The sequence below is a fragment of the Ascaphus truei genome, chromosome 4 (assembly GCF_040206685.1).
Source record: "Ascaphus truei isolate aAscTru1 chromosome 4, aAscTru1.hap1, whole genome shotgun sequence".
NCBI classification, from domain to species: Eukaryota; Metazoa; Chordata; class Amphibia; order Anura; family Ascaphidae; genus Ascaphus; species Ascaphus truei.
Window position 1 is genome coordinate 364,062,010 of NC_134486.1, and position 72,089 is coordinate 364,134,098.

General features: G+C 44.1%; 2 protein-coding genes across 2 annotated transcripts; one reads left to right on the plus strand and one right to left on the minus strand.

The window, feature by feature from the left end:
* Positions 1-4,881: 4,881 nt before the first annotated feature.
* RRM2 (ribonucleotide reductase regulatory subunit M2) lies at positions 4,882-15,506 on the plus strand. Its single transcript, XM_075598350.1, has 10 exons — positions 4,882-5,151; positions 5,484-5,561; positions 6,437-6,586; positions 8,834-8,950; positions 11,039-11,172; positions 11,503-11,597; positions 12,227-12,360; positions 12,442-12,546; positions 13,017-13,130; positions 13,680-15,506. The coding sequence occupies exons 1-10, from the start codon at positions 5,065-5,067 to the stop codon at positions 13,830-13,832; spliced, it is 1,167 nt and encodes a 388-aa protein (XP_075454465.1). The 5' UTR covers positions 4,882-5,064; the 3' UTR covers positions 13,833-15,506.
* A 3,142-nt stretch (positions 15,507-18,648) lies between these two features.
* LOC142492419 (uncharacterized) lies at positions 18,649-21,899 on the minus strand. The gene has a single exon (XM_075595062.1). It carries the CDS (start codon positions 21,856-21,858, stop codon positions 18,649-18,651), a length of 3,210 nt encoding a protein of 1,069 aa, XP_075451177.1. The 5' UTR covers positions 21,859-21,899.
* Between the last annotated feature and the right edge of the window lie 50,190 nt (positions 21,900-72,089).

Below are 72,089 nucleotides of genomic sequence, written 5' to 3' on the forward strand. Positions count from 1 at the left end.
GAGAAATGAAAGGAGGAATGGGGAGAGAGAGGAGGGAAGGGGGAGAGAGAGGAGGGAAGGAGGAGAGAGAGGAGGGGGGGAAGAGAGAGGAGGGGGGGAAGAGAGAGGAGGGGGGGAAGAGAGAGGGGGGGAGAGAGAGGAGGGGAGAGAGAGGAGGGGAGAGAGAGGAGGGGGGAGAGAGAGAGTAATGGGGGAGGGAGAGAGTAATGGGGGGAGGGAGAGAGCAATGGGGGGGGGGAGGGAGCGAGCAATGGGGGGGGGAGAGAGAGCAATGGGGGGGAGAGAGCAATGGGGGGGGGAGAGCAATGGGGGGGAGAGCAATGGGGGGGGGAGAGAACAATGGGGGGAGAGAGCAATGGGGGGGGGGGAGAGAGCAATGGGGGGGGGGAGAGAGCAATGGGGGGGGGGAGAGAGCAATGGGGGGGAGAGAGCAAAGGGGGGGGGAGAGCAATGGGGGGGGAGAGCAATTGGGGGAGAGAGAGCAACGGGGGGGAGAGCAATGGGGGGGAGAGCAATGGGGGGGGGAGAGAGCAATGGGGGGGGGGGAGAGAGCAATGGGGGGGGGGGGAGAGAGCAATGGGGGGGGGAGAGCAATGGGGGGAGAGCAATGGAGCGAGAGAGAGCAATGGGGGGAGAGAGCAATGGGGGAGAGAGAGCAATGGTGGGAGAGAGAGCAATGGGGGAGAGAGAGCAATGGGGGAGAGAGAGCAATGGGGGAGAGAGAGCAATGGGGGGAGAGAGCAATGGGGGGTGAGAGAGCAATGGGGGGGAGAGAGAGCAATGGGGGGGAGAGAGAGCAATGGGGGGGAGAGAGAGCAATGGGGGGGAGAGCAATGGGGGGGGGAGAGCAATGGGAGGGGAGAGCAATGGGAGGGGAGAGCAATGGGAGGGGAGAGCAATGGGGGGGGGGAGAGAGAGAGCAATGGAGGGGGAAGAGCAATGGAGGGGGGAGAGCAATGGAGGGGGGAGAGCAATGGAGGGGGGAGAGCAATGGGGGGGGAGAGAGCAATGGGGGGGAGAGAGCAATGGGGGGGGAGAGAGCAATGGGGGGGGAGAGAGCAATGGGTGGAGAGAGTGCAATGGGGGGAGAGAGCGCAATGGGGGGAGAGAGCGCAATGGGGGGAGAGAGAGCAATGGGGGGGGGAGAGAGCAATGGGGGGGAGAGAGAGCAATGGGGGGGAGAGAGCAATGGGGGGGAGAGAGCAATGGGGGGGAGAGAGCAATGGGGGGGAGAGAGCAATGGGGGGAGAGAGCAATGGAGGGGAGAGAGCAATGGAGGGGAGAGAGCAATGGGGGGGAGAGAGCAATGGGGGGGTGAGAGCAATGGGGGGGAGAGAGCAAGAGCAATGGGGGGGAGAGAGCAATGGGGGGGAGAGAGCAATGGGGGGGAGAGAGCAATGGGGGGGGGAGAGAGCAATGGGGGGGGGAGAGAGCAATGGGGGGGGGGAGAGAGCAATGGGGGGGAAGAGAGCAATGGGGGGGAGAGAGTGCAATGGGGGGGAGAGAGCAATGGGGGGGGGAGAGAGCAATGGGGGGGGGAGAGAGCAATGGGGGGGGGGAGAGCAATGGGAGGGGGGAGAAAGCAATGGGAGGGGGGAGAAAGCAATGGGGGGGGAGAGAGCAATGGGGGAGAGAGCAATGGGGGGAGAGAGCAATGGGGGGAGAGAGCAATGGGGGGGAGAGAGCAATGGGGGGGGAGAGAGCAATGGGGGGGAGAGAGCAATGGGGAGGAGAGAGCAATGGGGGAGGAGAGAGCAATGGGGGGGGAGAGAGCAATGGGGGGGAGAGAGCAATGGGGGGGAGAGCAATGGGGGGGAGAGCAATGGGGGGAGAGCAATGGGGGGGAGAGAGCGCAATCGGGGGGGAGAGAGCGCAATCGGGGGGGGAGAGAGCGCAATCGGGGGGGAGAGAGCGCAATCGGGGGGGGAGAGAGCGCAATGGAGGGGAGAGAGCGCAATGGAGGGGAGAGAGCGCTCAATGGGGGGGAGAGAGCGCTCAATGGGGGGGGAGAGAGCGCGCAATGGTGGGGGAGAGAGCGCGCAATGGGGGGGAGAGAAATGGGGGGGGAGAGAGAATGGAGAGGAGGAAAGGGGGTAGAGAGAAAATGGACACACACACAGTCCCTATTCAGCCAATGACACGCCCCCTCCCCTAATAGCCACGCCCTCCCGCTCTTGCTCTAAAAAGTTGCAGGACAGCCTATCGCTCATGCTTGGAGAGCTGGTGACGGCTGGTAGGATCGAGATAAGGAAGCACCAGGACGCCGGCCACGAGTGGAGAACCCACGCGGTCTGGAGAAGACGCCCCGGGGACTCCAGGAGTATCGGCTGGAGGAGAAAGGCAGCCGCCTATAAACCAAGTCCATGGTACAGTACGTGCGTATTACCTACTTTTGTCCTGTAAGTAGGATTCTGATTCTTGCCAGGCCTGTGGAGTGGATACAATGTCACACATGTGATTGTTTTTTAAATGTTTATTAAATGTACTTTTTTCATCTGACTTCTTGCTTTATTCCTACCTCTGATGATTTCATTATCAGTTTATTATTTGGTTAATTATCGCTATCACATGCAATATCACAATGTTTGGCATGTTTTTCTCTTCATATGCTGAGATTCACCTGATTCAACCTGCAACATTGGAGTGACTGCATACTACAACTAAGGACAGTATACATGGTTATACTTTTTGGACAATTTGTATATACATATGTTTAATCTTAAGTGGCATTTGCAACATTTGCTTTCATTGCAGATGAAAGGTTATATTATTTAGCTATTAGCATTAGGCGCCTCACAGTTTCTTGTTTTCTGTAATATTGTATCTTTTACCAGGTTAGTTCACACTACCACATTGCATGTTTTAGTTAGTGTTTTCTTTTGCACATATCACGAACAGCGCAGCACACACTTTTCTTTCGATTACGGTGTCTGCAACAATTCCTATGAGCTGCGTACTGCGCACTATACTGTAATTGTGAAGCACTTTCCATCCCATTGGGAGAAAAATGAGATATGAAATAAAGTTGTTTGTTGCTTGAATGAGGTTCAGTTCCGCAGATACCCTGCAACCTACCTAAAGTGGAAATATATATATATACAGGCATACCCCGCTTTAAGGACACTCACTTTAAGTACACTCGCGAGTAAGTACATATCGCCCAATAGGCAAACGGCAGCTCACGCATGCGCCTGTCATCACGTCATGAACAGCAATACCGGCTCCCTACCTGTACCGAAGCTGTGCGCAAGCGGGGAGACTATAGAGCCTGATAGACATGCATTAGTTACATCAGTTATGCACGTATATAACGTTTGCAGTACAGTATATGCATCGATAAGTGGGGAAAAGGTAGTGCTTCACTTTAAGTACATTTTCGCTTTACATACATGCTCCGGTCCCATTGCGTACGTTAATGCGGGGTATGCCTGTATATATATATATATATTTTAAAGGCATGGCTGTTTAAAAACAAAAAAACAAAAACCTTAATATTGATCACTAAAGGCCTCCAATCCGGAATGGGACAACTTGCCGCAGCCCAGCTCTCCCCTGCCCACTCGCTGCCACCCATCAGCCGTCGAGGGCAGCTCACCGCTGGCCGTCTCACCGGCAAGGTACATTATTAAGGGGTTATAACTTTAGGGGGTTTAGGGTAAGGGGTTAACATTAAGGATTTTAGAGTAAGGGCTCCGATTATGGGTTGTAGGGTAAGGGTTTAAAGGTTTTTATGGTGAAGATTCGTGTTAGCCTTTGGGGTTAGGGTTTTAGGATAAGGCGCTAATGGGTTTGGTTAAGGACTTCACATTAGGGGGTTACCTAGAGAGACAGCGGCTAATATTTGGCAGCGTCAAGTCGTCCCAGGCCGTCACCAGGCAAACACCAATCTTAGGCATGTAATATAGTGCGTGCGCTACAGTGCGCCCGCGTCAATTAGAATTGGCTGTGGCCAGGCCTGGCGTTTTATACTTCAGGCGCGTGCACGGCCGTCAGCAGTGGCGCGGCAGATCACAGCAAACACATGAAAATTTATTTTCGCGCCATGTGACAATGCCTTGCCAATCACAGCGCGGCTATCACTGTGACTTCTATAGCCACGACCCCTAGCCGCGCACGCCACCGCTTACAACATATAAACGAAATGCACGTGCCACGTGCAACGCCGGGCACGCGCCCACACGCACACCAGCGCCTACTATATAACAAGCCTAAACTTCTACAGGCTCAACGTAGCTACTATGCACGTTTCATCTGAAAGAGTACATACAGTACACATTATTTTATAGTGGAAGGGATAAACCAGCACATCCCTATTAATAAAATGATGCAACTATGTTACAGTAAATACACACACACGTTACCCTCTGAACTACATTGTGTATACTACAACACTATTTCATATAAAAAAATCCATGAATACGAGCACCCCCTTAAAACATTTCCTTTTTTTTAAATTGAATTCCACATTCTGCTATGGTGCATTGTTCACATGCAAGCGGGATATTTACCCCCCACCCGCACCTTCCTCACTACATAGAACTAATCAGGAAGCGAGGCTTGGAACGCCGGGCAAGAAGCATTGTGACGTCACAGCCGCACAGCGTTGTGTGGGCACTGTCCCCTTTGTGTGCATGTGGAGGGGTTCCGGAAGATGGTGGCGTGTGGGCGTGAGCGCGCCAAAATCGAATGTTCAAAAGCCCGCGCTGCGCTGTCACGCGCATGTCACCTGCCATAGGAAATCAGCCCAGGCAGATGGCGGGTTTTCTAGTTACGAAAAGGAATACAATGTCCAATCAGATCCGGAATCCCTTCCCCCACCCTCCCCTCCGCACCAATCCGCATTGGCTCGCTTCGCGCCAAATTAGAAGATATAAACTGCAAGGGGGATTGCAAAGTTGCAATGAGTTTTCATAAGTGACTGCAGCCGGCTTTCCCTGAACTGTGATCTCCCGTACACAATATCCGTTTTAATTTATTTTTTTAAATTATTATTTTGCGCTTTATTTTAAATTTCACGTTTCACTGCCTTTACGTACCATTTAAATTTCCTACTTATCCAAGAAAATGCCGAGTCCCCGCAAAGCTTTGGCAGTCGTGCGCGAGAACATCTCTCCCATGAAGAACATGACTCTCACGGACAAAGAGAACACGGTGAGTGCCTTCCCCAGACCAACCTTCCCCACCCGTCCTGCTACAGGCACAGGGGGGCTTCCCCAGACTAACCTTCCCCACCCGTCCTGCTACAGGCACAGGGGGGCTTCCCCAGACCAACCTTCCCCACCCGTCCTGCTACAGGCACAGGGGGGCTTCCCCAGACTAACCTTCCCCACCCGTCCTGCTACAGGCACAGGGGGGCTTCCCCGGACCAACCTGACCAACCTTCCCCACTCGTCCTGCTACATGCACAGGGGGGCTGGCATCTCACCGCGCGCGCTCTCCTCCCCCCCCTTTAATCATCATCCCGTGCCCCCCCGTTTTTTTAGCCGCCGACCTTGAACAACACCCGGGTGCTGGCCAGCAAGGCGGCCCGCAAGATCTTCCAGGACTCGGATGGCGAATCGGTGAGTGGCAGGGGTCTGTGGCAACAGTGTGTATGTGTAGAGAGAGAATATATTCAGCCATTGCCCCCTTGGGTGGTGGCAGGGTTTGTTAATGTGCATGGGTCAGTATGGCATGCAGTGTATTGACCACAATAAGGATTTGCCGAGCTGAGAAGCTCGGGACCGATCTCCTGGCGCCAAATCTCACAAAAGGGGGTGCTGCCTACCCTTCCCGCCAAATGGGATCTCCGCCTGCAGCAGACACAGGCATAGCAATTATTTACCATAGCTAGACATCGGAACGGCATGTATATCTTTATATATCACCGTGTTTTTTTTGTTTTTTTTTAAATCTACAAACGGGGGGGGGGGGGGAGTGTGTATATTTGCAGTAACTTGATCCGTCTGGTTAGGAGTGCAGGGACTCTGGGTGGAAGGAGGTGCAGTATACGTTTATATACTTGGCATGTTTGCGCGCCAAACATGGAGTGCCCCCAAACCGTGTATGTGCAAAGACAAAAGGGTGCAGCGCTCTTGCGGACTTCATATTTGAATAGACTTGATTTTGCACAAACAGCCGTTTGTCATTAGGGCGCGTTAAGGAAGTCCTTGTACCCATCCCGCTGGCTGTGACTTGTCTATTTAGCAAGCAGTGACTAATCGGTGCACTAGATCAGCAGGACATGTTGGGCTGAACGTATCTGGCTTGGAGGGTAAATGGCCCCTTGCTTTTATAACGCGGGATTGAAGGAAAGCAGCGCTTTTTCTTTACCTGATATGGTAAATGTATTGCAGAAAGCATGCAGTAGTTTAAAAAAATAAAAAATTATGGGTATACCCATTTTGCTGTTGCAATGCATTGAAGACTCACACTAAAACTTATATTTATTTTCAAGGTGAAATCGAAAAACCCCAAGGTTCCCAGCATTCAGGATGAGCCCCTCTTGAGGGACAATCCAAATCGCTTTGTGATCTTTCCTATCCAGTATCATGATATCTGGCAGATGTACAAGAAAGCAGAGGCCTCCTTCTGGACAGCAGAGGAGGTAAGTCCTGAGATTTACTTTCAACCATCTATTTTTGAAACGCATACTTTGCTTTTTGAAGGTTCTCCATCTTGAAACCTTTTTTTGTTTGCTTTAAAGAGGCAATCCAAGCTTTTATTTATTTTTATAACAGGATTGAAGCAGGGGGGGGGGGTCGCCATAGCTGAACCCCATTAATTTCAGCTCCTCCGACCCTCTGCTTCCAGAGATTCTTACCTCCTAGTGGTTGCTGGTAGCTACTTCAGGATCCACTGTCTGCATTTCAAAGCTCCCCGGCCAATAAAAAGCTGTGATGTCACGTTCAGCTTCCTTTTGGCCCATGTGAAGAGGAATCTGAGAACTACAGGCGATACCTGCACCCCATTTTTGAGGGAAGTATGTCAGGAAGCAGCGGTAAATGAGTGTGCTTCAGTTCTGGAGGCCCCCTGCTTCAATCCTGTGTTTAAAAAGAAAATTAATAAAAAAAAACTGCTTGATTGCCTCTTAAGTCTATTGAAATCTGAGGGGGGTGTAGGTGCTTTGGAAATGTACTGTTGGGTCCGGAAATAATTGGACACTGATACAAGTTTTTTGTTTCGGCTGTGTACCAAAATACATTCAAGTTACCGTTGGATAATGAATATGGGCTTAAAGTGCAGTCTATCCGCTTTAATTTGAGGGTGTTCACATCCAAATTGGAGGAAGGGTTTAGGAATTACATCTCTTTAATATGTAGCCCCCTATTTTTCAAGGGACCAAAAGTAATTGGACAATTGACATCAATTAAGCAGGTAAAAGGTCTGGAGTTAATTCCAGGTGTGTCACTCACATTTGGAAGCTGTTGCTGTGAACCCACAACATGCGGTCAAAGGAGCTCTCAATGCAAGGGAAACAGGTTCTCCTTAGGCTGTATAAAAAAAGAAAATCCATCAGAGAGATAGCAGGAACATTGGGAGTGGCCAAATCAACACTTGTAGATTCTGAGGGGGAAAAAAGAACACACTGGTGAGCTCTGCAACACAAAAAGGCCTGGACGTCCACGGAAGAAGACAGTGGACGATCGTAGTATCCTTTCCATGGTAAAGAAAAACCCCTTCACAACATCCAGCCAAGTGAAGAACACTCTCCAGGAGGTAGGCATATCATTATCCAAGTCTACCATAAAGAGAAGACTTCATGAGAGCAAATACAGAGGGTTCACCACAAGGTGCAAGCCATTCATAAACTGCCAAATTAGACTTAGCTAAAAAAAAAAAAAAAGGCCAGCCAAGTTCTGGAACAGCATTCTTTGGACAGATGAAACGAAGGCCTCGTTCAGGGTGCTGGCTTCGGAGGGAGGGCGTGCTTACGTGCAAGCTGCCGTCCAAAACAATTTATTGAAAGTGAATTGTGGTTGTCAGGGTAGCAGCTGCCCTGTCGCCGAAGTACGGAGTTGACGCTGGCTACAGTTTCAATAACAACCCAAGTTGTTTTTTGAAGCTGCAACAGTGTCACTGGTACCTCGGCAGCCAAGGAAATCATTCTTGAGAATGATTTCAAGACAGCAACACCGATCCCTAAGCTGCTGTCTTTTGCCCCGCCTCCTCAACTCTTGAAAAAGTCTGCTGGGGATGATGTGCACACATCGCCCAGCAGACTGCCGCTCGCACACGCGAATGCCCGCCCCCCAACTCCTGCCTCTGGCACCCTTGAACGAGGCCTAAGATCAACCTGTACCAGAATGATGGGAAGAAAAAAGTATGGAGAAGGCTTGGAACGGCTCATGATCCGAAGCATACCACATCTGTAAAACGGTGGAGGCAGTGTGATGGCATCCATTGATCATTCCAATCATCAATTGAACTTTATATCTCCCATTTGGACTTTAAGGCGCCGGTCTGTATTGTTTTCTTTGTTTTCACTAACTGTGTTTGGGTTAGTTTTTCCTGGCAGCCTGTTCACATTGTTCACTTTAATTATTCTCTACCACGTTGTTGTTATTATTCGTACTGTAATTATTTGTATTGCAATTGTACACACTTCTATTTTTATTTATATTTTTTAGCGCTAAAGCACACCATCCTTTTTTTCATCCTATTTATGCAAAATAGGAAATACAATCTAAATAGGATTGTAGATACAATTTCTGAAGCTGTTACTTTATACTATACTATCCATCTTACTTTATACTGTATTGATTGGGTTAAACAAGGCATTTCACAGGAGCCTGGGCCCATACTGTTATCATCGCTTGTACAAGGTGATACTGACCATGATTGTTTTGTTTAGGTGGATCTTTCAAAAGACCTTCTACACTGGGAATCCTTAAAGGAAGAGGAAAAATACTTCATTTCTCACGTGCTGGCCTTTTTTGCAGCAAGTGATGGCATTGTAAATGAGAACCTGGTAAGATGATGAATATTAAAGTAACCAAACATTCCACACTGATTCTTCTGTACAGAACAGTTTCTGAATTTCTCTTCGCTATATCATCCTGGATGGCTCTCCGCCAACTTGAACTTAACATGTCAAAAACAGCTTCTCATATTTATTACCAACCCTGGTCCTATTACCTCCTTTCACATTACTGTTGGAAGTACTATCATACACCCTGTAGCACAAGAACACTGCCTAGGGTGTCACATACTACTCTCTTACTCTCCTATCAATCAAAAGGTAGCTAAATATGTGTGCCCTCATTACAAAGATACGCCCTTTCCTCGGTTGCTTGACTGTTAACTCTGACAGTCCGCTGCTCGATTAGTGTAACCTGTCTCCCCTACAATCTATCCGAAACGCTGCTGTCCGAATCACTCCACTCCTTTCCTAAATCTGTCTCCGTGTCTTCCCTGCTTAAATCCCTCTCCTGGCTTTCTGTCAAATCCTGTATCACACACTCCATTCTCATCACTTTTAGATTTATAGTCTTCTGCTCCTCCTTACATCTTACCCCTAATTTCTTGCTATATACCAGGCCTGCACAACTCCAGTCCTCGAGGGCCGCAAACAGGCCAGGTTTTCAGGACATCCCACTTCAGCACAGCTGGCTCAATTGTGCTGAAGTAGGGATGTCCAGAAAACCTGGCCTGTTTGCGGTCCTCGAGGACTGGAGTTGTGCAGGCCTGCTATACACCATCTTTACCCCTTTTTTGTGCCTATAGCCCATACCCGCCTTAAACCTCACTCCCCACACCTGGAATGCCCTTCCCTCCAATATCGGACTTGCACACTATCCACCTTTTTTTAAGACCATCTTAAAACACACCTGCTTAAGGAAGCATATGAGTAGCTCCGTGGCTGATGCCCTTAACAAGACTATTATGTGCAGTACACCTAATCGGACAATAACCTGCCTGGCCCAGAGCTTACAAACTAACTGGCATGTTGAACTTTGAAACAATAGGTGAGGGAGTAAGTACAAGTAGATGGCAGTGCTTGACCACATTGGCTGGCAAGCATGTGTCCATGGTTGTCCATGTGTCACATCTAGGCAACAGGCTTTGGTAACCATGCATGGTGGTTTCCATTTACTGTATTGGAAAGGGTATAGGGCGAGTTTTCAGAGGAAATGAGTAGCTCCGAGTTGGACATTAAGTTTAATGTGGCAATAAGAAACAAAAGTCCAGAGCAACATCCAATGTGACAAAATAAGCAGTGAAATACCTATCTCTTGAAAAAGGGTAATTTAATTAAACCTTTGGCCAAAGCTTGTAAAACTGCAAGCCACATCAAGGCATGATCAAATTCACAGGTCCTAACACTCACTGATTAAAATTCTTATTTACCTCTATAGTTAAAGGAAGAATGGTCCTAACATTGGACCTGTCACAAATAGCTGCATGAAAAGAGAACCTGCTTGAAGTGGGGAGGGGTGAGCTTAAACCCTGGGAGGGAAGAGCCACTGACCTCAAACAGCTGAGACCAGCTGGACAAAGTTAATAAACACAAATGCTAGCAAGCTCTAAAACACCTCCCCCCCCCCCCTCCCAAAAAAAAACTATTTGGGGGGGGGGGGGAGTGGGGTAATTGTATTTGCTCCTGGCATTGGTTAAACTAGCTATGACCAGGAAGTAGTGTTTGGAAGGCGTCCCAATGGACATGGAGATATTCAGGGTGGTCCCGTATCTGGACAGAATATGCAGAGTCCACTGGGAGGGTTTGAGTTTGCCTCCCAGTGTCAGGTGGGGTGCTCTGTTCGATGTCCCGCACCATGGATTATTTTACCTTCTCCCCCTTTAGTGCACTTTTGTTTTACTGCACACCATAACCTGTTTTTGGCTTAGGGGTCGGTAGATATATCAGCAGAGGTAATGGTTGAAGCCAAAAGTTGTTGAGCTCACATTGATTGTGTAGATAAAAGGACCCAGAGCAGAGCCATGATACACTCTCGGATGTTGGCAAAGCTCAGATAACAATAATGCAGTGAGAGATGAACCAGGATAAAGCTGTTTCTGATATTGTAACATGTATTTTGTTTTGCAATTCTCGCTCTAGGTGGAAAGGTTTAGCCAGGAAGTACAAGTGACAGAAGCGCGCTGTTTTTATGGCTTCCAAATTGCCATGGAGAATATCCACTCTGAAATGTACAGCCTTCTTATTGACACTTACATTAAAGACCCCAAACAAAGGTAAGCCTGGGTCCTGATTAACATGACTAGTTTGTGTACAACATTGTTATTGCCATAAAGAGCAACCGCTTTAAGTTAACTACACCCCACCTAATATAAGGAGCTTTAAAATGGCAGCATTCTCTAATGTAAAGCCATCTACTGGCTAGAGAATTGAAATATTGCATTACTAGACTGCATGAACTACTCCGAGACCCACTGCAGCGTCAGCTGGTTCTGCATTCTTTGGTTTATTGTGTAACGTGTGTATTTTGCATGTAATATGTTTAATTGAGCACAACTAAAAGATGAAAATCTCTTGCTTTGAACTAACGTTTTCAAACTTTACAGGGCATATCTCTTTAATGCTATTGAAACCTTACCTTGTGTGAAAAAGAAGGCTGACTGGGCATTGCGCTGGATTGGTGACAAACAAGCAACCTATGGTAAGGCTGCCTCTGAATAGCTCTTAAGTACGTTGGTATCAAACGTCTCTTGGGTAGTGCAGCCTTGGATATAAGGGATCCTTGTGGCAAATGTATTCTGATGGCTTGCATCAGATTATCTGACTTGTGACTTTATAGTTAATATGGCTCATGTTAAGCCTGTGCTTCCTCATTCGTTCTAAGGCCCCGGCGCTCTAATGCGCGCCCGCCCGCGCTTTTGGCTGCGCGTTACGGCGATTCCCCGGTCTGCAGCTCACTGCAGGAGCAGAGACCGGGGGGGGGGGGGGGGCGGAGGAGTGACGGGGCGCGGCCATGACGTCACCCGGCAGGTTCGCCCTCATTGGCTGAACCGCCGGGGGGCGTGCCTAGCCGCTTGACGCGAGTTCCTGCTCTCAATTCTATTGAGAGCAGGAGTAGCTCTCGCGCGAGCGCTGCGGCCCCCCCTCGCAGCGGGCCCGGCGCCGTTGCGGGGAGGTCTCTCGTGAGCGCAGCGTCTGCCACAGCGGACGCTGTAGCAGGCAGCGGGGGCAAGGCCTAAGACTAGTTGGGAAAAGTCAACCGAGTCGGTCTGAATTAAGTTTATTGAGCATGCTATGAATAAATTGCTGATCTTTGCTTCCTTCCTGTAGGTGAGCGTGTGGTGGCTTTTGCCGCAGTGGAGGGAATATTTTTCTCTGGCTCATTTGCATCTATATTCTGGCTGAAGAAGCGTGGACTGATGCCTGGGCTCACATTCTCTAACGAGCTCATCAGTAGAGATGAGGTAATTGTATTTGTAACTTCACTTGTTTTGTTCTCATCCCTAGATGCTTCTATTTCTGATCATTCTGTTTCTTTTCAACAGGGTTTGCACTGTGACTTCGCTTGTCTTATGTTTAAGCATCTTGTAAACAAACCATCAGAGCAGCAAGTTAAGGAGCTCATTAGTGATGCTGTCATGATTGAACAGGTAGGTTTTTTTTTTTGTTTCTTTTTCCTTCATCACATTTGGAGAAGCGCAAGCATGTTTTATGTATTTACTTGGCCCACTATCACTGTAGAATATAGTTAAGGGAGTGACATCTCCCAACCGCTTGGAAGGCCTCCAACTAATAGCGGTACTCTTTTAATTTTCTGGTCTTGACACCCCGTGTCAACACCATACAAATGCAATCCTAATCCACCATGATAACATTTGTGTGGAGTTCTCATTTTCAGAGGCCTGCCATACTTAATTCCCCAATGGCAGGGCAGGGCAATTACAGTTTCAATATTGGGTTGGGCTCAAGTATCCCTACAATATCTTCACGAGCAAAGACTTTTCAGGCATTTACTTGCAGACTTTTTACATGGCGCTGTAAGAACATGTGCTGAGCTACTTACCCAACAAAAACCTTGCTACCTGTCACTGTATACTAACCTGTCGTCTTTATTTTATAGGAATTCTTGACTGATGCTTTACCCGTTAAGCTAATTGGTATGAATTGCTCCTTGATGAACCAGTACATTGAATTTGTGGCAGATCGTCTTTTACTGGAGCTTGGTTTTAGCAAGGTCGGTACACAACGCTACTATCTGAAATCTGTATTGTAAGCTCCCTTGTCTAGCTTGTGTTTTTATTTATTTCCCCTTTTACAAAGTGGGTGGGAGGTGAACATGGGTGTTGCAGAATGGTGGCACCATACAAATAAAAGATAGCTAAACTTGCCACCACAATGTTCTCATGCCAAACAGTTGCTCCTATACTGTCCAACCAGTCTTGACTTGTTTTTTTGGGGGAGGGGGGGTTTGGTCTTTAAACATTTGGACCCATTTAGGACCAAACTGAACTAATGGCACCTAATTGACACTGGTTTAGTCGTTTTTTTCCTGTGATTTTTTTTTTTTTAAACATTGTATTTTGACATAAAAGGGTGGCTGTTTTCACTTCCTTTTTATCATGTACTGGGCATTGTCTTGCAGTTGGTGCTACTGCCTAGCTTTAACAATTACCACTTTCAGTGGTATGGAATGGACCAAAGCCGTTTCATATGAATTTTCTGTGGCAAATTGTAACTCCTATTTTCACCAATCCTAACTTGCTTTTAACCTTGATTTTTCTAGCATTTTATGGCAGAAAATCCTTTTGATTTCATGGAGAACATTTCCCTGGAAGGAAAGACTAACTTCTTTGAGAAGAAAGTTGGAGAGTACCAGAGGATGGGAGTCATGTCAAAAGCAACAGACAACACTTTTACACTAGATGCTGACTTTTAAATGCATATGGACTCTTATTTTAAATGCAGTACAACGTGGAATTTTTATGCCATTCCTTCAGAATTTCTTCCGTGCAGATATGGATTTTAACTTCACTTGGAATGCCCATCAATAGTATGGGAGCTAATGATGCTAATCCAAAAGGTCAGATCAATTACCATTGATTTGATCTTGCAGCCATGCCTCTGAAAATCATTAGCGTGTGCAATGTGTCTTTACACAATCCTATCTGCCAAAGTACACCTAGAGAGGTACTCGTATGTCTTATGTACAGTCAGTGTTATGTACAGCTTAATAGGTATATGGTGAGGAGTACTCTGCAGGGGAATTATCAGCACTGCCTGGTGGTAGTATTTGTTGGCAAACTTTTTTTTTTACTTTTTTTTTTTTTTAGTTTGTATGAACTTCGCACTTTATAATTACATTAATAAAGTAGTCCTCGTATTTTGTGTTCTCTATCCTTAATCAAAGCTTGGCACTGGTTTAGATGCTGGTGCAAAAAACACCTGCTACCTCATTGAACCATCATACATTGACTTAAATGAGGGGAGTGGGTTTTTTTTTTTTTTTTTTTTCATGGGTTTGTCAATGTTTTTAAGATTAAAATGGTGCAGGGGTGGTCAACTTCCTTCCTCAAGGGCAACAAACAGGTCAGGTGTTCAGGATTCTGTGCTTCAGCATGTGGCTATCACAATGATTGAGCCACTTGTGCTGAAGCTTGGATATCCTGACCTGTTTGTGGTCGCTGAGGACTGTTGACCACCCTTGCTGTAGAACTTTAGAATTACAGATTGTTGTGGCAAATTGTGGACGTGCCTCACATTGAACTATATACTCATCAGTAGTCAAGATTAACTAAACGGGCAAGTGTTTTTTTTTTTTGTTTTTTTTAGTGAGGGGTAACATCACTGAATGTTTTGTCTGGGAGACTTAAACCTAAGACATCTTATGAAGGCTGGAGGAAAATAAAGGCTAAAAGTTTAGGCCAAACGAGTAGCATGCTTTTTATGATTGGGAATCTTTTGAGACGCCTGATATCAGCAAATTAACCTTCTACAGCAAATTAACCTTCTACATATAAGGGGTAGTTGTGGAGAAATCTTAACATTGGCTCGTAAGGCTTCTCTCCCCATCCACAATTTCATGTGATACTTGATTGGATATTTTTGGCATATGGTGGTATGTATATCTACATTCCAACACAGGTTGACACTTACATTACTTTTATTTATTTATTTTTTAATACTGCCTACACAATCCAAGTAGACATTTGAGAATGCTGTAATATTGTATAGAGTGGTAGCGCCCTTACACCAGACCTGCGAAATATCAGCTATTCATCCTGTACAATGAAGCATAATCAAAACAATCTGCATCTTGATGTACAGCAGGGTCCCGCTTTTCGGTGATTTGGCGGCACCGAAAAGGGGGCTGCCATGTTGGATCCTAAGTCGTACATGTGGAGAATGGGCGGTGGCGCACATGTGCAGACCGGCGGCGGAAAATTGCCGGTTTGTGCATGCACAGAACTGAAATTCACCAGATCTGCTTTCTGGTGATTTTCACTATGCGGCGGGACCCTGAAACGGAACCTGCCGTCTACCCGGGGCCCTCCTGTACATTTAGCAAAAAGTTGATTCTCCAAAGCAAGGACACATTCAGAAGCCTGCTAAACTTTTTTTTGTGTGTGTGATTTCCTTTCACTTGGTAGCACCATGGGTAGTAAGCTCCACCTCCTGAGGATCAAAGATGCAGTACTTTTCCTGTCCTGGTGGTAGGAGCGTGCAAATGTTTATATTTTTTGGGGACTCCCTTTTGGGGGTCTCTTGCTACAGGTTACCTGGAGAGAAGGGATATAAGAGCACCATTTTTGCTAAAGAAGAAAGGTTGGCTCACAAAGCGAGGCTGGTTCTTTACAGGGTGGCTTGCCTCTGGGCTGGTGCAATCTTCCAGCCAGTGTCTCCAGGACTTGCCACAGCACTGAGGTGAGCGCTGCAGTGGAGGGGGATGGTCGTCTAGCATTGCGTCACACACCAGTAATGCCCGGCCAGTTTGCAGAGCCCTCCAGTACCAAGATGGCTGCTGTGTGCTGCTGGGGAACAATAGGAAAGTAAGTCCCTGACCCGAAGAACAATCTTACGTATTAATTAGGGAAAGTGTAGAGACAGTAGGATGGTGTTATGGTCAGTGCATTTGAGATATAAAGCGACAGCCAGCATAGCTACTCATGCTTTATTAAAGAGGTGTGTTTTTAGATAGGTCTTAAAGTGACACCTATTGAAGGTGAGGACATTTCAGAGGTGTGGGGCAGTGCGGGAGAGGGCTTTAGATACAAAAGGGTTAGACAGAACACCTACTTGAGCAGAGGTAGGTGTCTAGTGAGAAATTAGGGCTGAGAGGTAAGGAGGGACAGCAGAGTGTAGTCTTAAAAGAGAAGAGCATTTTTGTAATACAGGATTTAATAGGAAGCCAGGAGAGATTAGTCATTCATTGTGTATTTTTATAATGCAATATGTGCTTGTCAGGAATGTTGCACCATTCCTCCCTACTCCCCATTCTCTCTTCCCCCCCCCCCCCCACTATATTTTGATTTCTGTATTTCCCCCCACCCAATTGTTTGAAAAATCTTACTTTAAAGCTAGATTTTATCAGATGAGGAAAAAAAACCTAATCAAAGATATAAAACAGTCAATTAACTAAAAATAAGAATAGGTTTGCTGCATGAAAATGAAAGAATGAATGGCAGTGCACAGCACACAAAACTCCCAGACTGGACTGTACAAAGTACAAAAACTTTATTGGCACAGAAGTGGTTCTCCCCCCCCCCCCCCATCTTTTCTTATGTGATGAAGAAAGAAAAAATAAAGCATGCAACAATTGTGTGATATTCACAGTGAGAAACAATTCAGTGACAGATCAAGTGTCCAAAGTCTAAAAAGTGAAAAAAAAGTAATACATGGGGGTTCTGTATAGTGAAAGAGGACCTTGTGTAAAGATGAGTTGGTCTGCTGCTGTAGATGAGATGGCTCACACACCTTATAAGCTGGAGACATCTTGCTTATGTGCCAATAAAGTTTTTGTACTTGCAGTCCAGTCAGGGAGTTTTCTTTGTGCTGTGCACCGCGATTCGTCCTTTTGTTTGCTACTTCTCATGCGACTGGAGCACGCACATGGATTCATTATACAGCAGGGACTGAGAGTACTTTCAACTTTTCCACATGCTATGTGATTTTTTTTTTTTTGTTTTTTTTTGTTTACCTCATCACATCATCCGAAGAGGGAGCCATGCATAGACCCTCATAAGGGTTGGGACTTTCATTCATAGTGGGATCATTACGTGGTCTGGGAGGTAGGGGGAGTTGCATCCTCACATATCTGCTTATCCCTTGTCCTTTTGTTATATGGCATTTTGCATTTAGTTCAGCAGCACGGCTTCAATAAACCAAATTTACTCACTCGAGGAATATTCCTTCAACAACCTGAACTACTGAGAATCCTTATATTTAAAAAAAATCACAGACCTTTTTGTCATGTATCGTGTTATCTACTTGCATGTACTGTTGTGGAGTTTTCTCCATCTTTTTGCTGTTTGCTACATGTAGTAGGCAAACAGGACTATCCCAAAGACAAGGAACGGTCCGGTGATATGAGAGTAAATGATAATATTTGGTGAATAGATTACCCCCTATTTATGGATTACGAACAAGGAGTTTGATATTAAAGACTGCATTTCATCTATGTATTTGGTTTATCTTCTATCTTTATCTTTCCCTGATGAAGTAGCAACCGCTATGAAACATTGGAATAGATTGTGTGCTATTCTTTTATTCTTTTACTTTTGAACTTGGACCCTTGTCAAAGTTCTGTGTTTATTTTCACTCTCCCTATGTTCTTTGAGTCGTATTTAGTTCGCTACAAGCATTTCGAAGCGGCGACACTGCTGTAAGAACGGCAGCTGTATACCACCGCAGGTGATTTTGCAATCATTCACCTGCAATTAGCTGACGGAAACATGTGGCGCGTGCCTCCATTGTACCCACGTACCAGCTTGCGGCTTTTCCCTTTGCGACCAGGAGCAGGTGCATTCCCTACAGGAGCTGGTCTGCCCTCACTGCACTGTGTGCATCTATCTGCTGTGGAGACCAGGAGTGTGTGCTACGCCCCGGAGAATTGATCTTTCCTCTTATTTCAAATGGGGCCATTTGTATTGCTGCAGTCATGAGCGGGTGCCTTCCTTACCGACATCATTCTGTGGACACTTTGCCAAGATCCTGGTTTCTCGGTTGAGACCAATACTTACCTTTTGATGCCAATAAGAATCCGGTAACACTGTATCACTGATGTTTATTTTGTGTTTATTCAACACTCGTATTATGTGTTGATTTTTATATTTCAATATGCTTTTTTTATTAAAATACTAGCTGAGAAACCCGGCGTTGCCCGGGATGTGAAGTGTGAATAAGTATGTGTAAATGTTGTATGTGAAAGTTGTAATGTGATGCCAATGTTATGTAATATTAGTTAGAATTGTGTTTGTAAATCAACAGTAGTAGAAAGCACATGTATATGAGGGCAAATGTTTGAAGTGTATGTTAGTTGTTACGGTAGTTATTTTTGAAAATGTTATTGTTGGAAATGCTTCTTGAAAGATGTGAATGTCCATTGTTGAGAGGAGTGTATTTGATGTAATGTTAAAGTGTGTATTGTAAAATAATGTAGTAATAAAGGATGACAGTAGTGTATTGAGTGTCTTTCATTTTTTTGTAATTTCTTATGGCAATATGTAGAGTTCATGGAAATTGAGGAAAGTCAATGTTCATTGTAATGCTTGTTTGTAAACGACATTTTTGGTAGTTCCAGTTGAAGCAAAGATGTACAATTGTTGGGGGGATCCAACTCTAGAGCACGCAACATATAACTGGCCGTGGGAGAAACATGGTGATTCTAAGTTGATACCAGTGCACTTTATAGATTGTCCTTGTGCTTTGTTAATGGTGATAGCAAAAGCTAGTTTGATGGGGAACTGTAGCCGTTTGAAAGTAAAAGGCATGTCTGTAGGAATGAGTGGAATGCGGGGGATGAAGACATCTTGGCCTTTGGCGTTGCCAGTTAAGATAGTAGCTTCAATTAGGTTGGGCATCAATGTTTTTATGCACAGTCTGGTTCCATTACAAAGGTTAGGTGTGTGTAGGTTGCGAAGTAGCATGATGGGTGCTCCAACTTTGAGGCGAAGATGATGTGGTGGCATCCCTGATGGTTCGAGGGAGTGTAGGAATTCAGGTGGATAGTTAACGGCTTCATCGCAATCCACAACTGTATCGATTGAGTTGTATTGAGTAATTGTGTGTGGAATAATGTCTTGAATTTGATGATTGATGTCATTGACAGAAGTATTTTTGGCAGCAAGGATGGCTCTTTCACAGAGCCACTGGTGGTTTGTGTAATTGTGTAAGAGATTTGGATAGACGTGATGTATGAGATCTTCAAGTGATGTCATCATGTGACAAAAATGTGTGGGAAAAGCAATTTCACCTGATGTTAAGTCAGTAGGTAAAGTACCTTCACCTATTTGAAGAAGTGTGCGTGCAAAAAGTTGTTCATTTGAGTGGCCGAGAAGTTGGACTCGCATATTGGTTGTTAATGGAAAATGTTTGACATGTCGCCATAAAATAGAGGATTTAAGGCATGCATGAAGTTCGTCTGCTGGTGTGGATCGTGGTATGACTGGAAGTGTTTGTCTGAAATCACCAGCTAAAAGAATGACAGCACCACCCATTATTTGTTTATTGTTACGCAAGTCTTGCAAGGTTCTATTAAGGGCTTCAAGTGCTTTTTTATGCGCCATGGTACACTCATCCCAAACAATAAGTTTGCAAATTTGAAGAACACGGGCTTGGCCAGATGTCTTGGTAATATTACATGTTGGGTTTTCTTCATGAGCAATGTTTAGTGGTAATTTAAGAGCTGAGTGCACAGTTCTTCCTCCATCCATAAGAGTGGCTGCAATGCCAGATGATGCAAGTGCAAGTGCAACATGATTGTGCATTCTTATTTCTGCAAGGAGTAAATTTATGAGAAATGTTTTGCCTGTTCCACCTGGAGCATCAAGAAACAGGATTGCACCTTGTTCGTTGTTTATGTGCTGCATGATGTTGTCATAGGTGTTAAGTTGTTGTGGAATTAACATTGGTTTTCTTGTGGCAACATATTCTTGTAGTATGGAAATATTGTATTGTTTCTCTCGCATAAGGTCTGTATTGAGTACATCGTGATGATGATGTTGGGGAGCTTCTAGACCTAATTGAAGTAGTGTTTTGTTATTGATAGAGAGACATGTATCTTCTAACAATATGAGTACCTCGTTGAAAATGTCAGGTGAAAAGGTAACATTGAGTGATGGGTTGTGTCTCTGTGCTTTGTGAAGTATATCTTCACTCATGCTTTCTCGATATGTGTTCCATAGAGTGTTGGGGTTTGATGGGTTGCACGTGGTAAGGATAATGGCAAAAAGATTTCGAATTTTGGTTGGCAATGACTGTAATGCAGCTTCGGCTAATGTAGTATTCCAGTGTTGATCATCCTCTAGTAATCCAAGTTTTTGGCAAGCTTCTCGATAAGTCTCACACACTTGACCGTTGACAGTTTTTATAGCGTCAAAAGATGTTGGGCCTGGAACGGTATGAAGTAGAATTCTGAGAAAGAAGCATTCAGCGTTGTTTGGGTGAACTGTGTAGACACGCCCTAAGGCTTCACTTGCAAGGGCATCAGTTCCGGGAACAGGTGTGCCCTGCTTTCTTTTCTTGAACTGTTTTGTGGATGCATTCCAAGTGTAATATCGTGGAGTTTGTGGATAAAGCAATGTGCGTGCAAAAGAGTCGTGTTGACATAATTGAAAGAAGGCAGTTAAAGTAGTGTTTGGTGGTTGAGCAGCAAGTGCCTCTGCGTTGGCAGGTGTGAAATATACTCTCTGTCCATTTTCTAAATGAATAGTCAGGTGAACAACGGTTGGGTGTCGTTCGTGAATGGGAAAAGCGAAAATCCTCCAAACGGCTTCATTACTACTTATATATCTTCCTAGCTGGTAGAGTGTAACTTCGTCATGGATGTGTTCATTTGTGATTCCAAAAATGGCCATGTCGCTTCCTTTGTTGACATACTTGCAAATGTATTTAATTGATTTAACAGAATTACAGTATTCCACATTAATGTGTGCGTTATAAATTTTTGTTAGAAGTGGACAATATGGAACAACCCATTTGTTGTCGACTTGGATGTGTTTGTTGTTGCGAATAGTAATTGTTGCTGTGTATCCGCCGTCTGTGGGAGCGCGTCTTCGATATTGAGGATATCCATCATCTCCACTTTGTGTGTCTGCAATAAATGTTTTAGGGAATTGTTTGGTGCATTTACCGTCTTTCATACATGGTGCATGAATATTGATGTTTCCACATGGTCCATGAATCATATTTTTAGTGACTATTGCAAATAGTATAGGGTCTTCTTGAGGATTAGGCAACTCAGCAGAGATAACGTTATCGATGTCAATGGAATGTAGTTTTTCTTTGAGCCATATAAGAATATGAGCATGTGGAAGACCTCTTTTCTGCCATTCTATTGAGTACATCCAGCATCGTGTTTGTCCAAATATATAAGTCTTAGTGATGATGTGAATTAATGTGATGAGTTTTTGGCGAAATACTCTTGCGATTAAGTCGTGTCGATCACTGTGAGCCTGTCCATCCTGAAGTTCTTGTTTTATTTCTGGCCAAGCTGGATTACATGTAAATGTAATAAAAAAGTCTGGTCGTCCATATGCGCGAACATATGCCATAGCGTCCTGAGCATATTCGTGCATGTGTCGAGGACTTCCCGTGAATGTTGCTGGTAGAATGAACATTTTTCCAATGTTGTCAACGTTACCATCGTTGCCAACAGCATCCCTGAGATGTATGTATTGATCAACGCGTAGTTTTTTTTGATGTAAGCGTATGTATAGAAGACGCTCACTTTCAATTTTAGCATACATGTCAACAATAAACTGATGAAATAGTTGTCGACAATGTAAAATGTGGTTTTGCGATGCATCTCGTATCCTTAATCTGTAAGCGTAGAAGTCCATAGCGGATACAGTTTTGTTAGTGTTTGCCTTTGAAGTTGGGTGTACATGCATGATGTTGAAGTGATAGCCATCGTCACCGTTCCAAAGTATGAGAGGGTATTGAAGAGCATCATATGAGCGATGTGTTTCAGAAATGCGTGTGAGTGAATGAGCGCGCCGCTGAAGAATTATGTCCCGTGTATTAAATTGTTCCCCCGCTATAACAATAGCGACTTCGTTGATTTGAGGTGCATTAAAGCGACGTTCATGTTGACCCACTGGTGTTTTGTCGGCTCGGATAATGACTTGATAGTCATCAGTTGGCATGCGTTCAAGTGATGTTTTGAATGTGTTAATGAGATGGTTGTGTTGATGTAACATCCTTTGTAAGGAGATGACAATGTCACGTCTTGTATTGGGTATCCAATGGCATCGTTGATCAGCTTCTTGTTGTTCATCGCCCATGAAGTAAATTTGCAAGAATTGTGGATCTTGGTCTGGTAATGGGAGAAGAGAGCCGGCCCTGTGGTAAACTTGACCTTGTACTTTAAAAGTACTTTTAAATCCAATTTGTTCAACTATGGATGTAGCACCAAAGGATGTCATTTGGAAACAGGAGTTGTATTTGCGTATGTTTTGTAGGAAATGTTTAGATTCTGAAGTTGTCCCTGACATGTATGAAAGAAGTGGATTTGGGGGTGAGTGTAGAGGTGGTAGCTGAACTTTGCCATTGCTGCAGCACATTCCAGCTGATTCATGTAGGAATTTTTTTGCTTGACAGTAGCGACATATAGTGTCCATGTGTCCAATGTTGACCTTTGGATGTTGCTGGTATAGTATGTGTGGATTATATATGAAAGCGGCACGTAGCAAAGTGTAATTAGTTGAATGCGTACATGTAGTATGTGTGTCTTGTAGTGCTTGTTGTACTGTGTGTGTTGGTGTGTCTTGGTGTTGTTTTGATGTGCGCCGTATTGTTCTGTCTTTAGCAAGGCGTGTTTCATGTTGTTGTGGAGTCTCGGTGGCTCTTCTTGTTGTAGCTCGTAGTCGCATTTTCTGCAGACGTATTTCATGTTGTTCTGTAGTCTCTGCGTCTCGTGATGTTGTAGCACGTTGTTGGTCTTTTGCAAGGCGTGACTCATGCTGTTCTGTAGTCTCTGAGGGTCTGGATGTTGTAGTACGTTGTTGGTGTTCTGTAGTGTGAGCGTCTGTTGATGTAGTGGGTGTGTCTCTGTGTTTTTGTTGTTGTTGTTCTCATTGTGTTGCTCTTCTGATTCTGGCTCTGGCTCTGTCTCTTTGTTGTGCAAGGCGTGTTTGGCGCTGTAGTGTTTCATTAGCAGGTGATGTTGTGTGTGTGTGTGTGTGTGTGTTGTTGAGTAGTTGTGTTAGGATGCTGTGTGTGTATTTGTGCGTTTGATATACCTGCTGTGTGTATTAAATGGAATTAGTGTGTGATGTTGTTGTGTGTAATGTGTTGGTGTTGATGTTGTGGTTGTGAGGATTTGTTGTTGACCTATTGTGTATTCCGTTGTGAGTTGTTTGTTAGCATTGTGTGCGTGGATTTCAATGTGTGTGAAATGGGTGTGTGCATTGTGTGGTGCAGTACATATAATTTGTGTGTGTGTGTGCGTGTCACGTTCATTGTCAGGGTGTGTATGTTTTGTTTTGCAAAGGTGTTTTTTGGGTGGCATGTTTTGTGTTGTGAAGATGTGTGTTTGGTGTTGTTGTTGTGATGTGCGTTATTGTAGGTGTTGTAGAGGTGTTGTGTGTGTAAGTTGTGATGTGTTGTTAAAAGTTGTTGATGTGTGTGTTGAGGTAGGTGTTGTGTGTGATGTTAGTGAAGTGTTTCAGTGCGATTGTGTTTACAATACTTCCTGATGTTGTTGTGTCAAGGCGCAGTTCGATCCAATGATTGTATTGTGTGTTTTGGCACAGCGTTGAAGCGTCGAGGTGTTGAAGGCATCCGGTTGTGGTCTGTGAAAAGTTTGTAAATTGATAAAGTGTGACCGTATTGAGGGGTATTTATTTGTGTTTGGTGTGCGTTTGTGTAGGTGTTGAAATGTTGTGTGTGTTTTTGTTTTGTGTTAATGTTGGCTGTGTGTGTGGCAGAATAGTGTGTGTATGTAATTATTGTGTGTGATTGTTGATTGTGTGGGGTGTGTGTGTGGATGAGTGAGTGTGTGATGTGATAGTGAGTGTGTGGTGTGTGTGTCAGTGTTGGTTAGTTGAGTGTTTGTGTGCAATAAATTAGACAGATGTGTAAATAGTAATGTTTTGTGTAAAATATGTTATTGAAAGGAAGAGGTGATTTATTGTGCTAGGTGTGTTGGTAGCGGAGGTGTTGTGTTGTTGTATATGTTTGTGTGGTGGGATGTTGATGTGCAATGGGAGTGGGTGGTGAGACGTGTAAATGTGCATTGTATTCAGTGTAATGTGTATGGTGAAGGGTAGGTAATTGGAACAGTGGGTTGGGTGTGTGTGTTTGTTTAGTGGTGGTTGTGTTGTGTGTGGTAGTTAAGGTTATGTTGAAGTGTTGTTTTGTGTGTTGTATCAGCAGAGGAGGTTGGTGTGTGTGTGTGTGTTGCGTGGTTGAGGGCGTGTGGCGTTGCTGAGTGCGTGTGTGTGTGCATGTGTTTGTGTATTTGTGTTGTGTGTGATGGTGTGTGGTGTGTGTATGTGGCGTGTGTGATGGCATGTGTGTGTGTATGACGCATGTTGTGTGTGCGACGTGTGTGAGTGCGTGTTGTTGGTCATAGACATGTTGTAAATTGCATGTTTTTGAGTGTAGTGTGTGTATTATGAGGGTGAAGGTGAGGTGTGATTTGTTGGTTGCGGAGGGAGATGTGTGAGGTGCAGGAGATGTCAGGCGTGCTGGGCGTTCCGCGGGAGGTAGAGTGTGTGAGGTAGCGGGATAGCGGGAGTGACATCGGTGGCATGGTGTGTGGTGTGTGTGAGAGCATGTGTGTGTGTTGCTGGTGTGTGATGGCGTGTGTGTGTGTATGAGGCATGTTGTGTGTGTGAGTGCGTGTTGTTGGTCATACACATGTTAAAAATGGCATGTTTTTGAGTGTAGTGTGTGGCATAGAATGACAGGATGTTTGCGTGTGTGTGTGTGTGTGTGTGTGTGTGTGTGTATGAGGGGGTTTTGTGTGGGTGAGTGTTGTGTACATTATACAGACAGTAAAATAGTTAGGAAAACATATTTTATTTCAACGAACATCTGATTTCCAGTGGTAGGTGTTGTCATACACTGTGTGAGGTAGCGGGATAGGGGGAGGAACATTGGTGGCATGGTGTGTGAGTGTAGGCCGCGGCCTCACGGTCCGGTTGCGGTAGGGAGCTGTGTGAGGTGCAGGAGATGAGGCGTGCTGTGCGGTCCGCGGGAGCTACACTGTGTGAGGTAGCGGGATAGGGGGAGGGACATCGTTGCCATGGTGTGTGAGTGTAGGCCGCGGCCTCGCGGTCCGGTTGCGGAGGGAGATGTGTGAGGTGCAGGAGATGTGGCGTGCTGTGCGGTCCGCGGGAGCTACACTGTGTGAGGTAGCGGGATAGGGGGAGGGACATTGGTGGCATGGTGTAGCGGGGTAGGGGGCCTCGCGGTCTGGTTGCGGTAGGGAGATGTGTGAGGTGCAGGAGATGTGAGGCGTGCTGTGCGGTTCGCGGGAGCTACACTGTGAGCTAGCGGGATAGGGGGAGGGACATTGGTGGCATGGTGTAGCGGGGTAGGGGGCCTCGCGGTCTAGTTGCGGTAGGGAGCTGTGTGAGGTGCAGGAGATGAGGCGGTTCGCGGGAGCTACGCTGTGTGAGGTAGCGGGATAGGGGGAGGGACATCGTTGCCATGGTGTGTGAGTGGAGGCCGCGGCCTCACGGTCCGGTTGCGGGAGGGAGATGTGTGGCGTGGAGGGGAGGGGGGGTTTGAAGAGGCAGTCTGCAGTGTTTGGTGTTGTGTGAATGTGTGTGTGTGTGTGTGCTGTGTTTGTGCGTTGTGTGTAGATTCTGTACCTGATTCGGCAGTCTGTGGTAGCAGACGTGAAGGTTTTGATAGCTGTGAAGCGTGGCCCCAGAGCAGGTTGAGGATTAGAGGATTAGGTGTTGCAAAAGCAAAGCATTCCCAAAACTCAGTGAGGGGTGGGACAGTGTGGAAGTATAAGGGCATTGGTGTTGGACGCAGGCCAATGAGAGGTGTGCGGGGGCGGGCATTGGACGCAGGCCAATGAGAGTCAGTGAGGGGTGGGACGCAGGCCAATGAGAGGTGTGCGGGGGCGGGCATTGGACGCAGGCCAATGAGAGTCAGTGAGGGGTGGGACGCAGGCCAATGAGAGGTGCGGGGGCGGGCATTGGACGCAGGCCAATGAGTCAGTGAGGGGTGGGACGCAGGCCAATGAGAGGTGCGGGGGCGGGCATTGGACGCAGGCCAATGAGAGTCAGTGAGGGGTGGGACAGTGTGGCATTGGTGTTGGACGTAGGCCAATGAGAGGTGTGCGGGGGCGGGCATGGCCTGAGCCGGAGTGACAGGCCCAAGGTCCAATGCGTTTGACCCTTGGGACGCAGACATACAGTGATTTCACAAATATATAGTAGATATTTTATGAAACTTTGCGCTGGTTTTGTTTTTCCACCTTATCTTTTATAGTAGGCAGAATTAAGGGATGGTATCCCTATAAACGGGTCTCAGCTGACTCAGGGCAAAGTGCATGCAGACTAATAATAATAACCTCTGTGATCAAGGTATAGGAGCAAATATAAGTGCTGGGGAAATGCAGATAAACCATGTGTAATGGTACATGAAGTGGTATATGTGTACTGATGGCGTTGTGTGGCTAGCTCAGGTCTCCATATATGCCATAAAGTCCTTTATGTTCTTGCTTTGACCACTTAATAAATACATTTTTAATAACTACTGGATGCAGCCCCCTTTTCTCCCTCATTGATTTGGCAGTGCTCCGCCTGTGCCCCCCTTGGGACTACTTTTCTATGTTATCTTTTATAGTGCCCCTGTGGTCTCCACTATTTAGGGAGAACCAAGAGGGAATTGAGAAGGAGAATTCTTGAACATGTGAGAAATATTAGGATTGTTTTTGGTAAACATAGCATATCCCATAATTTCAAAACACCATAACCAAGATCCCATTTACGCCATAAAGGGATATTTTTTTCAGTATTCCAGTGGGTGGGGGGGATGGGAAAGACCATGAGAAGGCTATGTTGAACCCTAATTCCAGTGGCGTTGAATGAGGATATAGACATCGTCACTTTTAGTCCGTTCTTTGTTTTCAAACTGGAGCAATATCCAGTCTCTTCCCAGATTGTATTCCAGTATTATATGTTATGCAATCATGTCCTTTACCCCAAGCTCAGGGGATAATCTATTCACCATATATCAGCTGGCCGTGCCTTTTTTCTGTGATAGGTTTGCTGCAAGTTGTAGGCAAACTGCTATTTTTAGGTAATTGACTGCATTCTCTTCATATATCTTCAATTAGGTTTTTTCCTATTCTCATAGCTAGATTTGTGTTTAATTATTTATTTTAACCTTTAGAAATGTGTGTTGTATTTTTTACTTCTTAAAAATGTAGGGGTTGTAGTAATATCAAGTCGCCACAAGATGGCGCCTATTTAATATCACTAGCACTCAATTGCAGTTTGAATAGTCCATCATTTGCCCACCTCACCTTTCTGACCTACTAGTAGCCTGGGAGGGGTATAAATAGACAAGTGCATTTTCACTGTAATATTATTCGCTGAAATAGTAGAAGAATGCTTGAAACGCTTTGGAATTCTGTCTGGTAACATTCTTTAAGCCACTTCCAGAGCTGGTATTCCCGCTTTGGGGGGAGAGCCTGGCTGACGCCTGGGAGTTAGCACTGATTTTCGTGCAGCCCTGGATACTGGAGAAAACCCCCATTATGTGACGAATAGATGTGGATGGGTTAAATTTAACCCCAAAGTAACCAATTTCTACACCAGCTCACACAGGGCCGTGTGAGTATAGCCTTATAGAGTATATATCATTTCCCCTAACCCTATCAACATACAGCTATATCTAGCTGGGAGAGGCACAGCTCGCCCTCAAGGAGGTGATCACTAATTGTGGTTGCTTACACATGGCCGTGTAAGTATTATTATATTTACAACCCGCCCCCCACCTTTGGAACTACTGTCAATATTCATCACCATTATTATTGTATATGTCTTTCTAATCCCATGCTCCCCCATTGTTTGTTTGTTCCCATGTTTCTATAAGGGCTCTGGATTAACCCTTTTCTGGGGTTGAAGCTGAAGGGATCCTACTGTTTGCTCCAAGTATTTGTAAGAGAGCTATTGTCGAATTGACCGCTTTACTGTAAGCACACTTTTGTTTCTAATCAGAGGTAAGCGCCTGGTTTTTTGCACAATACCATTCCCACTTTGTGATTTGAATAAAAGTACACTTTCACCACTCTTGGACTTTGAAACATTTTCCTAATCCGCAGGAGTGCAGTGGGCAGTGATATCATCATCTTGCACCCCACCACGAGTCGACGAGAGAGTGAGTCTATCTTCCTAATGTGTGATTACACTGCTCCCCAGCGTCTCAATGGGCTGGGAGTGAGATCTTAACACCACTTGCTAGTTCATTGTTTGGCTGCTGTCCAGTGTACGCAGTGTACGTGATCCAGTGTACATTTGAACCACCTGATCGGGTACTGCTACAAGGGGGTTGTTCCCTGGGTTCCTGAATTCCTTACGATAAGCCTGATTTTTATATATTTTGTTGTACGTGCGTTGCCTACCTTTTTCATACCATTTTCAATTTTTTTGTATACATCACTATGAGAGTCGTGTGCTGTTATTTCTTGTTTTTATCTTAGGCCCGGGCCATAGAGGGGGGGAGCCGGGCTGAACCGCGCGGACGCTGAGGCTCGCCTGCAGAAGCTGTGCGATTCCACGCACATACAGGCGAGCCAGCGTCCGCGATCGGAGGTGGGGGGAGACTGAGGGAGGCGGGGCAGTGACGTCGCTGGGCCAATTGCCCGCGACGCACTGACGTCGACGTCACGGCGCCGTGACGTTGACGCAGCCCCACTCTCATTGGGGGTTTTCAGCCGACAGCGCGCTGAAAAACAGCTTGGCGCTCGGCTGAAAACTCCAAAGCCTCAGCACGCCTGCGGACGCTCGCGTGAGCCCCTCTCAAGGCATCCTCATTGAGGATGCAGGGGCTCAGCGCTGAGCGTCCGCACGCCTCAGCACGGCCTGTCCTTGTATGGACTCGGCCTTAGATTTGTGATGCGGAGCTACCTATCTGGAAAGTAGCAGACTTCCTACACATTGATGTGATTTTCTACTAAGGAAAGAACTGTCTTTTTCATCTTGGTTCATGTGCACTATCACTTTTGCTGAACACAGATGTTGATCCAGCCTATCACTTTTCTGATTTTACACGTGTGTACAGTAGACTGCCGTGTCTTCTTATAGGCATATTTCAGCCTGATTTATAACTGCACTTATTCACTGCATGAGCATTTTTACCTGCATTTTGATAATTCACTCTTAAATAGATATATACAATACCTGTAGTGTGCTGCAATTCTTTCTTATTCACATATGAATAGATGTATGAGATGTAAATGTATGTATAAGTGCAGTATCTATTATGGCCTATAGTATGCCTGTTTCCCCCTGTGGCCCCTTGATACTCCAGTCTGACACTGAGTAGACAGGTATAGATGTGTCACGTGACTTTGTTTCCCCAGATGACACATAGAAGCCTAGAGTAACGAAATGTTGATAAGTGAACCTATTTACTGGCATACCGCCAGTAGTTAGAAGGTGCATGCAAATGAACATGTTTAAAGCTGCAGTTCAGTCAATATCCTGCATGTGTGTTTTTTTTTTTAATAAATCAGTTCTGTAGTAAGAAAAAATACTTTTAGCATTTTCTGTTTTTAAAAAAACAACTTTGAAAGACCAATTTTCTTGTATTCTATTTTAACAAGCATTTGCTAAGGCACTGCCCCTTCATGTCCTGTCACAAGCCCTGGCACACCCCTTTGTCAGCCCTGCCCTCCCTCTAGCACATGTCATTGCAGGAGTGCTCATGAATATTCATGAGCTTCCACTGAGTGACAGAAGCAGAAGAAAAACATATGCCATCTCTAAAGCTCTTGCCAAATTTTGCTGATCAATACATGGAGAACGAATTGACTGGCAGCTATACAGTTCTTTAGGTAATTAGATATTGCCCACATGAAACTATTGAAGTAAAAAAAAATAATTAAAAAAAAAAAAGACTGAACTGCAGCTTTAACCCCTGTATCTTATGAGGTGAGTGACTCTGCCAGACAGCTCTTTGTCCCTGGCTTTCCATGGAAGGAGGGTCCTCACAGTCACTATTATGAATGAACGGATAACTTTACTGCTGCAGGGATAGAGAAACATGAGACCCTCATGGTGTCTTTTGCATATGCCTAAAGCCATAATTCTCACCCAAAATCCTTGATACATCTGTCTGTTCAGGGCTACTCAATTCTTAGGAAAGATAGATCAAAGAGAGGAGATGGGGTATTGTTTTATATTGCAGACTCGTTAATATTTACGCTGCTAATTGCTCCCCCCACCCCCCCCCCCCCAAAATCGCCCTCTTTTAAAATCCTAGTTGGTAAAATGTGCCTTCCCTTCTCTAAGCCAATCTGTATTCTTATTGCTGGCATCTACTGCCCCCTAAAGTTCCACTACAAGTCCTGACTGATATCACTAATTTCCTTGGCATCATTTGCGCTCTGAAAGTGAAAAGTGGGTTGACCCTAAAAACAACAAAATCTGGACAACATTCAAGTCACTAAATGTAACCCTAGATACAGAGAAGAAGATACCTCGCTCCACCCAGTGTAGATACTTATAATAGTAGTGTGGGTGTGTGTGTGCTACCAGGGTAGTCAAATATGCCAAAAAAGGAATGGGTTGTGTTAAAAAAAAAACACTTCCCATGTAGAAAAGATCCTGTTGATGGTGCACAACAGACCTATCTAGTTTATAATGTATGTAGGTCCAGGGATGCACTTTAGCGGCTGTTAAAATTGTGAATCTTCATTAATGTATCTAAATAATGAAAATAAACCAGGTCTTGTTTAGAGTCCCATATTGCCTCTGGAAGGAGGAGGCTTCAGGAAACAGGAAGGTTTAGCACAAGAAGGCCAAGACAGACCAAGCAGAGGTGCTTGTGACAAGCACAGGTTACAGGAATCAAAGTCCTCAAGGGATACAAAAATTATGCTCAGCCCTTTCCTGGTGGAAGGGCTGACCCTATATAGCACAGACGGCCAATGGGGGCAGAGGTGCACAGAAGGTAGCAACAAGGCAATGGGAGTGTGAGTTCAGAAACAGCTGATCCCAATTGCTCAGTTCAGGGAGAGATTTGCCTGGAACCTCTATAGCCATGTAAGGGTGAGTTTCAGCCAAACCCAGGACCGGAACCCTTACAGTATCCCACCTTCAGGTGAGACCTCCAGGCGATCAGAAGCAGACTCACTCTGTGATGTAGGCAACATGGAATTGTTTCTGAACTGTCTTGGACAGGTAGTAGAGCTGCCGCAAGGCTGTTTGTTAGCGAGTACCATCTTTAAAAGAGAAAGCAGTGTGAGAAAAACGTAAATAAAAAACACAGTCTGAGGTTATTTTGAAACAGAATAACACGTGAATTTATTCAAGTCAAGTGCACAACGGAGACAGCTTAAAAACAAAAGCTCTCTAAACAATAACACGGTATGCCATATATTTATACCCTAAATCCTAAAGCTCCACCCCTTTATGGGGGGGCTTGCACGTCACTAAACATTACCTCATTTTGTAATACATAACAATACTAAAGCTGATGTCATTTTGTAATACATAATAATATTGTATAACTACCTGTCAGCTAGAAACCATTCTGGGGTTAAATGTGATGTCAGTTCTGCCATTTGGCACACTGTGTGAGAAACAGTTTATCTTAGACTACTAACGAGGCTTTCTCATAATATCTAGCCTGTTTACACTTTTAATTTGAAGCTGATTGGATGAGGAAGGGTCAATAAATTTAGCTAGGAGCGAAAAAATTCCCTTCTCTGCTTCACACATTTGTTTATACAGAAATGAAACACAGAAATTAAGACTCAGAGACAAGACAAGATGGCGGATTGAAATATTCACACAAAATGGCTTCATCCTAAATGGTGTTATGTTGTTATGCCAGACCCCCTAATATCTCATCTTTGTCAGTCCCTCCTCTGATTCTTTAAAACATTGTTTTTTTTAGAATTATTGGTATGATGTTAGTCCAGAAACACGTTGGGAGGCACAAGGGTGCTCCATCATTTCATAATGCTACTTGAGGGTGTAGGACAGTGCACGAGGGTGCCTGCCAAATGTAGTCATAGTCTCGTATGGCGTTGCAGCCAAATTCTTTTCCAGAGTTAGAACATTGTACTTGGCATCTTCTTTCTTCAAGGGACTGCTGTAGATTGGTTCTGCAAACAATGGCATTATGTCTGCAGAGGGGGTGGCACATTTGTGGATCATGCCTTTGACAAACGTAACACAAACATAGATGACAATGAGTATCACAATCACACACATTACCGCATTCAAAAAATTCGCTCCTAGTGATCTACCAATCCAGTCAGCCCCAAAGGGTCCCAGTCTGTGTCACCTTCCTTCCTAAGTCTTTCTTGAATTACTTCTATCTTATCTAACTCATATTGTACCTTGCCACTCTGATCTTGGATAAAAACACAACATTGTTCTTTAATTAGGGCACATACAGTACACCTCCTTTTGATGAAAAATGTAATCTAAAGCCATTCTGTTTTGTAAGGCCATAAGCCTGATCTGAACCTGTTCTTGGTTTAATGATGAAATTAAAAACTGCAAAATTAAGGCCACATCCTTCCTGTAAATTGTTATCTGACTGAACATACATTTTTACACAGGTTTCATTGGTTGGTGGAGACACTTGACCCATAAATTGATTCTTGTTCCTAGTGTGTGATACACCCTTTAAAGAGGTTCCCTTAAAAAATGGGAAAATACAGAAATTATACACATAATACTAAAAACCTTATTTTATGCAAGCAACCTTTCTTTGGATATGCTGTTGCTAGATAAAGGAAATTGCATCTATCTCTATCATCATATATTTTCAGCATCATCACAACATTCTATTACTGAGAATTGAGGGGGTTTGGTATCTGTGGAAGCGAAATGCATGATCCTCACCCCTGCACGCATTATATACATCATTCACTCAGAATATCAGAACAGACAATGTCTGCGATGGTCAACATGGCTGACTTATGATCCTTTCCTTGTGGCTGACACACCCCCTGGGTGACCCCCTCCTCTCGGTGGAGGTGCAACACACTTCTGGATCAAAGTTTTGCTGCATATGACACATACATAGAGAGTGATGAGTACTGCCAAAACACATACAAGAGCTTTCACAAGCCACGCTTCCAGGAAACCAATCCTCCCATCAAGGCTCAATTGTACATACACCTTAAATTTCTAACTTAAACACACTCTAAAGAATAAAAATATTGAGTCTCTGAAAAATAAAATGTTCTGATAGAAATCAGGAATATTGAGTCTCTGAAAAAATAGAATGTTTTGAGTCTTTGAAAAAATGAAATGTTCCTGATTAGATCAGGCCTCTGCGTGGTATCTTATTTTCCACATTGGTTAACGGTCAAAGTTTATGTCTCGTCAAAACGTTAACTTGATGCGGCTGTGCTTTAGGTGACTTTGGTCTTTGGTGGAGCTGGAATGAGCTTTACTGTACTTTGGGTCCAGGGAAAGAACACTGCCACTTTAATTTCTGTATTGGTGGTTAGTATGGGCCCTTTCATCTGGGATGAAGAGCATGCTTGTTTAGGAACTACTTGACCTTTAACTCCGTCTCGTGTAGGTGCACTTTTATCATACCTTATGCCTAGAGAGACTCAAAAAATTTATTAGTGGCATACAATACTTATTAATTGTTTTATTACCAATAGATGGTCCTTAATTTGTTCCTTTGAACTACTGATAGTCATAAGCCATCCCATAAGTGTCTCATAGGGAGATAATTTATACCTAAGAACAAATTCTTGTATCAATGTGTTTACTACTGTCTTAACATCCGCATATAGACAGAAGTATCTCCGATTAATGCTCCTCATATTTAAAACTAAGCAGCTAATGTGGACTTGGCTGTACTACAATCTAAGTTCCTAGGACTTTGGGCCTCAGCCATTGTCAAACCAATTGCTTCCATAATCAACTCTATCCTGTCTACAGGCCATACCCCTAAGACCTGAAAAACTACCAGAGCTGTCCCAATCTTCAAAAGTGGGGACAAAAACACTGTCTCAAACTAAAGACCAATCTCTCTTCTCCCCATACACACTTGCTCTCATTCATGCCTCACTGTCATCTCCTCCGATGCAAATGGTATCAACCTTTTCATAAAATACTAACTAACCTTAAAACTTGCCCCACAAATTAAACATCCCAATAGCCTGCACTCATGGCTATTATTTCACACACAGTCACTCCTACCACACCCATTGTGGCCAAGCACTGCCATCTACAGCACTTATTCCCTCACCTGCTATCTCTGTAAATTCCCCTCAAACCTTAGATTGTAAGCTCTTAAGGGCAGGGATTTCCTTTCCTATTGTCTGATTTTGCTGCACTTACTATTCTATCATAATTCCCTCTACTGTATTCTTTCTGAAGTGCTGAGTACATTTTTGACGCTGTACATAAATTCATACACTACAATACACTACTATCCAAAGTCATGGACAAAAATGTGTTCACTCCCAATTAAACAATTACTATACTAAGACAAATGCCCCAAGCCAATTCCAGTCAGGCCTCCACCCCAAACACTCCATTGTAACTATTCTGCTAAAAATATGAAATGCCTTGCATATAATATATATCCTGCTCACTTATGTAACTGTATTTGCAACTAGATAAATAGTAAATCACCTGTCCTTTAACTCTATACCTAGAACATATCCAAAAACGAGAGGTGACTCCCAATGCACCACTTTGGCAAAACATTCTACAAATATTTTAACAATAACTACTGCTTATAATAAAATAGAACACCTATGGAAAAAATAAATGGTTAAAAGTTATAAAATATATCACATATTCAGATAATAGTCAAATGCTTTTGTATAGGACTTCACACTAAATTTCTTGTAATATAATCTCTTTGCACAGTGCCGAGCACACTGACAGCGTTATTTTTTAAAGACACTCAGAGAAATTTTTCAGAGCTTGTTTATCTTGGGCAGTTTGCCAGCCCGGGCGTTTCGCCAAAAAAAGACCTTGAGAGTGCAAAACAGATAACAAAACAGTTTCTCCGTCTTCTAAATATTAATTACTGGATTGAAACTTAAGCTCAAAGTTAAAAATGGAGCTCTCTCCACAGCAATAAAACCGAAAAAATGTATGGCCTCTCAAAAATAAAAATATGGCCTCTCAAAAATAAAAATATGACCTTTCAAAAATAAAAATATGGCCTCTCAAAAATAAAAATGGGACAATTAACTAAACTGAGGTTAGATCAACTTATGAACACACCCTATATAATTTAAACAATACGTGCAAGCTTAAAATCTCTCCAACATATCCTAATCCTATAGAAATGCAATTGACATGTTTTTACTGGTTTACACACAATACAGAAACCACAATACAGACACACAAAGAACATAGACACAAACTTCTCTCCTACACAGCGAATAAGCTTCTCATATAAATAACCTGCTTTTATTCTCTTTCTAGTTGCCATTAGAACAGAAGGAAAAAGAATATTTTCTGGTTCAAAAGACCTATTCGTGTGGCCAGTACGAACAAACCTTTTAAATTCCATTCTTTTTCTTCTACTCTCTCTCTTAGGGCTGCTCTGCAATTACTGGCAACATGTCCTACCTTTTTAAACTTATAACACTTTATGTCCCTTCCAAACAATATACACACAGTCTCTAATTTTATCCCAATTTCTGCATATAAACCTGTCATAAAAATAACCCTCAATATCTACTTCCTCAACAACACATATGCCTTAATTATCTATCGGCAAATTCACTTGCTATTTCTTTCCTATTCACTTTCTTTTTCACTTGTTATTATATTAACTTCTGTCCTAACAATGGTAAAAATTAATGCAGCGGGACCCTTCTGTCCCTCAACATAATTCTTTTGACCCATATTAACGTAAGGTATGTTTCCCTGTGGGATTCAAAAACACACGAGACGGCGCTCCCTGAGCTTATCAATCCCACAGAAAAAGACCCCTCTTTCATTTAAACATCTGCGCAATTAGTTGATAATAGTACAAACAGTGCCATTCACTGGCCAACAAAATATATTTATATTGTCTCTTTTCATTCTCTGTATTCATTCTTTATTATCTTTGTCTGCAGACACACAATCCTTTGAGAATTTTTGGTTTCCCATTATTCCCTTGTTACAGAAATCAAATTTAATTGACCTGTACAATACTTCTTCGGTTACAGAAATCAAATTTAATTGACCTGTACAATTTAGCGTTACAATAATCAACGCAAGCTGATTACGTACAACTCTTTTGGCGTGTTATTGTTCTGAATAGTGTAAATATGCAAATAAGAACCTGTCACGAGACTGTTCCCCAATCACATTTTCTCACCATAACTATACCAAAGAAAAACTTGAATCACTTCAGCGGGTCCAACCCAGTCCTGATAAACCTCATACTTTTATAACATGGATACAGATAAGACCTTCTAACCAGATATCCATGAATAACTCACTTGGTATGTAAATGACAAAACAGAGCAAATGTACAATCAGGGACCCGTCCTGCTCAGACAACAAAAATATTTATCACAACCCAGGACGGTCTGAAAACAATCCCTTTAAGCACACAAACACTCACCTTCATCACCAAAACACCAAAACCTTTAACGGGACTCTTACCTTAGCCCCTAACAACTCTTAACAACTCTTACACTTTAAAATGAATACAGGAACAGAGAATAATAAATTCACGTGAAACTGCTAGGGATTCTTACTCGTCACATCAGATAAGACACCGTTCAAAAATCAGCTCCACGCACCACTCAAAACAATTTAATCAGGCTGTTTGTCTAAAAAATGCAGGTAGCCTTACCTTGATTCATATGAGCGCTCAGGTTTGAGTGATGGAGGAGTGATTCATCCGGGTGCTCGATTCCGATGATATTGAGTCCCTATGAGGATTGCGCCATCTGAGAAAAACGTAAATAAAAACAGTCTGAGGTTATTTTGAAACAGAATAACACGTGAATTTATTCAAGTCAAGTGCACAACGGAGACAGCTTAAAAACAAAAGCTCTCTAAACAATAAACATGGTATGCCATATATTTATACCCTAAATCCTAAAGCTCCACCCCTTTATGGGGGGGCTTGCACGTCACTAAACATTACCTCATTTTGTAATACATAACAATACTAAAGCTGATGTCATTTTGTAATACATAATAATATTGTATAACTACCTGTCAGCTAGAAACCATTCTGGGGTTAAATGTGATGTCAGTTCTGCCATTTGGCACACTGTGTGAGAAACAGTTTATCTTAGACTACTAACGAGGCTTTCTCATAATATCTAGCCTGTTTACACTTTTAATTTGAAGCTGATTGGATGAGGAAGGGTCAATAAATTTAGCTAGGAGCGAAAAAATTCCATTCTCTGCTTCACACATTTGTTTATACAGAAATGAAACAAAGAAATTAAGACTCACAGAGACAAGACAAGATGGCTGATTGAAATATTCACACAAAATGGCTTCATCCTAAATGCTGTTATGTTGTTATGCCAGACCCCCTAATATCTCATCTTTGTCAAGTGGTACTGCAGATCTTGACACTCAGAATGCATCGTAGAAAGGCTTGGCCATGCAGAGCTGTAGCAAAACTATAGAGTCCGGAACAGGCTGAATAAGACTGTCAGAAGGCCGCAAGACAGATGCAAGGTTTTCAGCGATATTCCCAGAGTACAAGGCAAGAAGCTGAAGAAAAATGTTCTGGAAGAGTAATTGTATTATTCAGATTGGCACATAGAAGTTTATGAGATACTGTAGAAGAATCAGTGAAGTTTAACTCTGTTTTGAACATAGGGACCTTTGAATCAGTAGGTATATCAGGTACTACAGAAACATCCATGAGAGGTAACACTGAGTTTTCAGCAGAAGTTATTAAGTCAGTAGTGGGTACCTCAAATACTGTGAAAGAATCAGTGAGACACAGGCTTGTCTTTGGAGTGGGAATCCCAGACTCAAAGGTTACACGAGGTACTGTACGGAGAATAGCCAGAGGAAAACAATTCTTTGCTTTAGGAATTTTAGAGCCATCCACGGTTATAACAGGGCCTGCAGAACAGTCAGTGAAGGATAGGTTTGTCAATAGATGTCTGAGAATCAGCAGTGGTTACACTAGGTACTGCACAGGAATCGAGGCGAGATACGGTAGGCTCTGAAATGGGGTTCTGGGTAACCACAGTAGAACAAGCAATTTCTGTGGAGAAGTTTAAGGTAAAAGGGCTTAGAATGAAGGATAGGTGTTTCACACAATGCAGGGAACTCTGAGAAAGAGAAAGTTGACTTAGAAACTGGATCCTTAAATGCAGTAACAGCGAACTCAGACCTTGCAAGGGAAGGAGAGAAAAGGAACCTGGCTGAAACACGTAGGCCGGGAGCCATTCTACTTTAGTGAAAGGTGAACATGTCCCCAAAGTAGGGACCTTAGAATCGGTCAAAGGAACCTCAGACATGGCAGGGGGACGAAAGAAAGGAAACCCGACAGTGGGAGTCTTAGGCCTCGGGCATGGTGCCTCGAGCCGCGCTGATCCGCGCTCCTGCTCTGCCTCGCCGGCTCAAACAGGAGCCTTTTTACATCCTGGCAGGCGAGGCAGTGAGCACGCTTTGGGGGCGGAGCGGAGGCGTGGCGGGAGGCGGGGCTAGTCCCTCGCTCCCATTGGCTGTTTTCGGTGACGTGACCACTCCTCCGCTCCCCTCAGCGCCGAAATTCAAGCAAGCCTGTCTCCTCAAAATATCTGAGCCTCCGCACGCATGCGGAAGCGGCTGCTAAAGCCGCGCTGATGACAGATGCAGGGGGTAAGTGCATCTGCTCAGCACGGCTCAGCACGGCCTACTGTACTATGTCCCAGACCTTAGAGTAAGTCAGGGGTAGACCAAAAACTGTAGGGAAATCCAAGAAAGCTGAATGTGCCTTGAAATCTAGGGCTTTAGAACTAGCAATGGTGAAACCCAGTACTACAAGTGAGTCAGAAAAAGGGGAACTTGACTCTGAAACAGGAGGCATGGAAAGTTCATCTTTTGGCTCTGGGAATGTAACATTGGCTTGGGGATTGCAAGAACACAAAAAGGGTGCCCCAAGGGATTTATTAGCAAGACTCCATGCGCAGAGGGGCTGTGAAATAGCAGAGAGGGTGGGCTGGCAGTGATCCATCTTTTTAGTGTTCCTGTCCGCATGGATAGGAACAGTCTTTTAAGCGGGGCCAGATCTAGAACCACCTCAGCGGGGTCCTTGTTTGTGGGGCTGAGCATACTGTAACGGACGTGCTCGCCACAAACCAGGACCGGACCGCAGGGCTGAGGTGGGAAGGTGGGGATAGAGAAACACCGACCTGAGTCGAGCGTTAACCCCTTGCATGCCATAGTGGTGGTTCTGCTGTGACATGCAATGGGTAAAAAGGTTGGTAGAGTGTTTCTTTTAACCCCTTACATTAGTGGCATAAAGCATGCCTTCATGGGCACTATAGCTTCTAAGGAGTTAATACACATGTTGTGGCTGAATTAGTTAGCCTAGTCACGGGTATTCACTTTGGCTTCCTATATTTCTAAGGCAAAGTGGGCCAATTCAAAACCCTGTACAGGACCAAATAATTGTTTGCTACCTAACGCCAGATATAGCCACGTCTTTACAAAATGCGTTATTTACCATAACTTTAACGGACTGCTGGGGATATGCGTTGAGGTGGTCCCCATCTCTTTTGCATATCATTAGCACAAACGTACGTTAAAGTTAATTACAGGCCGTCGTTACTTTAACATAGCCCTTAATGCATCGCTAATGACTTCTGAAGATCCCCGTTAGCCATTAAAGATCCGTTAACCCAATGTAGCAGATCGTTAAGTATTTAACGGCATTCTTTGGATCTACCCCTTAGTGTTCCAAATATAGATTTACAGTTACAATACACAGTATATGAACATTTTGTATACCCCTACCTGGTTCTCTTACACTATGGAGTTAGATAGTCACAATGGTGACAAATGTGTTTTTTGTTCTATAGAATTTATGATGTTATATATCTTTTGTGCTTTTTCTGTTCCAGAGGAGATTCTCAGAGATAGAGTTGATAAGACTGCCATGACCATAGGTGGGTAACTCTATGCAAAATATGTGAGTCCTAATATTGTTACGACTGCACTCGCTTGCCCTCATGCAATTGTGACAATTTTTGATTATGGTAAATATTTATGATGGCTACCAAGACTTTATCAATGAACGCTCAAGGATTATATTTACCCAATAAGAAAATTTGCCTTACCTGCACTCACGATAGATGACACTAAAAATAATAGTGTCAACTCAATAGAAGCCAAAAAATAGCAAAACCCCTCAGTGGGGTCAGCCGCAAAAGGTCACACTCAAGTACATAAAAATAATAAAGTTTTATTAAACAAATGAAATTAAAACCAGACGAAACACTATAAAATGCATAAATAAGATGCATAAATAAAATCTCCGTGTGTTTGAGGCAAGTAGATAGGCAGTATATTCAAATATTGCTATTTGTTTATGCGATGTAGGCTTTAAACATATGAATATACTGCCTATCTACTTGACTCAAACACACAGGGTTTTTATTTATGCATCTTATTTATGCATTTTTAAAGTGTTTCGTCGGGTTTTAATTTAATTTGTTTAATAAAACTTTATTATTTTTATGTACTTGAGTGTGACCTTTTGCGGCTGACCCCACCGAGGGGTTTTGCTATTTTTTGGCTTCTATTGAGTTGACACTATTATTTTTAGTGTCATCTATCTTGAATGCAATTATTGGGGGCTTTGTGTGATCCTTGTGATCATTTATCTGTGTGTTCTATGCTTGGTCCTGACACTGCCTGCACTGTTACCAGGGCCTACATGTCAGGGTGGGCACGTTAGCTGGATAGGGAGGACCTGAAGGGGAGAACTCCATAGGAGACTTCTTTCTGATTTGGGCCATAATTGACCATGGAGTCTCGTCGATCTGTAGAATCCTATTTAAAGGTCTGTTAAACCAAGTTATGCTATTAATCGGGAAAGGCATTTGGAGGTCAAATTGTCTCCTGAGTGGTCACAGATTTGGATACAAGCCAAAATAAACCTCTCTCTATCAAGGAAAATACATATAAAATATTAATGAGATGGTATTTAACCCTTTCCAGATTGAGAAATATGTTTCTGGTGACCTCTGTTGGAGGAACTGTGGGTATTCAGGCACCATAACACACATACTGTATGGTGGTCATGCCCTATCATTGTTAAATATTGGATTGAAGCCCAAACACTTTTCTCCGATATTTTGAGGACAGCAGTCCTTTTTAGAACGTTGTCTTGTTTGCTTGGCAATCCTCTATTTGGGATGACCACCTCTAATACATTTAAGATCCTTATACGTACATTTCCTGAAAGCTAACTGGTATTAATTAGCAACGGACAATGGATATGAGATTCAATGCAGATGGAAAAACGCAATTCATATTTCAAGGGGGACATTTTTCGTAATATACTGTAGACCCCTATGATAGATTTTTTTAAAAACAAGTGAATTCAGTGATTAACAAAGCATAATCAACGTAAATAATTTCTATTTAGTCAATTGAAGGCTGATCCCTCTGGAACATGATAATGTTTTGTTCTGTTTACTGATGCAGCGGCCGTTATTCGAACACCACGCGTCATGTACATCGGAATCCCGATTTGAAACCGCGGGATGAATTCCAGCCTTCCCGCATTAAGATGCGAGTGTGGCGAGCGCAGAAAAATGAAGTGTTTTAGTGTTCTGGCTTTTAAAAACATGAAATTGACACAGTTACAGAGTATCACAGTACTGAACACATTACAATTCATCCATTTTATTGCAAACGAAGAAACAGAATCCATGAAATTCAAACAAAACATCCGCGATAAGCGCGGGTGCCTGGGATTAGCGCGGGTGCCTGGGATAAGCGCGGGTGCCTGGGATAAGCGCGGGTGCCCGGGGCGATTAGCCGCGTACATGCTGCGTGGGGAACAGCAGAGAACTCAAAATCAGCGCCGAGACGTGTTCTAATAACGGCCGCTGCATCAGTATATTTTATTGTTCAATGTTATGTTCTTTCTTTTGGTCTCTCTCTTCTCTTCCTTCTCTCTTTTCTCTTCCAAACGTTGCTTCAGACGATTTTTTACAAATTTGTCTTATTTTGCTCATATATTGGCTGTGTATAATACTTTAATTTGTCATGCAACAACCTCTCTGTTTGTAAACCATTTTATTTTTATAAAACGAATTGAAAATTAATTTAAAAAAAATAACTTTGGGGGAAAAAATAAACCGGACCTGTTGAAGGTTATTGAGGACTGGAGTTGGGAACGACTGCACTACAGCAATTGAACAGCAGGTGCCTGTCATATCTATAAAAGTATAGGAAGCTCTGGTCCAGATTCACCAAGCGCCAGGTTAGAGCACCTGATTCGGCATTAACACACTTTCAAGTCAATGAGAGTCAGTGGCGTACCGAGTGCACTAACATGTATCGGCGCTTGATGAATTTGGGCCTCTGGCACTTCAACCTTAATATTTACGGCAGACCAAAAGGATCATTGCACTCAGTTATTTTACCATTAATACTTTGGTCCAGTCCTGGTGCTCTAAGACTAACCCCTGTGCATTCTGATTAGTAATAGTCCTGTCTGTAGAAGGATGATAAAGACCCAGACAACCCCAACAGGTCCCCAGTCTCACGGTGACATGGAGCCAGTTGAGCATTACTATAATATGGAATGTAGGTGGAGTGACAGTAAATGATCAGTAATGAGTTGCAGCAGTACAGATTGTATTGTATTGTATGTCTTTATTTATATAGCGCCATAAATGTACATAGCGCTTCACAGTAGTAATACATGTTGTAATCATATAAACGATATTTTCTCAACCCAGGGGGAGCATGTGGGAGAAAACACAACAAGAAAACACACTAAGTGCAGACTGGAATGTACAGGTGTGAGATGATTGTGATGCTTGGCCTCTAAGTGCTGCCTACTCACAGGATGTAGGTAGGATATGTATAGTGGCGTGATCAGTAGAATCTGGTGGGTCCCTCTGAGTAAACACAGGAGGTGGCTGGAACTGGGGTATCATTAGCAGGTGTACATGGAAAGATAAAAACAGACCTCCATGGTGCAGATCAATGGTATACAAAAAACTTTATGAAAGGATATAAAATGTGCACTCACAATATTTAAAAACAAAATAAGCGTTTTTCACTATATAAGTGATGGGAGGGTAGGGATGGTTGCCTCAGCTCACCGCACCGCCGATATCCTGGATAGTTCTCCTCCGCAGGCTCCCTGCTACACCCAGGCAGTGTGGGGATCTCCAGCTGCGGTCTCTCCGGTGCGTCGCGTCACTTCCGGTCTGCACGATCAGCTCCGTCGCGTCACTTCCGGTTCGGCGGTTGATTGGCAGTTCGCGGGCACCAATCCTCTCACCTCCTGGGCGGGTCCACTCTACGCGTTTCCTGGCAAAATGAAACTGACCAGACAGGTTGCAACTTATATTATACTTTCACCTTTGCACTATTTGAGTCACGATTTTCTTCGATATCACTATTTATGAGTTATATATATTCACTGTAATTTAAGTGATCACTAGCACTTAATTAGCGCCAGTTTTTTTCACCAATCACGTTATCGTAATCATATAAACAACAAATAATATAAATAACAGGTCATGGGAATAAGTGCTTCAGACATAGAAGTAACATTAAGGAAGAGGAGTCCCTGCTCCGAGGAGCTTACAATCTAATTGGTAGGTAGGGGAAGGTACTGTATAGACACAGTAGGAGGGAGTTCTGGTAAGTGCGTCTGCAGGGGGCCAAGCTTTATGTATCATGTGTCCAGGATTATCCACAGTGCTATTCATATGCTTCTTTAAGCAAATGTGTCTTAAGGTGGGTCTTAAAGGTGGATCTCAATATCTGTTAACTTGTGAGGTTTTAGTTTATGATGTCACAATGGCTTTAAGTGCTTTGTGTAGTATTACAATTTATAGTGGTTAAAAACGTAACTTTAGTATGATTCAACTATGATGGACTGTTTGGGAGAAAAACACTAACTTTGTATGCCTACTTGGTAGACTTTTACAGAAGCCCTTTACCGATGTAAACATCAGAAAGTGTAGACTGCCGCCAAATTTAATAAATCAATGGAAGTGAATTATTTAGGAACCAGCCAAGTGTGATATCCAAGCTGCAATTTCTGAAAAAGCAAGAAATGTGGCAATCATTTATACCATATCGTTTTTCAGTAAAGATTTATTGGGGGCAGTTGCTGGTGCTTGAAGAGTGGATTCAAATAGGAAGGAAAAAATGTCTTTGCAAATCCGAATTTCTTTGTCATTAGGTAGCTAGAGCATCTGCATTTAAATGGGCCATTTTATAGAGCTTAACGACACAATGGCCCAGCTAAAATGATTTCATCCCCCTGAAATCTCGGTCTGTCTCTCCTTCGTAATAGAAACATATGAATACTGCACAATATAGCATAAAAAAAAGAAGCAATATACCAGTTTTAATATTTTTTTTATCACCATAATGTAATATATGCATTTTTGTTAGAGAATGGCTCTAACCTTGACGTTAATTTTAACATGAAAGACTTCGAAAGATTATTTTGATTACTTTGCTTTGTCCATAGAAATGGCTGCACATAACTGTAGTAATAACAATCCCCCTCCCCCCACCCCCCTACCTGGGACCCACACAAAACTGTAACGGCTAAATACTAAAGAATAGCAAATGCTAAAGTGGAATCTAAGGGGGCAAAATCAATAAATCTATTTAAAAAGTGCAAACTGTACAATTGTCTGAAACTGACAATGCTTCTGGAAATTGTACTTTTTAGCAGGATATTGAAAACACATCCATGATATAAGTTAATATACTTGAAATGTGCATAGTGGCTGCATGAGATTGGTCAGTGTTTATATTAGTAGGAGAGACTGTAACATTTCTATACATAAAGACAATATTTACATTATTGGCACATTTGTTCACTGTCGAAATGCATATTGATACTTTTAATATAAATAGGTTATAGCAAGATGTATTAAAGCAGCACTTCCTTTACAAAACTCCTCACAAAATCTGTGCTGCAGAGGAGGTGATGCGAGGTACAAGGGGGAGGGTGAGGTACAAGGGGGAGGGTGATGTGAGGTACAAGGTGGGGGGTGATGTGAGGTACAAGGGGGATGCGAGGTACAAGGGGGATGTGAGGTACAAGGGGGAGGGTGATGTGAGGTACAGGGGGATGTGAGGTACAAGGGGGGAGGGTGATGTGAGGTACAAGGGGGAGTGTTGTGAGGTACAAGGTGGGGGGTGATGTGAGGTACAAGGGGGGGTGATGTGAGGTACAAGGGGGGGGGGGTGATGTGAGGTACAAGGGGGGGTGATGTGAGGTACAAGGGGGGGGTGATGTGAGGTACAAGGGGGGGTGATGTGAGGTTCAAGGGGGGGTGATGTGAGGTACAAGGGGGGGCTATGTGAGGTACAAGGGGGGGTGATGTGAGGTTCAAGGGGGATGTGAGGTACAAGGGGGAGGGTGATGTGAGGTACAAGGGGGAGTGTTGTGAGGTACAAGGTGGGGGGTGATGTGAGGTACAAGGGGGGGTGATGTGAAGTACAAGGGGGGGAGGTGATATGAGTTACAAGAGGGGAGGTGATGTGAGGTACAAGGGGAGATGTGTATGTGTTGCATTTTGTGCGTGTTGCATTTTGTGTGTGTGTGAGTGGAGGTAATTATTGTGGGGGAGATTGAGGGAGCGGGATTGAATGAAAGGGCGGTAATTAAGTGATAGCGGAGAGAGAGGGTGGAAGAAGGAGGTGGGGGGATGGGGGAGAGTGAGAGAAATGCACGTGGAGAGGAGAAAATATAGGAGGTGGCTCACGAGGCTGTGAACGGCAGGGGTTCGCAAGGCCGCTGACACATGGGGGGTGGTCTAAACTCTAGTCCTAGGCCCCATGAAATCTGTTGGCGGCCCTGGTCGCAAGTTTACTTTAAATTGGTTTGAATTTTTGCAGGCAGTACAATAGTACAATGTGTTGTCTTCATTTCTTAACATTATCCTTTGCCTCTCTAACACCTCCCTTCTCTCTCTTTAAAATGCATCTACTGTCTAGCACAGCTGCGGCCAACTCCTCTCCTCAAGAGCTGCCAACAGGTTAGGTTTTCTGGATATCCCTGCTTCAGCATAGGTGGCTAAATCAGTGGCTCAGTCTAATACTGCACCACCTGTGCTGAAGCAGGGATATCCTGAAAACCTGACCTGCTGGTAGCTCTTGAGGACTGGAGTTGGTTACCCCTGGTCTAGCATGTGCAGGCACATAACAGAAGAAGGAGGGTGAATAGTAAATTGCTTAAAAAAAACTAATATGCAGAAAAGTGGATCTGCTGCACACAACCGGAAGCTTCCAGCCACAAATGTTGTGCTTTGAAGTAGCTGGAAACGGCCGGAAGTTCATTTTTACCCAGTGAGTGGCTCTGCGATTGTGAGGACGGGACATTTTTGCTACAATGTCTAAGTAGACCAGGAACTTATAATTCTTCATTTACAACATTTTATTCTGTTTTAAGACCTGAATCCATGCTGCACTCCTTTTCTCCCACCCTTATCACCTCTGTGTTTTCCCCCCACATCCTATATACTGTAAATCATCCAACTATCATTTATCTGTTTAGGTTTCTAACCTCAGTTCACACTTTGTACTCCTTACTATCTTTAGTCCTTTGTTTAAAAAAATCTTCTAATTGATTTTTCTTCAATGCTGCAGAGTTCACTCTTCATCAATCCCATTTTTATAATGACAGGGACAGATACACAGCAGCTACTGTATTACATTTCCATCTAACCAGTCAGAATATTAATAAAACCCTCAGTCAGTTCAATTGTAGTTAATTAAAGCCAAGAGTGGATTGTTTGACATCATCAGCAGTGCAATTTTCAACTCCTGGCAAACACTACAATTCAAAATTGAGGATGCTGAAAATAATGATTCTAAATTCTGTAACCTGGTGGTCTATCATCACCGTAGTTTTTTATGAGTAGAATAATGGTTCTATTTCCCAGTTCTCTATAAATAGATTTAATAAGCTTCATTTTAATTCAAGTAATCCAAATAATGCAAGAAGCACAAAAGCAGCGCACTGCCCAGGGACACAGGTGTATCAAAAATGAAAAAGTATTTATTATCTATCAAACATAGCAAACAAAGAGGTAGGTACCCTCCAACGCGTGATAAAGCACCTTTGTGTGAAACGCGTTGGAGGGTACCTACCTCTTTGTTTGCTATGTTTGATAGATAATAAATACTTTTTCATTTTTGATACACCTGTGTCCCTGGGCAGTGCGCTGCTTTTGTGCTTTGTGCATTATTTGGATTACTTGGACTACTATCAGCGGCTGGACACGCCCCAAAGAACGCAGTGGACTCTAGGAGTGGGTAAGATTTTCAAGATTTATTCTACTTCAATCGATCATCAATACTTCTACTATTTGGGGTGAGTGTTGGACTCATATATTGTTTTCCAATGAGGTACAGCGAAGTGGTTTAATATCATTTATCTGTTGCCTTCAGGATATCTACATATTCAGAAGTTCTTATTTCACTCGCCCATTTACCCACTTCCTCACTGAGATCCTACTGTTTTTCATATCATTGATGAACTTTCATGCCAATTCCAGGACGGTTGGAGCACCCTTTACCTTTTCATTTTAATTCAGGCAGAAAATGTCAACAACCTTGCAAATCAACACGTTGCCTTGTATGAGGGTGGGAGGTATGTTTGTCCAATTCCTGCAGCTCTTTATCCTTAAAAATACAGTTAAAGTTGTCATCACATGAAATGCATTGTCATGTCTCAAATGTTAGAGAAAAGGGATTTCTCTGGCTCACAGTGATAAAAAACAGGGGTTCTTCTAATGGGGATCAGAGATGGGCCACATTTTCGTTGAAATTCCAATCCACTACAGACTTGTATGTTCCTTTCTGCAGCGGAATTCTGTGGATCAGTCTCAAAAAGGCAGATTCTTTTTAATTTTTTTTTGTCATCCGCAAACTGATCTGCAGATAAATCATGCTTTGCGTTAAACTGACTCCAAAAAGGTGTGCACCATATCCGTGGCCTCGCCGTGCACCTCACCCCACTGAGTCAGCACGGACCTCGTTTGTGGTCAGAGTGAATTATTATTTGTGTTGTTGCAGTTCAGTGCGTGTCCGGCAGGTGGCGCACAGAATAGCTTTGTCTCTGGTACTCTGAATGCTACACTTCAGTAAAGCAGGTGTCTGAAGTGAAGAGAAAATGTACACGTCTCTTGTACAATGAACTGTACAGTACTTGCCTACTGTTGCAGTTTCAAAAAACACTATTCATTTACAGAATCTGTCTCATTCTGAAACTTTTGTGCTGTGCATATGGCATGGGACATGGAGCTTACTCCTTACCATACAAGACCAGATTCTATTAGATACAACTTAAGCATTAATGATTGCTTTATTAGAACACTTCCACTTTCTGGCAAGAGTGGTGGGTGCTGGGCACTGCACGCATCATGAATGGGTATGTTCAATGATGGCAACTTTAGAAGAAAAAGAGATTTGTTGGGACCAAGAGATTGAATAATAAACATTCCCAAAATGGTTCTTCCAATCTTCCTCCACCCGCGTACCTGGTCCAACCTAAGTGCCTGCCCTAATACCATTACCAGTATAGACCAACCAACATAGAAAATGAGATGAACCTACATTCCAACTATCTGCCCCAATCTGAGTACCTGCTCCAACCTGAGTACCTGCCGCAAGACCATTACTAGTACGGACCAACCAACTCCCAAAATGACATGGACCTACATCCCAAGTACATGATAGACTTGAACATCTAAGTACATCGCACCCTTTGTATCAACAATGGGTCACTGCCACCCAATTTTCATGGTGTACCGCTCAAGGATGTCTTCTCTCTATCCCCTTTGTATCTAAAGCCCTCTCGTGCCTTAAACTTTTCTCACTGACTGCCCCACACCTCTGGAAAACCCTTCCCCTCAACACCTGACTAGCCCCCTCTCTATCCACCTTTATGACCCATCTTAAAACACACCTGCTTAACGAAGCATATGAGTGGCTCCGTGGTTAACACTATACACCTGATACATAAAGCTTGGCCCCTTGCAGACGCACTTACCAGAACGCCCTCCTACTGTCTGTACGTTCTTCCTACCAATTAGATTGTAAGCTCTTTGGAGCAGGGACTCCTTTTCCTAAATGTACATTTTATGTCTGAAGCACTTATTCCCATGATCTGTTATTTGTACTATTTGGTATTTATATGATTGTCACGTGTAATTCTACTGTGAAGCGCTATGTACATTAATGGCGCTATATAAATAAAGACATACATACATGGCAAATATACATTTACACACGTTTACATACAATACTGTAGAACTGTACAGTAGAACTGTAATTCTCAAATGACCCGCATATCCATAGACCACACATCTGTCTACATTAAAAGACACGCATATGCGTTTCATAGACCATACATGCGTATATGGTACTTTAAGCATTTATTATTTTTTGCTTATTAATAAGGTATAGTAAATAATATCACAAATATTTTACAAAATTTGAGCTGTCAAATCGACAGCCAGAAGAAGATATCGATTGAAGTCTAAAAGCTAATATAATCTCAACCTTTTTAATACTGTTGAGATTTTTTTTTTATATTGTAATCGTAGTGAGCACGCACATACCTCTAGCATAGACACAACCCCTGTTGCCTTTATTTCTGCAAATACAGTATGGTTATAGGCAGTGTTCGACAAATCCAGTCACCTACAGGCCCGTGGCGACTGGATTTTACCCCAGTGGTGAAGGTGGTTTGTAGCGTTGCTGGTCTGGGTATGAAGAAAGGGTTAATCCAATACTTGCCGGGGTCCGTGGGTTGGAGAGGTACACATAGTTGATGTCCGTAAGCCTGTGGTCTGGGGTTGGAGAGGTACGCATAGTCGTTATCCGTATGCCAAGGGTCAAGAGCCAGAGAGAATCCAAATGCAAAGCCAGTCGGTACACGAAAGGTTAACTGCAGAGAACAAGACAAGACTGGGCTGGACAAGACAGGCACACGCAAAGGCTACACAAAGTTATGCTCAGCAATGAGGCTGAGCAGGTTCTTATACAGGAAGTGACCAATGAGGCAGGAGGCAGAGCGGAGGTGCGGTCCCAGCGGTGGCAGGGATAGGCTGCAAGAAGACAAGGGCTCATAGCAATCTTGACTCGCAGCTGGGGCTCGTTGCGCGATGTCACGCGTGCATGCCGCACGCAGTGGAGGCGCGGCCGAGGGGGCGGAGCTAAGGTCCGTGACCTGGTAGAAGAGGAGCGGGTGCGCACGCTCTGTAAACAGAGCAGGGGTACGCGCACCAGCGGGGGGCGGATCGGAGGCAGCAGCCGCTGCAGTACTGGTATGTAGAGAGGAGAGACCGCGCCGCAAGGGACGCGATCCCCTAATCCTCACATTATGTCTATTTCTGTTGTTCATTCCTATGCTTCTGCTTTAAAGACACATTTCCTCTTTACTGGTTTTCTTGGGAGGTTTGGATTCCCCATGTCTGAAGCTATGGCTCCCACTTTAAAAACTGTCTTGAGCAATAAATTTGAACACAGTACCACTGATTCTTCAGAGCTTCTCAAGGCAAAGAGAAAGAAAAAGAAGAAGGATGGCTGTTCAATTATAGTGGAAACTGCAGAAGGAGTTAAGGATGACCCTTTAACCTCAGGAAAGCCTGCATTAGAAGGGAACAGAGATCTGCTGCAGCCTAATGCAACTCATAGAATCGTTCCAGGGGTAGTGGAAAAGAAAAAGGATGCATTTAACCAAGGTAAAGATGCCTTAACTCAGGCACTTCAATCTGCAGAAAATTAGATTGATTGCCTCTATGGATGACTTGATAAATAACAAGAGGCCAAGGCAGCACTACAAAAGTGTCTGTCCACAGCAATTGCTAAGTGTGTACTTCAGGAGAAAGAAAAGGATCAGTTAGAGAGTGACAGGGTGATCTTGTCAAGTTAGCTGGAGAAGTCATACGCTGATTCTGCCAGGGACCAGAGTTTCATTGACCAAGTTGGCACAGTGCTGGAAACCTCTCAGAAGGAAGTTCACAGGCCTAGTACAGAGCTGGAAGCCTCTAAGGAGAGGAGTTGCCACTTCAACACAGAGCTATGTTCAATGAGAGAGATTTTCGCAGTGTTAAATAGTGGTTTTGAAACTGTAACCCAAGAGTGCAAGAAACTCTATGTCTGAGTCAGTGAAGGAGATAAAAGACTCCATGAATTAGAAGAGGAGAAGAAATAATTGACCCAGGAAAAGTTAGACGTACAGGCAGCACTGCAGAATGCAAGAAGGACGTGTCTCCCTGCAGCAGTGCACACAAGCAGAGAACATGCTGCAGAGCCAGCTGCAAGAACTGCATGTGAGTCTGCAGGATGCCAAGGAGAAACAGGTGAGTGTTGAGGAGAAGTAGCGAGTTCTGCAGGAAGAAAGTATCCAGACTGCTAACGAAGTAAAAATGCTGCAGGAGCACCCAGTGTGCCCCCCAGAGAGCAGCACGAGGAGCTGAAGGCCACACTGAGCATAAACAGAGCCTTGTAGGAGGAGGAGCTTAGAGGCCAGGTAACTCTGTATGAGAGGGAGCACTACGTGGTCCAGAAACTGAAGCAAGAGCTAGAGGAGCAGAGACACTGCTCTATTCCCAACAGTCCATACACCCAGGAGAAGGAAACCTGGAAAAGGCAAGCTGCTGGGACCCTAGCGAAGGAATTGGCAGAGTTCCAAAACGTAATGAAGGCTACGTGGAAGCATGCTCAGAGCGAGCACAGTGAAGAGATGAGGCCCTAAGAGGAGAATTGCAGGATGCACTCAAGAAACAGGGGTATCTCGCTGAGGAGTGGAAATTACAGCAAAGCCTAGAAGTGGAAGAGCTAAAGCTGGCAGCTGAACACACATCCCAGGAACTCACAGCGCTGCAGGCGCAGATCGCTGAGCACAAGATACAGCTCGCCAAAACATAAAATTATTTGTTAAACCCTCCTTTACTCAATGATCTGGCCACATCCTTACAAACCAATATACCTTTACAGAAGCCCCCAAACAAACTGCTCATGCACCATCAGTGACTAACTCAATATCTGAATTTGAAACAAATTCTTCCTGCCAACAAGAATAGCCGTTATAATGTAACAAAAATGTATCCCAGACTCTCAGATTCTGTTTCAAAGGCCTACTCAATCTGACAATGCTGGGGATTAACTAACCCTGCTGTTGCTGCTGATAAACTTCTATCAAAACTGCTACCCATAGGCATTACCCTGCAAGCGAAAATGCAAATGCCCAACCAACTGTTTTAATTTGATCTTTTTAACTGACAAGATAAAACAAATTAAGCCACGCAGTTTCACAATCTTTTCAATTAGTAAATTCCATCAAAACTGAATCTATTTTGATTCCTAAAAAATTAATAACAGACACAGAGCCTACCATCTTTTCTAAACTGAATACCAAATGTCTTTGATAATCATTGGGATGTTAATAAAAGCTTAACACGTAGCTCACTCTCTTTGGGCCCAACATAGTGAAGAACTGACTTGCAATTTGTCTCAAACTCTAAAACCCACTGTAGAAAAGAAAAAACTTCAAAATAAAAGCATGACAAAACACATTCCATAGGTAAACATTTGTCAAAATAAAAAAGATTCTGAGAACTGAAAACCCAATAAATTAAAACAAGCGGGATTAATAGATAATAACCTAAATGCTGCTTCGATGTCAACCTTAGCCATTAATGCTCCCCTTCCATACTTACGAACTAACTCCACTGCCTGATCGAAAGTGGTGTAAGACACATGACCTAACTCTTTGTCAGCTCTATCATTTACAAATAAACCCTTATTATGGGATACATCCTATATGCCCTGTTTTCTTTCTTGCGAACAACACCCAAAGGAGATCTAAAATCCTCCAATGGTGGGGAATACAAAGGACCGGCTATTCTCCCTGAAGGTAACTCTTTATTTCACTTTACTTCATCTATACTACTATGCATAACTGCAGAATTTAATTTATTCCCCCACCCTTCAAACTTACTATCCACTGAAGGGATCCAAAATCCCTGAGAAAAAAACCTTCCAATAACAATTTAACTTTCTCTTTCTTAGGATAGATTGTTCATCTATTTTCACCTGTGTCTTTGCCTTTTCCCAGTCACTCTCTACCCACTCATTTTGGGCATACCATTTCCGAAAGCACCGCAATGCTGAGTGGCTTCCGCCATATATTGTGCATTCATGCCACCCTCATTGTGACTCATTAAAGACTCAACATATTCCCTTTCTGAAACACATAAGGAAATTTATCCAGGTCGCCGGCTGACAGAGCGGAAGTCGGCCCCTGGGATGACAAACAACCACAGATCAATATCTTTCATACCCCAAACCAACTTTGCATGGATTGACAGCTTTTGGCCGAATTCCTCGTAAACCAAGATAAACCACCAAAGCTCCTGTAAGCTTCTAAAAGAATAAAGTGCTTAAATAGGGCAGGACAACATTGTGGCTGTTTCCCCCCCAACACACTCGCATAAATTAAAGACTTCAAGCTGATCGTCAAAAGATCTTTGGGGAAAATGTCCTGCTTTCCTCCATTGATCCTTCACCAAATTGCTGATCACATCTTGCTTCCTTTATTGTCAATAAAGAAAAACAAATTTATACATTCGTTTTTTTTCTCCATATTTCTTCTTCAACAACCAAATAAAGATGCATCCCCTAATAGGGTAGTTTCACACCCAACCCCCTCTTTAAAACAATATGCACAAAATGTAGCATCCTGTCATTATCATCTGTTGACTTCCAGACTTTTGCGAATAAACCATCTCATTATCTAATTTATTAATGAGTGCCTCTATAGAACTCAGCACCTCAGATTTAAAATAATTAAACTTGACTTGCTCACCACTCGTTTTTTTATTTATTTATAAAAACTTTTACCAGGAAGTAATACATTGAGAGTTACCTCTCGTTTTCAAGTATGTCCTGGACATAGTTAATATGACAAATAATACATGGTTAAAAATACAGTTACATAAATGAACAGGGTATACATTATATACAATACATTGCATCCACAGTTAGAGAAGATGTATATCCTTCCAGTCAGGATAGTTCCATATTTGTCAGCTACAGTACTGCCACGTCATCTTTGTGTCCCTTGCCCTGCTTTTTCTCCTTAGGCTGTGCACCAATCATGTTCCTCCAAAATCTAACCAATGAAAATCCTAGAAAAAATGTACCTCAGGGTTCCATACAAAATACAGTTTTCCTTTATTGGAAAGCCATATACCTTGAAGAATACCATACACATTGAAGAACATAGATAATTAGTGACTGACTTCATTAATTATTAAAAAATAATAATAAAGTAATTAATTAAATTACATTGATTATTTTATTAAAAATTAATTAATCAATCACTATTATGGACAAATCTTCAATGGAAGAATTCATTGGATTGGTGTTGGAAAGGCAGGTGTTGTGTTAAAGGAAGTGACATCTGAGCATGTCTCCCCTGCAGTCGCTTGCTAACTCTTTTGTGCATGTGCACATGTAGCTCTGCAGCATCGCTACTTATGTAGCCACAGGAGAGCCCTGCTGCACTGAAGCTCTTGGTATAATCACAGCCTTACAGACTGCTCCCTACTTGTGCTGGCTCCGGGAATGCCGCCCTGCTTCAAAACTTGCTTCTTCTGAAACTTTTGCTGCTTTCTTGGATTTTTTGGTTTGGAATCCCTGATTATCCTTTTTCCCAGGCTGTCCTCTTTTTTCCTTCTGGTGACGCATGCTGTCTCATCCCCTGCGTTCCCAGCTCCATACCTACAAACCTCTGTGGTGCTCTACAGTAGAGGCAGCGATTATTGTAACAAAAACCAGTGGCAATTCCCCAAAAGACCCAGGTACACCCAGGTACATTCTGAATACATTTCCTTAAACTAGCCCCAGCATTTCTGCATTGATTAATTGCCTATCAGATTAACAGCGGGGGTCCCTGGCAGTCCCATTCAAACTGAATTGGACTTCCAGGGATCCCTGCTGTGTTAATCCTATGGGTCGTTAGTCAATGCAGAAATGCCTTAAACGTGCCTCAAACTAGCCCAGAACATACCCAGCACATACCCAGAATGTAACCCGGCTAGTTTACGGCAAATGTTAGAATAAGCGTTGCCTCTACTGTAGCCCTCCTCACCACTAGAGGGCTAGCTGGTGGAGTACTTTTTTTCTAACACAGATTCAGGACTCCTCTTGTCCTGATTCTTCCTCTTGTGATGCAGAGCCCAGTAGACAGCTCCGCAGCCAGGCCCTAACTCCTACCAAGTCTGCCTTTTGCCTAATGGATGTTAGGAGCTCTTCCATCTCCTTATTTTCATCCAAGGTAAGTAAAATATTTTCCAATCATATTTATTGATTTCATTCCTTTAATTCTCCATGAATTAAATGGTGGACTTGTGGGTGGGCTGTCTGTGAGCATGGGTGGGTTGTCAGAGTGGGCGAGTAGGCAGCAGCGGTGAGCAAGGTGGGAGGTCCCAGACAGTGTTTTTGTTTAACCCCTTATAGACGGGGACCCCTGCAGCATAGGAAGTTGTGATGCCCAACTTAACCGAACCCCGGCAGTCCGCCAGTGACTTTATTTATTACATTTTGTGCTGACATCGCACAATTGTAGAGATGCTCATGCAACATGCACTTCCAAATTCCCTTCCAGCCAGCGTCTGTGCGGACATGAAGTCCCTGGCTTAAGGCCATTAGGCATATAAGACCTCGGAAAAGTAATTTCCTTTCTGATATATTTGCACTTGTCAATCTCCTCTTAAACCCAAAGCTCCAGATCTGCTATGGTAGAAGATAGTATTCAAGCAAGAAATGTATCTGCTAATTAATTGATATACTGTCCTGTGCACTAATGGCATTGATTCTGCACTGAGATGGTCCCCGTGGCTTGTCATCGAATACTTGAGAAATTGTCCAGTTCAGCAATGTTAAAATATTTTCACAAAAGCAATCAGTATCAAAAAGTCTTCCCTAAGTAACATTACCTTCTTAAGGTTTGTCCACAATAACAACCATCTATTTTGTATGTTGGTGTATGTGTTAGCAAAGATTGGGGATATCCACAACTCAAATAATGTAGTTACAATACAGTATATATTGGCCATTTGGATCCAGCTCACTCCTTTCATCTTGGAATGGAAAATATTTACTAATTAGAATTCCCAATTGTCTTTGTGAGAAATGAACATGTTTACCAATTAAAATTCCCAGTTGCCCTGACTTGGCATGGAACATGTTTACCAATTAGAATTTCCACTCTACCATTTTCAGGTTGGAACATGCCAAGTAAAGATGGGAGAACCTATCCAAGAAAAGAGCCCTGTCTAAAGTGTTCCTGTAACAAACTTCGAACCAAACAAAACCAAGAGCAGCTTTATGAAATAAGAATTTCATTAAAGGAAATGTGAATGTCTTTGATAAGTCTGGATCTGTTCTTCTGCATACGTATATAAATAATTTCAGCATGAATACATTGGTAATTACCCCAAGATCTACTTATTTAGACTTAAATTCTGAGAGGCAAACACTTTGAAAAAGAAGGGCTAACTATATTGTTCAACTAAATACCAAATTAATTCTTGACACATAAGTGCTGAAATTGGCAAATAAATAGGCAAAGTTAAAGAAACATATGCACTGGCAGGTCACAGAGAGTATCTTCAGGAATATATGTACCTCTGCACTAATGCCCCTGTCATGTGGAGTACCACAGGGTTCGAGCCAATCTCCTATGTTGTTCGCAGTCGACATGCTGCCACTACGTGACATAATGAGATGCATGTCCTGCATGCCACTGAAGATTAAAGAATCAGGAAGTGCCAGCAGGTAAGTATCTTGGGAAACAGGGGGACCCAGAGCTGAAATGAATGCAGTTCAAGTTCCCCTGCTTCATAACTATTCACCCTTTGAATGCAACAGATGTAGCTACGTCATAATATACTTGCTCGTTTTTGAAGGTGGAGATCGCAATCTTACAAGAAGAGAAGTGAAACACGGTGACTGCTCTTCCTTATCATCTTTGGTGACTAAGCGATCCCGCGATCACGAGTGCCAGATGGGTACTGACACTCTGTTGCTGAGGCCCCTTCTGCACTCAAAGGGTTGAAATTGTATTTAGACTTTAGCATGGAATGCTCCTTTAAGTCAATAGGCTGTAAGGTGCCAGAAAAAAGCCCTTTTGGACCTAAATATTAATCCATTACATTCACAGACTGTATTTTATTTGCAGATATAGTTTGGCTAACATTACATGCCATTTCAATATACTTTACTAAGGTTTGTATACTTTAAGGTACACAAACACTAAAATAGTCCCTGTTTATGATCCATTAAAATAGGCAACATTGTGTCAAGCATAGGAGATCTCAATACCTTACAGCGGCGAGAAAAAGTTTGTGAACCCCACTGATAATTGCGGAAATTTCATAGTTTTTCCGTGACAACCTTCTTGAATCAAAAACAATCTTTTCTTATATATCCAATAGGGTTTATATTAACCAATTCCATGTCTTTTCAAACAAAATTATGTAACAATGAGTAATTAAGAGTCAGTGAAACCCTGATTTTATTAGCTAAATTAAAGGGGATAGTTAGAATCAGTTGATAAATAATTAGGTAGATCTTCAGGTGTGAGTTTGGGAGGCTCCACCCTATATAAAGAACAGTGGTAACACATCATGCCACAATCAAAATAAATCTGAGGAATGCAGAAAAGCAGTTATTATTGCTCATCTGCCTAGAAAGGGTTACAAAACCATTTCTAAGGATTTGGTGCTCCACCAATCCACTCTCAGACAGAGAGTCTACAAATGGAGAAAGTTCAAGATGAGTCACTCTACCCAGGAGCGGTCATCCTACCAAAATCTCTCCAAGAACAAACCGAAAATCATCTAGGAAGTCACAAAGAATCCCAGAATAACATCCAAGGATCTGCAGGCCACTCTCGCCTTGGCTAATGTGAGTGACTCAACTATCAGATAAAGACTAAACAAGAATGGTGTTCATGGAAGAATAGCCAGGAGGAAACCACTGCTCTCTAAAAATAACATTGCTACCCATCTAAAGTTTACCAAAGAGCACATAGATGACCCACAAGACTTCTAGAACAATGTTCTCTGGATTGAAGAGTCAAAGTTACAACTTTTGACCTCAATGAGAAACCCTATGTTTGGAGAAAAACGAAACACTGCATTCGAACAGAAGAACTTCATCCCAACTATCAAGCATGGTGATGGGAGTTTGATAGTTTGTGGCTGCTTTGCTGCCTCAGGACCTGTATGGCTTGCCATCATTGACACAACCATGAATTCTGCATTGTATCAGAAGATTCTAGATGAGAATGTCAGGCCATCCATCTGTGAGCTGAAGCGAAAGTGAGTCATGCAGCAAGACAATGATCCTAAACATATAAGCCTGATCTATAAAAGAATGGCGGCAGAAGAAGAAATTCCGCATTTTAGAATGGCCTAGTCAAAGTCCAGAATTTAACCCCAATAAAATGTAGCGGCAGAACCTGAAGCGAGCTGTCCATGCAAGGAAGCCCTTAAATGTCACTGAGTTGAAGCAGTTCTGTAAGGAGGAATGGGCCAAAATTCCTCAAAACCGATGTGAGAGACTGACCAGCAGTTAGAGGAAACACTTAGTTGAAGTCATTGCTGCGAAACGGGTTGCCACCAGGTACTGAATCCAAAAGTACACGTACTTTTTAACACATGGATATTGAACGCTAAATCATTTGTTGAATGTTGAAAAAGTATCATCATGTTTTTGTGTAATTTTTTTGAACAGGTTATCTTTATCTATTATTAGGACATAGATTAAGATCTAATAACATTTTAGGTGTGAAAAATGTGAAAATTCTATGGGGTTCACAAACTTTCTCGCCACTGTGTGTATTACCAAGATCACTAGTCAGTAAAACACGACTGCTAATTATCATGCTACAATTTAATGATTGGCTGAGCTCAGTACTTAACTGATCAGTTGGATAAGCAGATCAATAAAATCAAGAACTGGGAAATAGAATTGCAAATGTGTAGACTAATGTCCTTGGATTTGTTTTCCCTTGTTGTCTCAGTAAAATATTAATGAGCAAGAAAGAACTGAGATGTTCCCATGAACACCATTTCAGCATGTCAGCTAAAAAAGACTCTCACAGTTGCACATTTTAGCCCAGGAATATTATCAAACATTGTTGAACCTTCAGCAATTATGTTGAAACATTATTAAATCTTTAATATTTCGTCACTATGTTTTGTGAAAATGTACATACAGTTTGTGTAAGAATGGCAACATTTATATGCTTGCTTTTATTTTTCTGGCAGCAGTACGATGCAAATAACAGAACCAATGACATGGTATTGTAAGAGAGTTTTTCTTTGCTTAAATCTAGATAATATATGTTATTTATAATAACATTATTTCCCATATTTTTATTGCTATGGGTTTCATTCTCTCAAGACATAGATTTTTTTCTACAAGTATTTACTGTTTTTTCAAATTATTTTCATCCTCAGAATGAACCGTTAGCTGTTCATTATAAATTCTTAATAAAGATCAAAAAAACATACTGTACAGATACAGCAAGCTTCATTGTTTTCTATGGTGTAATACAGCGGTGTGCAAACTGGGGGCACAAGATTTCCTACGGGGGCATGGTGGTTACAAAGGCCCCTGTGCCCTTCCCCAAGGCATTTAAATTAAATGCTGGGGGAGGCGTGAGGCCTCTGTAACGTCCCTTACCTGCTGCTAACCGGATCTTCGGTGACGCGTCACCATGGCAACGCGGCGTCAATTTGCACCGTGAGGTCGTGTGATGCATTGGCATGACAACGCGCATCAAATGACGTTGCGGGGTCATGTGATATGACGTCACATGACCCGCGACATCATTTGATGCCGGGTTCAAAGCGAGGGGGGGCGTGATTGCTGGGGCTCCCAAGCAGGGGGCGCACACCAAAAACTTTGCGCACCCCTGGTGTAATATATGAAGATGTAATGTTCGTTACTGTACCTGCTAATGTGCTAGAAGTGTTTTACCATTACATCTGGCACGCATAATGTTTGTTTGAATAGAGCCATTCCAAAATCTTGCTGTAGCCCTGGGTAGTTTTGGGCTATAGGTCTGTCCTCCTCCTGGCAGTAATACCTAGTAAGGGCAGGTTTGCCAGGAGCAATCATGGGTTTCCCCCACACATGCAGTGCAGTGAGTCAGTGAACGTAGTGTCATCAGGCCTTGTGTCCAATTAGAGACACGGGTGGTGCTTACTGGAGCTGTACTTAAGGCATTGTACTTCCTGATTTAGCCAGTTGGTCTCTACCTTTTAGAGAGACAGGTTCACTCGTACTAAGCTGTCAGGGCTCTGGCAGGCTTGAGTCCCTCCCTTCGGGGAGAGGTAGGGAACCATACCTCCTATCCCACAAGGGGATAGGGGACTAGCAAGGACCACTCTCATGCCCTTGGCTGGGAGTAGGATCCAGGGACAACCTGAGGGTGGATACCCTAACAACTGACTGCTGTAATCTGTGGCTGCTGAATTAAGGAAGATCAAATAAAGATCTTGTGCTGTTACCTATACCTTCCTGGCCTAAGACTGAAGTCTATTAGGAGGAGGGGGACGACAATTCTTTTGCAGAGACTTCACCCCATACATCTGGGGGCTGCACAAGATGGAGGCGCTGCACCTGTGAGTAGAATTTGGGCAAGACCCCAAAAGTCTGTCCTGTTATTCCCCTTTACCACCATGTGGGAGTCCCAGGGCCCCTGTTACCAGCAGGTATGCACCACACAAAGCCATGTAACCGGAGTAACATTTCCCTTAGGAGACCCTATGTGAGATTGGGTGGGGGAAACAGGGTTACATGGCATTGTGAATTTTTCTACCAAAAGTTAGCGGGTACAGTATGGCTGCTATATCTGTACTTCCCCAACAATGCCATTGTATCCTATGGAAGCTGTGATATTCTGAGTTATACTGAGACATGTTTTGTTATCTGGGGAACAGTGTCATGCACTTCATCTGTACATTCCTGTCGCACCACAGCCCAGCGTCTGCAGGGTTCACTACCAGGTATCCAACCAACAGCTCATGTACAGGAAATGGGAAGAAAGAAGGTAAAATCCATTAGCACTTGTAAATAAATCTATAAAAATCTTATTTCATCATAGAGAGGTAGAAGTGAAAAAGTAATATTTTGGGTTGTGCATCTTTATCAAGCGTAGACTAAGACAATAAAAAAGAGTGTCTCCTCTGCCCATCAGAATAACTAGTGTAGCAGGGCTACCCCTGGCTACTATTCTACCCAATGGGCTGGCAGTAAACCCTGGTACTATCAGGTTGCCAGTAGTTGGTATGGGGTTTTCCCCCTCACCTTTGGTACTGCACTTGAGTGACAGCAGGGGGTGGTACATCCTTTTGTAGCTGGGACAACGGCCCGCCTTCTGGCTGTACTTAAGGGCAGTACCGCCCTAAAGTTAGTTGTGGTTCCTTCCCTCTGAGGAAGGCAGGTCACACAACTGGGAGCCTGAGATTGGGGCCTTCCCATGTGCTCTTCCCTCCGGGGAGAGTGAGTGAAGACCATACCTCTGCCTCAGCCAGAATACTGCTGTGTAACTGTTACTGCAGAGTGTAGTAATAAACCGTTTCTGTTTGCAATATACCTCCTGCCTGGTGCGAGACCTTACTGGGGGGAGAGGTAATGAGTTCTACCGTGGGAGATCACCTTCAGTTCCTGGAGCCTACGGCAGATGGAGGTGCTGCACTGCTAAGGAGATATGTGGGGTATGAACCCCAGAAGCCTGTTCCTGTGTTCCCCCACTACCATTGGCGGACGACTCAGCCCTCCTGTTGCCAGAAGGTATATGCACCACACACCCTGTATTAGCCCCTGTCTGCGATTGGGTGGGGGAAACACGTTACACTTATATAAAATGTAATGTTATTATATTTTTGAAAACTTCAGGATTCCTCATAATTCACTTAAAATGTATACAGTATGTAACCCTGTTCCCCCCCCCCCCCCCAATCTCACATAGGGTGTCCTAGGGTGTCTTAAACTCAGGCTACATGTCTGTGTGTGGTGCTTACCTGCTGGCAACAGGGGGCCCTGAGTCTCCGCGATGAGACTCTGGAATCTGGAAGACAGGACAGGTTTCTGGGGTTGTGCCTCTGTTCTCTTCACTGGTGCAGCGCCTCCATCTCCTGCAGCCCCCAGCAATATGGGGTGGAGTACCTACAGAATCACTTGTCTCTCCCTCCTCCTGATAAACTCCACTCTCAGACAGGAGCTTGTATAAAAAGTGCAGTCTCTTTATTCCTTCTTATCACAGCATACACAGCAGACAGTTGCACACAGCCAGCTGTCTCCCAGCAGGATGTCCCCTGACTCCGCTCTGGGCCTAGGGCCACCCACAGTGGGTCTAGCTCTTCCCCTACACCCTAAGCAGGGTAGGAGGTATATGGTCCACCTATTGCACACTAACTCTAACAGCTCTACTCAGACTATCACCACCTTCTCACAACTTCTCCCAACTTCTAAATAGGAAGTGCAATGCCCTAAGTCAGGGTTTCCCAAACTTTTTTTTCCGTGGCCCGGTTATTTTTATACTTCTACTTCATGACCCACTAAAAAATTTATCGCCTATACTGGCCTATAGGTAAAATAAAACAGATAAGAATGTCCATACAGAGAGACCGGGGGGGGGGCAGAGAGAGACCGGGGGGGGGGGGACAGAGAGAGACCACGGAGAGGGCAGAGAGAGACCAGGGAGGGGGCAGAGAGAGACCAGGGAGAGGGCAGAGAGAGACCAGGGAGGGGGCAGAGAGAGACCAGGGAGGGGGCAGAGAGAGACCAGGGAGGGGGACAGAGAGAGACCAGGGGGGGGGGGGGCAGAGAGAGACCAGGGGGGCAGAGAGAGACAGGGAGGGGGCAGAGAGAGACAGGGAGGGGGCAGAGAGAGACCGGGAGGAGGCAGAGAGAGACCAGGGAGGGGGCAGAGAGAGACAGGGAGGGGGCAGAGAGAGACAGGGAGGGGGCAGAGAGAGACCAGGGAGGGGGCAGAGAGAGACCAGGGAGGGGGCAGAGAGAGACCAGGGAGGGGGCAGAGAGAGATCAGGGAGGGGGCAGAGAGAGACCAGGGAGGGGGCAGAGAGAGACCAGGGAGGGGGCAGAGAGATACCAGGGTGGGGGCAGAGAGGGATCAGGAATGGGGCAGAGAGAGACCAGGGAGGGGGCAGAGAGAGACCAGAGGGGGGTAGAGAGAGACCAGCGGGTACAGAGAGAGACCAGGGGTTGGCAGAGAGAGACTAGGGGGGCAGAGAGAGACCAGGGAGGGGCAGAGAGAGACCAGGGGGGGCAGAGAGAGACCAGGGAGGGGGCAGAGGGAGACCAGGGATGGGGCAGAGAGACCAGGGATGGGGCAGAGAGAGACCAGGGATGGGGCAGAGAGAGACCAGGGATGGGGCAGAGAGAGACCAGGGAGGGGGCAGAGAGAGACCAGGGAGGGGGCAGAGAGACAGGGAGGGGGCAGAGAGAGACCAGGGAGGGGGCAGAGAGAGACCAGGGAGGGGGCAGAAAGAGACCAGGGAGGGAGCAGAGGGAGACCAGGGGGGGGGGCAGAGAGAGACCAGGGAGGGGGCAGAGAGAGACCAGGGAGAGGGCAGAGAGAGAGAGACCAGGGAGGGGGCAGAGAGAGACCAGGGAGGGGGCAGAGAGACGAGGGAGGGGGACAGAGAGAGACCAGGGGGGGGGCAGAGAGAGACCAGGGGGGCAGAGAGAGACAGGGAGGGGGCAGAGAGAGACAGGGAGGGGGCAGAGAGAGACCGGGAGGGGGCAGAGAGAGACCAGGGAGGGGGCAGAGAGAGACAGGGAGGGGGCAGAGAGAGAGACCAGGGAGGGGGCAGAGAGAGACCAGGGAGGGAGCAGAGGGAGACCAGGGGGGGGGCAGAGAGAGACCAGGGAGGGGGCAGAGAGAGACCAGGAATGGGGGCAGAGAGAGACCAGGGAGGGGGCAGAGAGAGACCAGAGGGGGGTAGAGAGAGACCAGGGGGTGCAGAGAGAGACCAGGGGTTGGCAGAGAGAGACTAGGGGGGGGGGCAGAGAGAGACCAGGGGGGGGCAGAGAGAGACCAGGGGGGGGCAGAGAGAGACCAGGTAGGGGGCAGAGGGAGACCAGGGATGGGGCAGAGAGAGACCAGGGATGGGGCAGAGAGAGACCAGGGATGGGGCAGAGAGAGACCAGGGAGGGGGCAGAGAGAGACCAGGGAGGGGGAAGAGAGACAGGGAGGGGGCAGAGAGAGACCAGGGAGGGGGCAGAGAGAGACCAAGGAGGGGGCAGAGAGAGACCAGGGAGGGGGCAGAGAGAGACCAGAGGGGGGCAGACAGAGACCAGGGGGTGCAGAGAGAGACCAGGGGTTGGCAGAGAGAGACCAGGGGGGGGGGCAGAGAGAGACCAGGAGGGGGGGCAGAGAGAGAACAAGGAGGGCAAAGAGAGAGAGAGAGAGAGAGACCTGGGGCACCCAGTTCCAGTAGTCCCCGTGCAATAAAATGTCCAAAAGTGCTTGCAGTGCAATTGTTAGTTAATTTTTTTCTGCCTGCTGGGGAGAAGCGGGGGGGGGGGGGGCTGCTGCTGCACTTACCTTGTAGTCGGAAACACAATGGAGCAGGAGCAGGCAGGTTCTCTTCTTCTTCAAGGCTTGCTGGAGTGAAGCTAGGGTTCCACAGCTTGTGCATGCTCTGGGCTTCCATACCCACCCACCTGACCTCCCTCCCCCCTGACCTGGCGCCTTGAAGATGCAGGAAGTGTTAGAGGCAGAGCTACTGCTGATTGCTTCTCTGCATGAGGTCCTGCACAAGTACACAGCTAAGCAGCAGCAGATTTTTAGTTTTGGTTTTTCACGGAGCCTAGCAGAAGTGCGACCGCTCTGCCCTGTGTCCTGTGTCCTAGCCATGCCCCCCGACAAGAGTTTTTTTTAGGCGACCCGGCATTTTGCTTTCGTGGCCCGGTGCCGGGTCGCGACCCACCATTTGGGAAACGCTGCCCTAAGTAGTTTCAACAGGCACCGCCCCGTGTCTCTTGATTGGACACAGTCAGGTGACCTGCCTTCACTGTCTCAGGGCACTTGCTTGAGGTGAGGAAAACCCATGATAACTCCTGGCAAACCTGCCCTTACGTAGGGATTACTGCCAGGAGAAGGGCAGAACTACTGTATAGCCCAAACCACACAGTGCTACACGTACATCATTTTTTAAAATTCTCCATGCAAGAAAGTCCCTCAACCCAAGGCAAATCAATGAAAGATAAAGGGGTCTCTTGGATTTCCCTACCACATCTGGTAAGTATGTTCATCTCTGATGTACTGGCATTTTTTAGGAGCTTAATATTGCTGCCTAAATGGATATTTGCTGAAGTTATTCTTGTTCACAATTGTTTAATTAGCATCAAGCCTCTAAAATAAAACATGTCTTGGAACTGGGAAATTATTTTGTATAGGACTGCTACAGTCCTACAGTTCTGATTCAGAATACCGCCAGAAGGAAAGGGGAGAATAATTGCAATTAAGATTACATTAAAAGATTTTACTGCTTTTTTTGACATTGATTAAATCAAGGGTGCAATATTTGCAATGAGATATAGACCTGTAAATTGTAAGCGGTGCTAAACTACAAGCACTTATTATAGGCCTTATTCAATATGCGGTGCATCAGCATCCCTGTGATAGAGTATATTTGAATGCTGCTCATTTAAAAGGAGCTAATCTCTTCTCCAACATGGGGAAGCAGCTTCACAATGCATTGAATAAAGACCTAAGTGCTGAGTATTACGGGTCATATTTAGTAAGCGATGGTAATCCTTATAGCTATACAAGGTTTACTGAATTTGCCCCTTTAGGTCCCTACAAAAAGGGACCAGCCATGCATTTTTTTGATTAACTCCCAAATTCTACGGTTTTGAGAATAACAATGTATGGGATGTGCATAAAATACCCTGGTCCTGGTGATGATGGTGGGACACATTCCTATTGTGCTGTTGTACGATGCTGTGCATTTATGAGAAGTAGCATCAGAAAGGGAAGACAGTGTTGAAGGTTCCACAATGGCCCAAATGTTAGGAAAAATGTTGGTGGGGAAGAGGGGGGGGGGAGGGGTGAGGGAACAAATAAATTCCTTCCTTGACTTTTCCCCTGTCACAGAGGATGATTTATCACTACTGATCTCCTCTTCTCCCTCTACCACTTGCCCTCTTGACCCCATTCCCTCCCATCTCCTAAAACATCTTGTTCCTACTATAACCCCTATGCTCACACACATATTTAACACCTCCCTCTATTCTGGTACCTTTCCCTCCTCCTTCAAACAAACAACCATTATACCATTACTCAAAAACAGCAAGCTTGACCCTACCTGTCTTTCTAACTATCGACCTGTCTTCCTCCTGACTTTTTGCCTCCAAACTCCTTGAACGTCTTGTATTCTTTCGCTGGCTCCACTTTCTCAACACCCATTCTCTCCTAGACCCTCTACAATCTGGCTTCCGCACTGCTCACTCGACTGAAACAGCAGTCACTAAAATGACTAATGACCTCCATGCTGCCAAAGACAGAGGTCATTACACTCTGCTCATATTACTCGACCTCTCTGTAGCATTTGACACTGTGGACCACCCTCTTCTCCACACTCTTGGTATTCATAACAAAGCTCTATCATGGATCTCCTCTTACCTCTCCCATCGTACTTTCACTGTCTCTTCTGCTAACACTTTCTCCTCCTCCATAGATCTCTCTGTGGGGGTGCCGCAGGGTTCTGTCCTGGGACCTCTTCTCTTTTCTCTGTTCACGCTTTCTCTAGGTGACCTAATCACATCCCTTGGGTTTAAATATCACCTCTATGCTGACAACACACACATTTACTTTTCAACCCCTGACCTTACACCTGCAATACAGACCAAAGTTTCTACCTCCTTCCACATTATTGTTGGAAGTACCATCATTCACCCAGTAGCCCAAGCACGCTGCCAAGGGGTCACACTTGACTCCTCTCTCACATTCTCCTCTCACACTCAAAACATCTCTAAAACCTGTCGCTTTTTGTTCTGCAATATTACAAAGATTCACCCTTTCCTCCATTGCTCGACAGCTAAAACTCTGACTCAGGCCCTCATTCTCTCCCGTCTCGACTACTGTAACCTCCTGCTGTCCGGCCTTCCTGCCTCTCACCTGTCTCTCCTACAATCTATCCTAAACGCTGCTGCCAGAATCACTCTACTCTTTCCTAAATCTGTCTCAGCGTCTCCCCTGCTGAAATCGCTCTCCTAACTTCCTATCAAATCCCGTATCACACATGCAATTCTCCTCCTCACTTTTAAAGCTTTACACTCTTCTGCCCCTCCTTACATCTCATCCCTAATTTCTCGCTATGCACCATCCCGACTCTTGCGTTTTGCTCAAAGATGTCTTCTCTCTACCCCCTTTCTATCTAAACCCCTCTACCGCCTTAAACCTTTCTCACTGACTGCCCCACACCTCTGGAATGCCCTTCCCCTCAATACCCGATTAGCACCCACACTCTCCGCCTTTAAGAACCACCTTAAGACCCACTTGCTTAAAGAAGCATATGAGTAGCACCGTAGATATTACTAGATACATGATACATAAAGCTTGGCCCCCTGCAGAAGCACTTACCAAAATGCCCTCCTATTGTCTCTGTACGTTCCTCCTACATACCAATTAGATTGTAAGCTTTTCGGAGAAGGGACTCCTCTTCCTAAATGTCACGTTTGTCTGAAGCACTTATTCCCGTGACCTGTTATTTATATTATTTGTTATCTATATGATACCACATGTATTACTACTGTGAAGCGCTATGTACATTAATGGCGCTATACAAATAAAGACATACAATACAATAAATAAAATATTATATTGCTGAATTTCTGCAGAAAAAGTGGAAGTAGTTGCTTACAGATACTGTTTTATGCAGTGGCCTCATTTCGTATTTATTATTGTTTGATGGGGGGCTCCTTTAAAGTATAAAGAAACTAAACAATAGGGTCATCGAACCCCTTCTCTGCCAGAAAAATTAATTTCTGGTCTCTCTGGAATGAAAGCATCATTGTATGTTTAGAACATAAATTAGGAGTGGCCAACTCCAATCCTCAAGGGCCACCAACAAGTCAGGTTTAGGATATCCCTGCTTCAGCACAGGTGGCTCAAACAGTGACACAGTGCAGAGTCAGGGATATCCTTAAAACCTAACCTCTTAGTGACCCTTGAGAACTGGAGTCGGCCACTCCTGACATTACTTCATAACAAAATATTAAAGTATTGCCGAATCACATTATCCTACATAATGCTTTCTTAGCTATGTACTACATTTCAGGATACAGGGTGACCTGTTTAGGTCTAGATTGGTATATAATACAGATTATTTCTACCAATATGCTCACAAATTCCACTGAGTTGAACACCTTGAACACTTAGCACCAGAATCCTGCATTGTTATATGTTTCACACCTTCTTCGTAAAACCTTTTAACACTTGTACTGTTGGATGGGTTATTCTCTGTGATTTTCTCTTCCCTTGTGTACGATGCTGTACTTGCATTTTAGCTTATTATACAGGCATAAAGAAGGTGAATAAGCGCTCCTGAAAGCATATATCCAAAGCATCAATTAGCCATAAAGGTATTTTTTTCTTTATACAGCTCTTGCTGTTTGCCTCTTGATAAATTGTATTTTATCGTGGCTAACATAGTATTCTTGATCCACTTATGCTGCAAACAAATGCTATAGATGTAACGGTATTTCTGGCCCGGCCTGACCCACCCAATCTCACATTGGCCCCTGTGGTCTAACCGGACCCCATTACAGTGTAGATATGCCTGATGGTGCACCTGTTGGCTACAGGACTCCTGAGTCTCCCGCATGATGGTGTGTGGGGAGGACCCGTCAGACAGGCAGCTGAGGTAGTGTGCTGAGTCTCACCTAATTGCAGTGCAGCGCCTCCACCTCACCAGGGTCCCTGCGTCCGCATGGGGATGATCCTGACGAGGAACTCCTCGGTGGTGCAACCTCCTGTGTAATCATTGGACTCTCACACACAGGGGTTTCTCTGATCAGCTCCATCTTTATTGTCACGGTGGGCATAGCTGCCCTCCACAATGGGTATATTCAGCCAATCATCTCGCCCGTGCTCCCTTTAGAAAGGTATATCACCTAGATCAGGGATTCACTATTCCCGCAGGAATCACTGTCCTGTGCCAGGTCCCTGGACACAGCCTCCCATGGAGTTACTATAACATAACTGACACTCTGATAGAACTTGAACTCCTTCCTCAGCTCTGACAAGAGCTGGAACTCCTTCCTCCTCTCAGCAGAACTAACTTTTAAACACAGTGCTGTGCCTTATGTAAGCTTCTGAGGCTGACACACCTCTGACATCACTAACCATGGAGTCAGAGCATGTGACCAGTCCCAGCCATACACAGGGCACCCCACCAGGGTGTGAGGGGAAACCTCCATAATTACTGCTGGCATGCCCACACTTACCAGGCCTTACTGCCAACAGGAGAGATGACTGTAGGCATTTTACATGACCGCTACATTGATATAATTATCTAAAACAGATTAAATAATGCTTTCCTTCAATGGCCTTTTATCTAAAATGTACAATTTATGGTGGAAATTTATTTTAAAGTTGGAACCATTCAGAATGACAGAACTAAGGGGTAGATACAGTACCCAAAGCTGGATGACTTTATTGTTTGGGGCTTCAGTGACACCAGCTACCCTTATCTAGGGTATGTAGTGGTGAAGCTTTAGTTTCCAAAGAAAATAACTGGAGTAGAAGGATTTTTTATGGCGGTTGCCTTCATATGGCACGAAGTCCGCAGCAAGGAAGAAACTGGAGCCATAATTGTCACGAATGCTAATATGTTTGGACAACTAGCAAAATATTGCTAGACCATTGGAGGAAACTATTATGGCCGGACATTGACCATCCATCCCTTGTGTTTGAAGGCATAACAGTGGATCGAGAAAAAAGACAGTGCTCAGAGAGAGGGGCTCTTGGGGGAGGTCACATGGGCAGGAACACCGCCTTGTACAAGTGCCCCCAACAGCATACAGAGGATAACAGGAAAAGTGACACTCCGGAGTGACACTCTGGGTGTCATGATTGATAGTCCACCCCATGGAGGATACCCTAGAGGGCTATTGGTAAAGGCGGGAGTGCTGTACATACAGATGGGGAAAATGGACACACAAGGAGAAGTAAGAAATGAGGTCGCCCATGATATGTGGATAAGAAGAGGCACAGTGGTAACTCACCTGTATAGTGCCACATCATGGTGTTAAAGCTCAAGTCCCACTCAGCAATAAATATGTTATTTGAGATGCAAAATAATGAAAACACTTAGCCATCTAACATCTTATCTACCCATTTAAATGGTTGTTGTATTACTGTGTTTTATATACTTTTGTGTATCTATGGCCTTTTTAATGTTAATCATTATGTGGGAAATGATCATACTTACTTAGCCCTGCTCATCAATATATTTATATTTACATGTAACAGATATTTTAAGAAATCCTGGACCTGGATCTAAAATTCAGCGCTAATATGCTGGCAGAGATGAAAAAAAAAGGAACAGACTACAAGGGGGAGCTGTTTAATTTGATTTCTGAAGGATTTGGGGTGTCACCAAACTGGGGACCATTAGTGGTCCAAGGACAGCAGTTTGAATAACTTTTGTGTCACCCTTTTGATGCTGTAAACATGATAATAGCGCGCCAATTTACTCCTGAAACCCCAACTGCAGGAAGCACAACAAGAAATATCACAGGATATGCCGTGGCTGACTGTGATTTACACCTGTCTGAGGAAATTACGTATGAATGAATCGAAAGTTGCACTGATTAGGGCTCGGTTTGTAATGCAGTTTCTAGAACATCACATCAACTGGGGTTTTTATTTTTTTTAATTGATACTTCCCCCATAACAGAAAACTATGATATATGGGGAGAGCGAGAGAGAGACAGAGAAAAAGTGAGTGGGGGGGGGGGGGGGAGCAAGGGTGAAAGGAAGTGGAGGGATGGAGGGGTGGAGAGAGGGAGAGAGAAAGAGGTTTTTCAAATTTAGAACAAAACGCAAAATTCTCAAATTTGGGTGAAAATCTTGCACATCTCTACAGAATTCCATAATAAAATATATGATCACAGTGAGAAAGGAAAAAACATTGTTAGCTATTAATGAGGGATGTATAGCAAGATTTTAATCATAACATAGAACAGTTGTCTAATTGTAATAATTATATATATCTTTTGACCCTACACTAAGGGTTGAGTCTGAGATTGATTTTTTTTTATTGACTATTGCCTATCATATGAACATTATTGATTCTAAACTATTGATGTTTTTGACACACTGCTCTATGGCACTTCATCATAATGTCTATGTATTCACTTGATACACCGACTGGTTTTTAAGCCTGCGCTACCTTCGTTTTCAGTGGTGCGTTATACTGTTTACTTATTTGTGAGATGATTTGTTTTATAGTGTGAGCTATGGCGCTACATTGTAATATTGAGGTATTCACGTGATGTAACTCCTGGTTTAGATCCTGGCTGCGTTCCAACAGTGCTCTTCA

Excerpts from the sequence above, each read along its gene's own strand:
- LOC142492419 (XM_075595062.1), bottom strand. The coding sequence starts at position 21,858 with ATGTATGCTAAAATTGAAAGTGAGCGTCTTCTATACATACGCTTACAT.
- RRM2 (XM_075598350.1), top strand. The coding sequence starts at position 5,065 with ATGCCGAGTCCCCGCAAAGCTTTGGCAGTCGTGCGCGAGAACATCTCT. Across the intron at positions 6,587-8,833 it reads CCTTCTGGACAGCAGAGGAG|GTGGATCTTTCAAAAGACCT; the intron begins GTAAGTCCTGAG and ends TGTTTTGTTTAG. Across the intron at positions 8,951-11,038 it reads GCATTGTAAATGAGAACCTG|GTGGAAAGGTTTAGCCAGGA; the intron begins GTAAGATGATGA and ends TTCTCGCTCTAG.